Genomic DNA, 72,089 nt, shown 5'->3' with positions numbered 1-72,089 from the left:
TAATAAGGCACCACACTTCCTTTCTCCCACCAAAAGACAGTATAAAACCACTAATTTTTTATATTTTATTTTTTGGTACTGGGAACTGAATCCTGGGTCATTTTCCCTCCAAGCTAAATTCCCAGCCCTTTTTAATTTTTATTCTGAAGCAGAAGCTCACTAAGTGGGGCTGGCCTCAAACCAGAGATCCTCCTGTACCAACCTACCATGTAACAGGATTAAGGCATGTGCCACCACACCCAGAAAAACCACTAATTTTTGTAATGCTACTTTCCCAGTACATTCAGCCCATCTTCCAGAGATAACCGCTATTCAACACTTTTTTTTTTCTACCAGAGATTATTCTTGCCTGTCCCAGAACTTCACATGAAAGGAATCATACGATATATATGCTTCTCTTACACAGAGTACTGTTTTTGAATATAATTGAGGGTATCAGTTGTTCCTTTTTTATTACTGCATAGTATTCTTTTGTAAAAATGCATCTCAGTCTGAATAATCTTTCTCTTTTGACAGACACCTGAGCTGTTTCAAGTGTTAGCCAATCACAAAGTTGCTATAAACATTCCTGTACTTTTCTATTTGGGGACATATGTTTTCATTTATCTTGAGTAAATGCTAGTGGAGTTGTTGGATCATAGGTTAAGAGTATATTTAACTTTATAAGTAGTAACCACATTTCTTCCCAAATCAGTCACCACCATCTACGCAAACATCCTGGTGGCGGCACACAGCTCAACGTGGATGCCGTCGGCCATCTTCATTTCAGCCTTTCTGGTGGTTGTATAGCGGCATCTGTGTCTCTATTTTCTTTCCCCTGCTGGCTAATGATTTGAGCTCTTTCTCATGATTGTGTTTACGGCATTTGTTTATTCCCTTTTGTGATGTATGTGGAAATCTTTGCCTTTTTGTTGTTGACTTATAGAAAGTCTTGTAATCCTCCTTTCCTGTCCTTTATGAAACACTAAGCTTCAGTGTTTTTCCTGTCTGGATCACCTACTTATTTAGATGCTGAGGATCCAATCCAGGGGTCAAACACGCTTCACAAGCCCTCTACCACTGAGAAGTGTCCCCAGCCCTCCCCTCTTTATATTCTTAATGGTATCTTTTGATAATCAGGTTTTAATTCCACAAAGTCTAGTTTAACACATTTTTCTACTTATTATTTTACATATCCCATCTAAGAAAACTCTGCCCGTTCCCAAATGACAAAAATTGTCTCCTGTTTTCCCTCAAGAGTTTTGTGGTTTTAGCTTTCATCCTTAGAACTCTAATTCAGCTTAATTTGTTTTCTGTGTACAGTGTGAGACAGAGGTGAGGCTGACGTTCATTTATCCCATATTAGTAGTTATTTCAGAACCATTTTTTTTTACTAAAACTTCTTCTTGCCTGAGGATTTCACTGGTACTTTATTTTAAAAAATTAAATTATAATGTGGATCTATTTTTGAGTTTCAAATTCTGAGATTTATTTGTTGATATTTATGTCAGTACCACAAACATTATAGCTTCATAATAAGTCTTGAAATTATGCAGTAAAAATGTTCCAACTGGTTTCAAGTTTGCTTTGCATTCTACATCCTTGGTATTTCCATATAAATTTTAGCTTCAGCTTGTCAATTTTTACAAAATAAATAAATAGAAATAAAATTCTACAAGCCGAGCGTGGTGGCGCACACTTGTAATCCTCGCTCTTGGGAAGCTGAAACAGGAGGATTGCATGGGTTCGAAGCCAGCCTCAGCTACTTAGTGAGGCTCTCAGAAACTTAGTGAGACCCTGTTTCCAAATAAAATATTAAAAAAAGGTCTGGGAGTATAGCCCAGAGGTAGAAAGCCTCTGGGTTCCACCCCCAGTACCACCAAAAAAAAAAAAAGAAAAGAAAAGAAATAAAATTACACAACTCTGCTAAAATTGTGATTTGGATGATATTGATTCATTAGCTTTGTGTCTGTGTCTGTGTTTTGTTTTGTTTTTGTTTTTTTCCTTATGGCTTTGGGGATTGAACCCAGGGGCATTCTGCCTCTGAGCTAAACCTCCAGTCCTATTCTATTTTTTTTTTTTTTGAAACGGGGTCTCATTAAGTTGCAGAGGGCCTCACTACATTGTTGAGGCTGGTCTTGACCCTGCAATCCTCCTGTCTCAACCTCCCAAATACTAGGATTACAGGCTTGCATCATAATTCCCAGCTTGTGTTTATTTTTTTTCAAGATTTTTTTTTCTCTGTGCTTTTTTGTACACTAGCCCCCTACCTAAAAATCACTTTTTCCTGTCTTCACCAAAAGGCACCTTTTGCTTGTTTTTCAAGACTTGGCTCAAATACTGCGTCTATTAAGTCTTTCTAGCTGCCCTCTGAGATTTGTAACTGCTTGGCTATACTTCAGTATCACTTATCACACTGTATTGTGATTGGTTTGGGTTGCATTATCTTTCTTCCCAAATGAACTAATATCTTATTTAGCAGCATCCTGTACAGTGCGTAGTAAACTGTCCTGAAGTTTTTATCCAGTTAAATCCTTATTGTGTGTCTATGCCTGAGGCTACATCTTAGAGGGATATAACAACAAATCTGTGCAAACAAATGGATAAAGGAATCACAGATAATGCTAAGTGATGTGGGAGTTTAGATCAAGGAAGAGATGATTCGGGAGCAGTTAAGGAGTCAGCGAAGAAGGTGTCTGGGAAGGCTCTGCAGCTGGAACTCAGAAAAAGAGTAGGTGTCACCTGTCACTGTGTCAGCAAAGGAAGGGTTCTAGGCGACATAAAGAGAGTGCACAATACAGCTCCAGGTCACAGGCTCCAGGGAGGGGTGCAGGATGGGATTACTCAGGTAGAGAGGAACCAAATCAGGGAGGCCTCTCGGAACACAGGAGGCTGGACAGGAGGAACCATTGTCACGCTCCACGAAGACCAAGAGAGGACTGAGTGGGAGTGGGAGACAGGCAGAGTGCTGAGCAAGAGGAGGGTGGAGGAACAGTGGCCACCTGCTGTCTAAGATCAAGAGTCACTGCCGTGTTTTCTGTAGATGGTAGGGCTGGTTCCTGGGAGGAAAAGGCTGGATCATGTGGGCAGACAGGTGCGAAGGGGGAGAGGTGGGAATCAGGAGCTCCATTTGTAAATGTTGAGTTTGAGATGTGAAGTAGATAACCGTATATATGAATATGGCAGTCAGGAGGAAGGTCAAAACTGGTTATACCTGGAAGTCATTCGCATATGGCAGGAATCCAAAACCAGGGGCCTGGATGAGACCACTAAGGAAGGAAAGAGGACTAAAATGAAGGAGACTGGGAGCAGAGACTGTGGTGGTGGGACAGAGCCAGGAGCCTGTGGCAGCAGGCCACCCAGAGAAGAAAGTGTCTCAGAAGAGAGAGCAGACAGAAGGCCAGATGATGACAGACAGAAGGCTGGCCTCTAAGGATTTTGCAAGATGGAATTATCTGGTGTCCTTACTAAAAATCATTTAAATAGAGTGCAATCACCAGAGTCCAATCAGAGTGGATGGAGGAATGATCACAAGGTGAAAGAAAGGGAGACTGGTATCATCAGCAGTGTCAAGACTTTGTCCTGAAACTGCAGAGAAAGAGAGCATCATTTGGAAGGGGTTAAAGTCAAGGGATTTGTTTTATTAATTTACTTTAAACATGGATGACATTAAAGCATGTTTTATGTAAATAAAAACAAACCATCTGGGAGAGAGAGATTGGAAGAAAAAGGAAATAATGTCAGAAGCAAGATCTTTGTTAAAATGAGAAATTGAAAGCTGGGTGTGGTGGTACACGTTTATAATCCCAGCATTTGGGAGGCTGAGACCAGAAGATCACGGTTTGCCTACAGACTCAGCTACTACTTAGTGAAGTTCTCTGCAACTCTGTGAGACCCTGTTTCAAAACATAAGGAATCAAAAATAGAGCTAGGGATATCGCTTGGAGATAGAATTCCCCTGGGTTCCATCCCCAGTGAGAGAGAGAGAGAGAGAGAGAGAGAGAGAGAGAGAGGTTGAAATAAAAAACACAAAAGGAAGGCTTGGCCTTAGGAGCCAGGATAGTTATTCTATCCTAAGAGAAAGAGAAGTAGACAGTACATGGTAAATCTGGGAGTAGAAAAACATAAATAAAATAAATGAAAGGCACGCTTGAAATCCCAGTATTCGGGAGGCTGAGACAGGAGGATCATGGTTTGCGGACAGCCTCAGCTTCTTAATGAGGTCCTTTGCAATTCGGTGAGACCCTGTTTCTAAAAGAATAAAAGAAAAATAAAGAATAAAAGAAAATAAAGAATAAAAAATAGGGCTGAAGGGGTAGCTCGGAGGTAGAATGCCCCTGGATTCCACTCCCGGTACCACAAAAATAAATAAATAAATAAATAAATAAATAAATAAATAAATATAAATTTGGGAGTAGAACAACATAAATAAAATAAATGAAAAGATAAAAGAATGGGTAAGAATCTTTAGGACTTGAAGGCTGATTAGATGTTAAAAATGAAAGTGAGCCGGGCGTGGTGGCACACACTTGTAATCCTGGCACTTGGGAGGTTGAGACAGGAGGGTCATGAAGGTTTGAAGCCAGCCTCAGCTACTGAGTGAGGCTCTCAGGAACTTAGTGAGACCTTGCTTCCAAACAAAATATAAAATAGGTCTGGGAGTGTAGCCCAGAGGTAGAAGGTCCTGGGTTCCATCCCCAGTACCACAAAAAAGCGGCTTCCAGTTGAGGTCAGTGATCCTTCCTGGGCACCGTTTTCAATGACACTGTAAGTAGGGATCCCTACATCGTTGTTCAGTGGCTGTGAATTAAAAGCTGCATGTTGATCCTGAGAGGTTCCTTCAGCGAAGACGGCTTGAGAGGTTTTTCTTTTTGTTGTTGTTGTTGTTGTTGTTGTTGTTGTTGTTGTTTTTTGCAAGTCTGGGGATGGAACCCAGGGGCGTTCAACCTCTGAGCTACACCCTCTGCCCTATTTTTAATTCTTTATTTTGAAACAGGGTCTCACTAAGTTGCGGAGGGCCTCACTAGTAGCTGAGGCTGGCCACGAACTGTGATCCTCCGGTCTCAGCCTCTGAGTGATGGGATTTCAAGCGTACGCCACCATGCCTGGCTATCTTGTTATAAGATTGCTTCTTATAGCGATTGAACCACACAATTTGAAGTCAGTTGGCCTCAAACACTTGCCCTTATATAGTTATTTGTTCTTTTTTTTTCTTTCTTTTTTCTTTTTTTTTCCAGAGCTGTGACTGGAACCCAGGGCTTTGCAAATGCTGGGCAAGCACTTTACCACTGAGCTGAACCCCAGCCCTACATTCTTCCTCAAGTAATCGCCAAAGTCTGGAAAGGAAGTTGTGACGGGGTAGGTTAAGAGTGGAGTCTGGAGCCAGATGGCCCAGACTGGAAGAACACCTTCACCACATGCAAATTGGAGAGCTTGGGAAAGCCCACCTTCCAGAACCTTTGTTTCCTCTTCTGTAATCTGGGAATGGTACACAGAGCTGGAAACACACAGGCAAACGAGTGCATGTCTAAGCAGTGACGTCTGCATGAGCTCTGCAGGTGGGACCAGCATCGGCCTTTGGGCTTGTGTTGTCCTGCGGCTGCGTGAGTTGCTAGCCCAGGGTGTACAGGGACACTCTCTGTACCATTCTTTGCAACTTCCCATGAATCTAAACATATTTCAAAATAAAAATTTAAAAATGTGAAGAATAACAATATTTACTTCATCACGTGTCAGGAGGATAAAATGATTTAAAAGGTATGTGGAAATTCTTAGAATTGTGCCTGTTTTATGCTAAGCATTATATAAATTTTGACTTTGTTCATTTTGTTCTGTTTTTTCTGGTACTAGAGATTGAGCCCAAGGACATTCTACCTACCCCAATTCATTTTTTATTTTGAAACAGGGTCTTGCTAAGTTGCTGAGGTTGACCTCAAACCTGCAATCCTCTTGTCTCAGTCTCTCAAGTGCTGGGATTACAAGTATATACCACCACCATGCCCAGCTAAATTTTGACTTGTTTAAAAATGGCTTCTATTGAAGCTGGGCGTGGTGGCGCATACTTGTAATCGCCGCGCTTGGGAGGCTGAGACAGGAGGATCGCACGGGTTCAAAGCCAGCCTCAGCTACTTAGTGAGGCTTTCAGCAACTTGGTGAGACCCTGTTTCCAAATAAAATATAAAAAAGGTCTGGGAGCATAGCCTGGAGGTAGAAAGCCTCTGGGTTCCACCCCCAGTACCAAATAAATAAATAAATAAATAAAGTAAAATAAAATAAATAAAAATGGCTTCTATTGTATCTGCTCTGATTTATTTTTATACTTAACTCCCTGAGGACTACCACGTTACTTTTGTTTAATAGTTCTCAGGTAAACCATGTGTCCTATGAATATTATACTCACATATATGTGTTATATTTATCGCTTAGTACAATGTTGGACACCTAGCAGGCTTTCTACAAATGTTCATTTAACATTTGCCTAATATTAACATCTTATATAATCATAGTACCTTCATCACAATGATGAGCTTAACCACAGACTCTAGTCTAGCTCACGGTTTCCCACTCATGTCCTTTCTCTGTCCCAGGATTCTCTGTAGGAAAACACAGGACATTTCCTTGTCTGTCTTCCGGCCACCTCCTACCAGGACACAGAACAAGTCTCTCCACGCCTTTCCTGAGTTTGTTTGGGTATTTCATAGGACACCCACAACTTAGGTTTGTGTGATGCTTCCTCATAACTAGTTTGGGGCTGTGGGCTGTGAGGAATCCCACAGAGGTGTCGTCTTACTGTGCGACATCAGCGTGTCCTCGAATCACCGCACATCACTGATGATGTCAGCGTGGCCACACGGTTGTGGGCTGTCTGCCACGGTTCTCCACAACTGCTCTCTCTCCATACTCCTCCTCTTTTCCACATTTTTGAGCAAATCACTAAGTTCAGCAAACATTCAAGGGGAGGGGCATTAAGCTCCACCCTGTGGTGCCGGAGTATCTCTGTATACTGTTTATACTTTCTTGTAGAAAAAAGATGTGTCTTATTCCAAATTTATCCATTCAATCACTTGTTTACATCCACTCGGTCTCACAGAGATTTATTATATTCTTTTAATTTTAATCCAATGCTATTGCTGTTTATTTTGTTGCTCAAGTGGTTCTAGCTTTGGTCACTGGAAGCTCTTTTTGAGTCAACTCTCACGTCTTCTTGACATATTTCCATTTTTAAAAATTATTCATTCAAAACATAACAAACTAGACCACACGAAAGTGTGTTATACACAAATTAAACACAATTAGTGTCCTTGAGGACTGCACACCTTTGACTGTGACATTCTGAGAACAAATGCTTCCTACTATTGCCACCTGGACTTCAGCTTCTGTTCTTAAAAAGAAAACAGAGCGTCTTGAAAATCTATGTATTATTCCACAGCAAATAAAAGATCTGGAAAACAACTGTAGAATCCTGAGCACTCCCTGTGCTTTCTCTCTCCCTGTTTCTCTCTTCTGGACAATGAGAAATGGGGGGGGGTGTGGGTTTATAATTCTATTAAAACTAATAGAACAGTAAATAAGTCTGGTTGAGAAGTGGGACCTTGGGAGGATGGGCCACCTGACCTCAATAACTCGCTGCTTTAGAAATCCTAGGACAATGCTGAGACAGGTTCAAGGCCAGCCTCAGCAACTTAGCAAGACCTTGCTCCAAAATAAAAAATAAAATAGGGCTGGGGGTGTGGCTCAGAGGTAGAATGCTCTTGGGTTCAGTCTCCAGAACTCCAAAAGAAGAAATATAAAGAGAGAAAAAGGATAGTGAGAAGCCTAATACAATAATGTGGTTCTTTCCCAGGTGCCAACAGCCACACGGCCCAGGGTTCCTCTCCCCTCTCTGCCTCAAGCGCTTACCTGGATTACACACGTTAGCCTTGACCATCGCAGAAGCTAATGTCTCTCTATAGGAGCAAAACAACAAACCTGCTCATTCAAGCTCTATTTCATGGCAAAGAATAATCTAATAGTTTAAACATGATTCTATATTGACACTTAAACTCATAGCAAAATAAATATTAATTTACTGTGGACACTTAGACACATTTTTCCTCCTGGTTAATAAAATAAAAATAGACTTATCAAATACCATTACAAGTTCACTTTTATTCTCCAAGTTCTCTAGTTTAGAAATAATGATGCACTTTTTCTCTTTGAGTCATCAGTTGTGTTTTGCATGATGATTCCATTGTTTTGAAAAGATTCTGAAAAGGAGCCGGGTGTGGTGGCACACGCTTGTAATCCCCGCGCTTGGGAGGCTGAGACAGGAGGATCGCCTCACTAAGAGGCTCTCCACAACTTAGTGAGACCCTGTTTTCAAAATAAAATATAAATGGGTCTGGGAGTATAGCCCGGAGGTAGAAAGCCTCTGGCTTCCACCCCCAGTACCACCAAAAAAAAAAGATTCTGAGAAGGAAAGCTTATCAGCAAGGTAATGTCTTAAAATGCTTGTAAAAAAAATTACACAGAAGCTAGGAGTGATTAATAATGATAAAGATGATAATAGCTTATATTTTAAAAATATTTACTATTTCTCAGGAAATTATAATTTAAATTACAAGTTAATTGCATATTAGACAAAATGAATGAATAATCTCTGATAAGGTAATGTCTCTTCTTTATGTTTTTCCTAGTTCCTTAAATACATGATAAAATTTTTCCAAACACTGAATTTTTATAACTAAAGCATAGTTCAATATCTATAGCCAGGCATGGTGGCACACCCTTGTTATACCAGTACTGGGGAGGCTGAGACAGGAAGATCACAGGTTCATGAACAGCCTCAGCTACTTAGTGAAGCCCTCTGCAACATAGTGAGACCCTGCTTCAAAAGACTAAAAAATAGGGCTGGGGGTGTAGTTCAGAGGTAGAATGCCCCTGGGTTCCATCCTCAGTAACGCGCACACACACACACACACACACACACACACACACAATCTATACTACACATAAACATTTCTATTGCAAACCTTGTATGTGAGTGTCAGCCAACATTTGATGTATGGATCTGCTGATAAGCTCTCCTCTGAACAGTAAGGGCCGGGTCAAGACCAGTGCGTTCTGCTGCCCAGTCCTTGATGACGGGAGGAGTCAGCACTTGCAAAGACCCTGATACTTTGCGTGCTGGATTTCTTTACAGCCACACGGTAAACCTATGAAACAGCCATCATTATCCACATTTTTTAAACCAAGACTAGCAAAGGAAACTAAGTATGTATTTTGGCAGAGCAAGAAAGGAAGAACTTGGATTGGAACATTATCTTTAACCATCATTCTCAAACATCCTGTCAAGCTCCCATGCGCATGCAAACTGTCGAGCAGGAGGGCTCCTTGAGCAGGCCCTGCGGCTTCACCTCTCAGTCTCCGCCTCCCACTCCCTGAGACATCCCCAGTTTGAGAAGTACCACGTGATGCCATGATACCTTCTTATTGCAGATTTTCTAAAACCAACAATGCCCCTATAGTATACCAAACCACTGTCTCCTAACAAGAGTATCTAGCTGCGACAGACCAGCTCGGCCGGAGCAACGGGACCGTTGGGACTGGGTCTTGGAAAGTGGGCAAGGATTCGGCTCTTTCTGCTGCTTCTGCAGCGGACCCCTCCCTCTTTTGTACGGGGTTTGCTTCAAGTCCCTGTTTACGGCGCCAATGTGGAGATTCGTCTCCGGGACTTGGGAGGGAGACACCTGAAATGACGGACTCAGACAATTGCCTCTCGTGCAACTGACAAAGTTTATTCTCTAAAACCAAAATCTTATACCCTTCACCAGTGAAATTCCTAGTAGAAAAGTGTAAACACCAAAGAGCAATAGTGGGGTATTAAGTGAAGGACATGTGAATTACCAGTCATAAGCAAGACAAAAGGAAGACCTGTGACATCACTGGTCTTGTGATTAAGGTCAGCCCCCTGGCCTTGTAACTTCCTGACACCTGCCGTAGGACAAAGGTGAACATAGAAAATACATTTTGACTTTTACAATTTTACAGTTAACATGAGCTAATTTCTCCTCAATTTTCTCCCATTACCATTACATACATGTACCCATAGCAAAGGAATAAGGACAACGAATCCATCTTCATCACATATGCAAACAAACATACCACAAACATTCTGCAACTTGCTTTAACCCTCTGATTTTTATCCTGGTCCTTTCTTTCCCATTTGGGGTAATCTTAGGATAAACCTTACTTCATACAAAATGCTTTCTTATTCTCACAAGATTTCCTTTCTTTATATCCATCAAAACTTTATACCTGCACACTTATTATATCTGTCTTTTGTTCTGACCTACTAGCTAAACCAAAACAAAACCATTTTATAATGTTGTTTATGTACCAGCAATTAAAAAGCCCATTTTAAAAGACTTAAGTGTTACTTTAAACCTTATGAAGTTAAGAGCACTTTAAAGCATTGCATTCTGCATTTCCCCAATTTAATAATTGAATTATAAGACATTAGATAAATATCACTAGCACCTTAAAACCTTAGTTCTGCAAAAGGAATAAAATTTAAAAGACAATGCATATCACATTTGATCATAACTTAATAAATGTATACTAGATTACTACAGAAATCCACAACATCATAAGCATCACGAGTGTCTTAAAACATTAATTTTTGTCAAAGGAAAAAGAACTTTAAAAGCAATGTATATTGTATCTAATCACATCTTATATAGGTCTAAGAAAGAAATCTGGGTGGTCTCTGAAGATAAAGAACAGCTGAAGATAAGCTACTTTAAACCTCCCTGATCTTGCTAACCAAGTACAATATTCTCATAAATAATCTAAAACAAGAAGCAAAAATGACTGGTGGGTTTGCCTACCATAGTAATTGGTAAAAGAAAAACGATTTGCCAATCAGGATGGGGAAGGGGAGTTAATTTTATTATATCCTGGAGCAAGGGGGCGTCTGAGAGCTCAAACATTTACCAGAAAATTTATCTCCCACGGAATCAGTTTCTCCCACAGCCCTGATTAGGACCTCGTTCTACGTCACCGGAGCCGTTTGTGTGAAAAGTTAATAGAATCATTACCAAAAGAACAATAGCTATGAAAGAGCATCCAAGAACAGGGAGGAGTCTGACCAGAACCATCCTTCCTCAGGGCTGCTTTCCTTGAAGCGTGCCACGTCATGCGTGCAGGGTCACACAGACTCCAGGGGAGGCAGGGTCGTGGCATCTCGCAGACCAGAATGACACCCTTTTTTTAAGATAGTATTTGTCAAGCTTTAGATCCTGTTATACAAGGTGGATATGGTGATGAGGATCCAAAGAGGGCCTGTTCTACATAAACACTGTGCCTTTATTTAGCATCGGAGTTAAACAGTCACATGAGCACAGGTCCTCAAGGCTTGTCTTGGAGTTTCAGCAGGCCTGGAGTGCCATCTTTCTGTGAGGTTCCTGACGGCTGCACTGCCAGGTTTTGACCTTTTCACCCAGAGCTCAGCTAAGGAGACAGCGGGCTGTGTGATGAAGCCTAGCATGAGAGGCAAGCCCTTTCCTCCGTCTACAGAGTTTGGGTAGGAAGCGTCCAGCAAGGGTCAGCCTGGTGTAAATGCAGAAGTGGAGAGAGGGACAGTAGGAAACACGGGTAAGCAAGGCCTGCAGCGGAGGGAAGGTGAGGGGAGCGTGGTCAGTGGCAGCAACTGGGAGGTAAGCAGGTAGGAGACACGGGAGCTGGCCATGGGGTGGCTGGGCTGAGCCATCCTGCGCGTCACCAGAGGGCAGGGGATGTTCCAGCTGAGGCTAAGCAACTCATGTTTTCCAGGAGCCTTGAGAATTTTCTATTTTTTTTATTTTTTCGTATCATATCCTTTTCCCAAAAAACCTGTGTTAATTCAGCCAAATGATCCTTTCTCTTCACCCTGAAAACACCTAATTAACACGTTGTTGAAGAGATGCGCACAGACCTTACGTCACAATAGGAATCCCACGTACTGTGCCGCTGGTATTTTAGAAGCACTCCTACAAGCAAAGCAGACACTACAGACTAACTCTCACCCACAAGTCACAGTTTAGATTTCAGTTTGGTAACTATCTTTCTCTTGCTTTAAAGCTTTTTGTTGTTGTTTAGCTTTATGGGTTTTTTCCTTTTTTAATTCTAGAAGGCCCAAATCGTATAAGTTGAGGTGCAGAAATAAAATACATATCCTAACAATTTGTGAGAGATGGACGAATTGCTTGGTATATAGGATTTCATAAAATATTTTAAAATTATTTTTCAAACATTATGGGCTTGGAAAAATCAAAATAATTTTTAAAATTTCTCTTCTGAACATTCAAATGGGAGCTTCTTATTTTCAAGTCACTCCACTATGGCCTTCTGATGTAGTACTTTTCTGTCCCTTTTATTCTGCCTTTGTAATAATAAAATTGCTTAAGATTAAAAAAACATTCAAATGGTCTCAAGGGAAATATGAAATGCATATTTCTGATTCATTTTACAGAACTTAGTATTGTTCAGTAGGAATCGATTGATGTTTAAGAGTCAATAAATGTTTGAACTAATAAATGTTTGGGAACAGTGAGCTGTCTTCTGAAACACAGGCTGAATTTATTAAAAGGATCTCATCCCAGTGGCCCTGCAACTTTACCAAATATGTTTTCTTCCTTTGTACAACAGAAAAGGTAATCTCTGAGTAATCTTCCTTTCTTCCAGTTCTGAATAAAAGAGAAATGATTTTGAAGTTATGAAAACTAATGGGCAACCAGGAAGGGGCCAACGTCGTTGTCTTCTTCTTCTTCTTCTTCTTCTTCTTCTTCTTCTTCTTCTTCTTCTTCTTCTTCTTCTTCTTCTTCTTCTCCTCCTCCTCCTCCTCCTCCTCCTCCTCCTCTTCCTCCTTCTCCTCCTCCTCCTTCTCCTTTTTTTTTTTTTTTTTTCGGTACTGGGGATGGAATCCAGGGGCATTCTACCTCCAAGCTACACCCGCTGCCCTATTTTGTATTCTTTATTTGGAAACAGAGTCTCACTAAGTTGCAGAGGGCCTCACTAAGGAGCTGAGGCTGTCCACAAACCACAATCCTCCTGTCTCAGCCTCCCGAATGCTGGGATTACAAGCATGCGCCACCACACCTGGCTCCATATTCTTAATTTAAATGTTTAAGAGGAAAAAAAGAGAAGGGGGGAAGAGGGAGAGAAAGCACTGTGACATAAGGAACCAAGTGACATAACTGACAACCACATTTCTTATGGAGTGTTTTAAGTTTCAGAGTGACCCAGAGACCTCCGCTGGGAGGAAGCTCCACTTTGTGCCAGGCATGGTGGCGCACGCTTGTTATCCCAGCACCTGGGAGGCCAAGGCTGGAGGATCGTGGGTCACAGACAGCCTCAGCTACTTAGTGAGGCCCTCTGCAATTCAGTGAGACCCTGTTACAAATAAAGAATAAAAAGTAGGACCAGGGGTGTAGCTCAGAGGTAGAACATCTCTGGGTTCCATCCTCAGTGCCGGTAAACAAACAAACAAAAAAACTTCTCTTTGACCCCACACCCTGGAAACTCTACTCATGGTCCCTTGTAATGTTCATCAAGTTTTCCACAGTCACTTCATACTCGTCTGTTCCCTCCACTCTGCGTAAGGCTAGAGTTCACGCATTTTTTGCCCCTCACTACCATCTATCAGTAACTCGGAAGAATCTGTTGGATAAAACCTTGTGGCTGTCATGAGCAGTCTTTGGAGTCAAACCCGGCGGCATCTTTGAGATGCTCATAGTGCACACGTGGTGGATACGGCAGTGGTGCCCACCTCCTGAGCAGAGTGAGCAGCACACGAGGATATGCGTACAGCCGTGGCATGCCGCCTGGTATGGTGTTAGTGTTCAAAAGACGTTTGTTGCAAAAGTAATAGTAGTTTATCATAACAATTAATCTAAACATTTTTTCAAAGAGGCAGTTTTTAAAAGTCTAATAAAAATGTTTTTTTTTTTTTTTTTTTTTTTTAGCACAATTGCCACACAGTTTCCAGCCCAGCCTGACACGGTACCTGCGAAGCTCTCTTGAAAGTTCTTTTTTCTCTGCATTGGCTGACTGGCTGCTCTCACATCAGTGAGTCATCTGGTCTTACTCATTCCTGATGAATCCAGTAGGCTACGGAACACACATGCTGAATAATGTGTAAGGCTGTAATTCTAGTTTCTTGCAACCTACTAAGTGTGCCGATTGTCTTAAAAATGACTGGGATTTGATGGTTACATAATCAAGAATTCCTAGAGAAAGAATCTTCTAACTCTGGCATACTGAACAAAGTATAATCAGTTCCCTCCAGGACTGTGGCCACTGGCCAAGTGTCCCTTGCACAGATGACACAGAGGCCAAAAGGTCATAAGTAACTGTCTTCACACCTGCAATGGAACAGCCTTTGACCACACCCAGTCACATGGCTGGAGACAGTGGTAGAGCGACTACTGAGTATGAAAAAATTTTAATTTCAAATTCTTACAACAAATCTAAGAAAGCAACTCTATGTTTTTTCATTTCACAGATAAGGAAGTTGAGACTCAAATAAGTTAAGTCACTTGCTCAGAAGCCCACGTATTTAAAATCACTAGCCAGTACCATTGCCACAGTTGTTTTTTCACAGCTGAGAACTGAATTCAAGGCCTTGTGCAAGCTAGGGAGATGCTTTGCTACTGAGCTACACCCCAGCCCAATTTTCACAATTTTTATGTGATTCTAAATCTAAAAGCTTATTTTTAAAATAAAATAAAGCATTCTCTTTGTAAATGGAAACTCTCAAAAGAAAAAGCTACTTAAAAATGAGTTCCTAAAATATAGAATCTGTGGGGGGAAAATACCAGTTCACTAGCTCGATAATAAACTGGTTCTCAGTTTCAATGCCATGAGCCTGCACCTTGGTTGCATGTAGAAACTCTGGTGAGACAGACACAAACGTGTGGGCAGGGTCTTTTGCTGCCAAGCTGTCCACTTGGGGAGAACAGATAAGACAGTGCCTCACTGTTCACCTATCCATCCTTGCTGCTCAACCCAATGTCCAGGATGAAACACTGCATGATAAATATGTGTTCAGCGTGGGGAGCCATTTAGGTCTTCCCCTTATCTTTACTAAAAGTATATTTCTGACTGTCCTTCTGTCTAGAGTCAACAAGGTTTGGGGTCATGGAGGTTTCAAAGTAATTAAGACTCTCTCAGAACTAATGATGCTATTGTTCTGTCTGAGCTAAGACTAGGTTTGTGTTGTTTGTGTTGCACCAGGGTATTGTTTGACCTGCACAGACTGAAGCTAAAAACTATAAATACGACAAGAGAATAAACCCCATGATCAGCCAGTAGAGATATCGACCCAGGAGTTGACTGGCGATCCTTCCATGTTAGGAATAAATAATATTTGAATTTAATTCTTAGTTCTATTATTTCATCCTCACTCCTCTCTTCGGAACCCGTACTTTTGCTGGCTGGCTCCAGCAGTTCAGTGAATACCTGAAGGCCGCCCTCCCCCCAAGGGGCTTCTGGGAAACGTGATGGGGGTCATTAACTTGTCAGTGTGCATTGCCACTTCTAAGTTCTACCACACAGGGACCAGGCCTCTGGCCAGTGAAGACCCCATCCTAACCATAGCCTGTGTTAACAGGCTGTATTTCCACTGGACACAGAGAAGCAGTTATCAATTTAACAGTTCCGTGATGATGATGATGATGAGTCCAGGGATTGAATCCAGGGGTATTCTGTTCTTCCACTGGACTACACCCCCTATCAAGAGTAGACTCCTGTCTTGAAGGAGCTTGCACTGGAGACTGTACCATGATAGGGGTCCCACAGGATGTGCCAAGTGGTCTCCAGGACCCGGTCCAGAGGGGGATTGAGAAGGCTTGGGCTCCCAGTCAGACACAGGCCATCTCCAGCCCTGTGGTTCTGCTCAGGAGCCAGAATGGAATGTGCCTAGCTAAGATGGGCCTTTTATTCTCAGTTTGCTACCACACCTTCATGACGAGGCTTTGATAAGTCTGTTGCTATCATTGGGCTCAAATATGACCTTGTGTAAATAATGTTAATACTCTCCTTCCTTTTCATCACTGCTGTAGAGGCAGGGTCCCTTCTGGGCACCTGATATAGCGAGGTGGAGAAGAAGAAGACAAAATATAGCATATTGGCCTCTGGGGACTATGCACCCAGAGACAAGAGACAGAGCTCCCCACCTACCAGGAACCCAGTTTCTGAAAACTGTTCTAAATGCTTAGCAGAGAAATTTCCTGTCAGAGAAAAAAACTAGAAATGAAAGTGAGGCTGTCATAGGCTCACATCCTTCTACTCTGAATATGTGGGCAAGAAAGTTGAGACCCGGGTCTGTTAGCTGTGTTTTCTTTTTTGTACTGTTATAAAATAATCTGTGGGGTTTGGGTGCAGCTGAGTGGTAGAGCACTTGCCTCCTCAGAGAAAGGCTCTGGGTTTGATCCTGGTGCTTATGTGCACGGATGTCACAGGCATGAACACACACACACACACACACACACACACACACACACACCTGTTTTACCTTGCAAAAACGGGATTTTTTTGGGGGGGCACTACTGGGGATGGAACCCAGGGGCATTCTACCTCCAAGCTATGCCCCAACCCTATTTTTTATTCTTTATTTTGAAACGGGGTCTCACTGAGTTGCAAAGGGCCTCACTAAGTAGCTGAGGCTGTATACCAACCCCGATCCTCCTGTCTCCGCCTCCTAAGTACAGGGATTACAAGCGTGCGCCACCACACCGGGCAAAAAAGGGATTTTTTTTTAAAGAGGAATTTTCAGTTATGAAGCTACCTCTCACAGCAAGCATCTTGTTAGCTTCCCCAATTCCCTCAGCAGCAGCCAGATGGTGCATACACTGAGATTCTTCAAATGCTTTCTGTATGCTGACAGTATCAGTTAATACACGTGAGTGACTTTGTTTAATCTGTAAATAACAGACGAGAACCTTTAGTGATAAAACAGAATGCCATGTGGACGATTAACATTTCCACGGAGGAAAATGCAGAGGGTAATATAAAATTCGGGTTACTGTTAATGGTACAGAGGCTTTGGAACAAAGACTGTCAAACAAAGCCAGGCTAGCTATGATAGCAAAGCCAACATGTCCTGATAAGATATTTAATACAGAAACTGTGTGCCTAATTTCCCCAGTCCTCTCAAGAGGTTAAAACTGACATAGCATATGCAGAAATAGAGTTGTCTTGAAGAAATCCTGACTTGCATTTCCAGTAGAAAGACAAACTATTTCTCGCTTTGATTTGTTAATGCTTTAGACTCTGCTCATCAAGGTAAGCCCTGGGCAGTGCCCTTTCCCACGTCCTGACCTTCTCCTACTGCGCATGGGCGGTGCGGGTTCACGCATCAATGGCGGTTCTACTGTCCACGAACCTTCTACTGTGCATGCAGCATAGCTCCTTTCCTTCCTTCAGTTCACACAGCAATTTTTTTTTCGGGTGGGGGGGCTACTGGGGATGGAATCCAGGGGCATGCTACCACCACGACACACCCCCCCAACCCTATTTTTCTTTTTCTTTTTCTTTGGAAACAGGGTCTCACTGAGACCCTGAATTGCAAAGGGACCTCACTGAGTAGCTGAGGCTGCCTGTGAACTGTGATCCTCCTGTCTCAGCTTCCCAAATGCTGGGATGACAAGCGTGTACCACCATGCCCGGTGACGCAGCAATGTTTCTAATGAAAAAAAAAAACAAACTAAATGCCTGACAAAATGACTTTATGATTCTCTTTTCACATGCTGAACTACTTGGGCAGGCAAAGCAAATAAGTCATTTTCTTTTGGGATGAAAGCATTCCTATTTGACAAGTGATTTGAAAGTAAAATGAGACTTTACGTAAACACTTTACATTTTAATGGCTTCATCTTTATTGGTGTTTTTCAGGAAAGAATCATTACTAAAGGAATTATGTACATGTCAAAAATGTGGATGAGAAAGTACAGTTATGGATAATTTGTGTTAGAGAAATAAAGAAATCTTGTAGAGCAAAAGTTCACAATTTAATGAATGAATGTGAGGAGACCTTAGGGACTAACTTTCTAGGGACATAGTATTAAAGGCAATAAAAACATAAGTGATTTGCTTTATATAAGCACAGGTCTGCTGTCTAGAAATATATCCAGAAGGTATGAAGAAGGGATGGAGAAGCACGTTACTCAGAGAGAGAGGGGACAAAATAATACAGAAATGCTAGCAAGTGACCCTTCGTGTGGCCTTCTGGGTGGCTGCGTGTCTGAGGGAGGCTGGGAACGCAGCTCGAGATCCAGAACACACATCTTGTTTCATCCCTTTGCTCCACCCTGAACTTCTTTCACCATGTTTAAAGCATCACTTGGTAATTACTCCAGCTTTTCTTATTACGCAGAGCCCTAGGCTCCAGTGCAATCTTATAAAACTGCCCACAACATCGTCTATAGTGCAGAGAAAAGCAAGTTGGCAAATCGCCCCCACCTTTGCGCCCAGAGGTGGCTTTGAGCCTCCGGCTAGAACTGTGAATGGGAAGCAGGGAGCTATCGGAACATGAATGCCGCTGAGAATGCGGTGATACAGAGCCACCATGGAGAATAATGCCAGGTTACACACCACAGCACCTTGGGCAGGACAGAGTTTACATTCAGTGCACATTGCCATTTGCTGAGCATCCAGTTGCTCTGGTAAGGTACTAAGCAATTGTGTGGAGGGCACACATGAATGGAGCACAACTGTGTTCTCAGGGGCTTACAGTCAGGTAGGAGCAGAAAACAGTACACACGGGTAAGGATGGACCTGACAGGAATCTGTGACTGCCTGACAGACAGCTCGTGGTCACCTTCAAAGAACAGCTCAGACTGTTTCTTAAAGACACTCCATGTGTCCGGTCCTGGTGCTCCGGTCCTGAGTCTCCTGCGGCTCACGGATCACTGGTTTGTTCATTCAAGTTCACCTTCTGGATATTTGGATGAGACATGCTGAGCGGGTACATTTGTTGGTCACTGGGATGGACTCAAGAGGCAGAGATGGAAGGTTGCTAAGTCACTGTGATCACAGAAAATTAGCACAGGAGCAGCTCTGCTGATTTGCTGGAGGTGTGCAGAGGAGACGGAGCGGATCCCTGGAGCCCTGGCCTGGAGGTGCAGAGGAGGCCAAGTGGATCCCTGGAGCCTCCGGGCCTGGAGGTGTGCAGAGGAAATGGAGTGGATCCCTGGACCCCTGGCATGTAGGTGTGCAGAGGAGATGGAGAGGATCCCTGGACCCCTGGCCTGGAGGTTTGCAGAGGAGGCCGAGCGGATCCCTGGAGCCTCCGGGCCTGGAGGTGTGCAGAGGAAATGGAGCGGATCCCTGGACCCATGGCCTGTAGGTGTGCAGAGGAGGCTGAGCGGATCCCTGGAGCCCTGGCCTGGAGGTGTGCAGAGGAGATGGAGAGGATCCCTGGACCCCTGGCCTGGAGGTGTGCAGAGGAGACAGAGCAGATCCCTGGAGTCCTGGCCTAGAGGTGTGCAGAGGAAGCCGAGCAGATCCCTGGAGCCTCCGGGCCTGGAGGCCATGCTGGGCAGGATCCTGATAGAGGGCCCTTCTGCAGTGATTTGGCTGTTGAGATACTTTCTCATTCTTTATTTTACTTCCTGGCAGAACTTCATAATATATTTCTACTAATTAAGGAGTAACTGGGGTATGCTTGTTCCTTGCACTCTGAAAAGTTCTCTCCTACCAGGACAGACCTCAGCCTCAGCTGGAGGATCCTCACGATTGCAGTTTAGCACCAGATGCGTGGAGGTTGCGCAGGTGTGTGTGTGTGTGTGTGTGTGTGTGTGTGTGTGTGTGTGTGATTGAACCCAGGGGCATTCTACCTCCAAGTCAAACCCCCCCAACCATTTTTAATTTTTATTTTAAAACAAGGACTCCCTGATTACCGAGGAGCTCACTAAAGTTGGTGAGGCTGGCCTCCCCTGCCCCCATTCACGCTCCACACAGATGTTTCCATGAACAAGAGAAACAAGAGTTAAGAGGGATGGAAACTCCTTCTTGCGGACAAGACTTCATGGCAACATGGCATCTGACTTGAAGTATGAGGATGTCCAGTTGGAAGGGAAGGGGCTATTGCTCCCTCCAAACAGTGTCTAAAAATTTTACATTGTTTTTAGGGTGTAGTGTTGTCAGAAAAGTTTTTAAGGCTAAGATGAAAATACTAGAAAGTACACTGTGAATGCAGTTGTCGAAGGATTCCCCTTTAAGGTATTCACTTCCCCCCAAATCCTAGGGACAGGTTGATACACTTGGGCCCACGCCTCCTCCCCATTGGAGCCTCCCTTACCAAAGAGTATGTAGGCATAGAGGTAAGAACTCCAGGGAGCGAGAAAGGTCATAGTGGTCACACAAGTGGAATACATGCTGTGCATGGCGGGGCTTCTGAACAAGGCAGGGACACCAGCACTGTGTCTCAACAGGAATAATAGGAAAACAGCGTCAGTAGATCTGAAGACAGAAAAACCACAGCACAGGGCGGGGGTGGGGGGGCAGTGGGAGTCCTCTGAGCACTGTGTCTCCCTCCTACAGTGGCGTGCACTTCCCAGCATTGCCCTGGGGCCTGTGTGGCATCCTGCAGTTATACACCTTCATTTTCCCTGGTGACTGATCTCCACTCTGAAGTCAGCATCGCAGCAAAGCCTCGCATTGTCCTCTATCACAGTGAGACGGTATGCCAGACAACTTCTGTGGCAGCCTGTCTCTTCCATCGCAAGTAGGAAACATAACAACTGCTCCTAACTTTTTTCACTATTCTGTGCAGAGATGTTACTCATATTCTTACAAAGTCAGGTTTGTTTTTTTCAGGTGCTCTGAGAATTCTTAGACTTGAAAGAAAACCAAAGATACCTACCTTTGGATATTGCTTTCACGGTCTACCGTTTCAGTGCACGACACTACATCTTTTGGAATTTTACAGACTCAGGTTTCATCTCTGAATTCGAGGGGTCACAGCTGCAACTACACTCTCGCTGACCAGTCCTCCTGTGTCTCACTCTAGTTGAAAATGATGACCCAGAGATGATCTTGATAATGGCATCAAAGCTTTGCTTTTCTTTATTTTCTTAATTTTACAGGGTTTCTGGTTTTCCTTAGAAAAAGAACCAGGCCAATAGCTTTTGTCTCCTGGACACAAATGATCGAAGATAATCACATTATGCACCTCTATAAAGGGGACTGCAACTTCCCCTGAAGAAAGCAAGGTTCAGGCCAGCTTGAGAAGCCCTGCACTGGGGACAACCTCGAAAGGGAATTAAAAGCTGTAAGGCCAACCCAAATGAAAGCACTTCCATGTGAGCTATAGATGGCTTAGAAATATCCTCACAACGACAGCCTTTCAGCACCTTTCTTGGTTGACAGCTGCAGACCCCACGCTGTGGTCGCCTCTAGCATTGCCCAGCATGTGTGTACAATGCACACGCAGTGGTTCCTCACCCCGCACACCTGTGTGTAGTCCCAGTCCCTCAGGCATAGACTCCTTCTACATTTTTATTTTTCCAAATTCTATCAAAATCACACAAATTGCATAGTATATGCTCTCTGGTTTTGTAATATATAAGTGCATTTAATCACAAATTTTAATTTAGGATATTAGACTGATTGTTGAGAATTTATTTTGTTTTGTTAAAATTGATTTCAGGCCCATAACCTTTCTAAAGCACAAGAGAAAGCAAGAAATACTCAAAATAGGCTCAGAGGTAGTTAAGTTCCTTCTCTCACATAAAGCATGAGGGTAATGTACACTCTGCTCACAGTTTTATCTAGAAGCAGAATTAATTTTTGTAGTCCTACCGCTGACTTTTAGAAGCCAACACAAGCTATTTAACATTCTAATGCCAGGACAAACCGGATGGAGTATCTATTTTTTCTTGCTTGTTGATGGAATCGTTTATTCAGGGTGATTTCCTGGAAATTCATATTTACTATACTTTAGCATGTTTTCTTGGTTGACCACATTCTTATTCATTCAGACACATATCAAGGTACATTTGTGGATTTCTTTACTTTTTTCATTTAGCAAATCATTTTTGAGAACTCTCATGTGTTCTAGTGACAGGAATAAAACAGACACAAATCCCAGCCTTAGTGTAGCTCCATCTCCACGTTAGAGAAGCCGGACTGTGAACAAATATGTGTTGGAAACATATTGAGAGGCAAATGGTGATACGATCTGTGGGAAAAGGAATGTGGATACAGGGAAGAGAGAGTTCTGGAAAGAAACTTGCTTCTTCAAAAATGAGGTGGTCAGGGAAATCCTCCCCAAGAAAGCAGCACTTCAACAAAGAGCTGAAGATGGTGAGATAGAAAATCACACAGTTTATGGGCAAGGAGCCCTTCAGATACAGAGGATGGCATGTGCAAAGGCCCTGAGGTGGGGTCTGCCTAGGGTGTCCTGAGAGGATGGAGGCCACAGGTGGAGCGGCAGGGCCTGTGGGTCTTCTGAGACTTGCCTCTGAAGGGAGTGGGGAGCTGTTGGAAGCTGTCAACAGAACGAGGAGAATTTGTTGTGACTTTCTTGGACATCAGTGGACAGAGGGGACTTCTGGGTAATACCTCAAAGAGCTTCACAGAGCTAGGCAAAGGCTTAGTGGTCAAATATCACAGTATATATTTTTTAAATGAAGGAACAAAGGAGAAAGGAATAAAGCAGAGAGGAAGGGGAGGAGGAAGGTAGGCAAAAGGAAGGCAGGGAAGAGGGAAGGAGGAGAGAGAAAGCAGAGAGAAAGGGAGAGGAAGGCAACCCGGGTTGAGACATCAGGAGGAGCAGCTTTCATCATGACACCATAGCCCGTCCCAGGAAATTAAGTCTGGAGACAGGGTGTTGTTTTTTGCTTTGTTTTTCCTTTTGCAGTACTGGGATGGAACCTGAGGCATTCTACTTCTGAGCTAAACCCTCAGCCCTATTTTTTATTTATTTTGAAACAGTCTCACTGAGTTACAAAGGGCCTCACTAAGTAGCTGAGGCTGTCTGCAAACCACGATCTTCCTGTCTCAGCCTCCAGAATGCTGGGATTACACGCATGCCCACCACGCCCGGCTTGGAGACAGGGTGTTTTTACAGCCCCAATTAGTACATGATGAACCTGTGGTTTTGCTTCCAGCTTTTCTTCAAGCCATGGCAAGACCAGCTACTCTGCTTGTGAAGCTGCCCACAAAGTACACAAAATTTGTATTTGGAAACATTTCATTGACAACTGAGAAGTTAATTGGTATTTGTGAAGTGCTTGAAGACCCTCAGGAACACAAGACTGACTGAAGGGTTTTCAGTTGCTGCAAGGCAATGTATTACTGAGGTATCTCTGTTACTTAGCAATACTTTTTCCTGATGTCTATTATCAATAGATGCTGCCTGCAGGGATTCAGCCTTTTCCAAGAAATACAATAATAAGTTTAGAAAAGCTAATTATTAGTATTTATTTTTTATTTGTCCATTCATTGCAGAACTAGGGATTGAATCCAGGAGCGTTCTACCTTCGAGCTACACCTCAGCCCTATTTTTTATTCTTTATTTTGAAACAGGGTCTCACTAAGTTGCAGAGGGCCTCACTAAGTAGCTGAGGCTGGCCACTAACCAGCAATCTTCCTGTCTCAGCCTCCCAAGTACTGGGATTATAAGCTTGCACCATCATGCCTGGCTTGGAAAAGCTAAATATTGCATCAGTCTTTATTAATTTTGGCTCTGTTTTACTAGCAAAAAGTATTAACAAGAAGTTCTTTTCTCTGGGCATGGTGGTGCACACCTATAATTCCAGTACTTGGGAGGCTGAGGATCACAGGTTCCAGGCCAGCCTCAGCAACTTGGTGAGATCTTGTTTAAGAAAAAAAAAAAAAAAAAAAACATGAAGAACTGGAGGTGTAGCTCAGAAGTAGGATACCCCTGGATTTAATCCCCAGTGCATGAGCACATACATATACTAGCTTTGGAACAGAGATAGCATATGGCCTGAACTGAAAATAAGAAACGAGGAGACTGTAAGTTAGGGAGGCTGTTGCTCCAGAAATGTAGCCATCGAGAAGAAATGTAGAAGAGGCAGGAATGGGAAAGTACTTTGAAAGTGTAACTGGAAGAGTTGAGACCAATTTGAATGGGGAGTGGGTTAAAGGCTAACCTAAGTGTTCAAGTGTAAATGTGTTGAGGGTCATGCCACTCAGGTAAGATAAAAAGGAACCAGAGGAGGTAATTCATTTGGAGGAATAAGACAGGGATTCCTGTCAGCGACAGGATATTTGCTTGGAAATGGCCTCCAACATCGGCTCCGTGAGCATGGAGAGATATGAGGAGACAGGGCTGAAGGTGACACATAACTGCATTCACTCCAACACATACGTGTGGAGGACCTGGATGTGCTCCCGGCTGGGGGATTTAGAGCTAAACGAGGAAGGAGACTTGTGACCTTCTCAACCTAGTGGGGGAAAGAGGTTGGCAAACCAGGAAGACACCGCCTAATGACAGTCTCAGTGTCCGGAGGAGGTGACGTGAGCACAGGAGATAGGACCCATTCCTCTGTGCAGGCTTCTCACCCGAGAAGAGCAGGTTGTCGTGGAGGAGAGTCCACACAGTGCCCTGCCTAAGTGCCTCGCTCGACTGCGGCCACAACCATCTGGCCTTAGGATTGGGCCATGAAGGCAGCGGTCTTCTAGTGAGACACACAGGCCAGCCGCCCATCAAAAAGACGGGTCCCATCAAGTCCTTCCTGGTGAACAGCCGGTGTGGCTTGGCCCCAGTGTCCCCAAAGCCTCTGGTGTTGGAGGCTTGGTCCCCAGCGCAGCCGTGTTCAGAGGCAGGGCTTCGGGGCAGTGCCTAAATCCAAGGGCTCTCATCTTGTCAGTGGATTACTCTGTGGATGCATTCATAGTTTGGTGGCGTTACTGGGAAGCGGTGGAAACCAAGGAGTTAGGACCTAGTTTAAGGGGGTGGGTTCTTGTAGGGCATGCCCCTGGAGGCTGTATTTTGTTACCGACCCCCAGCTGCCATGAGGTGAGATTGTTTGCTCCTCCATGCCTGTGTCCAGCCCAAATCAGTGGAGCTGGTGGACTCAGGACAGAACCTCTGACACTGTTAATAAAAACAGATCTTTCTTCTTGCAAGTTGTTTTTTCTCAGGCATTTTATCACAGCAATGAAAAGCTGCCGAGCAGGATACTGAACTATAGACACAGCCAGAGCCTCTAGGAGTATTTTGGGTGTACGTCGGGGTGAACATTAGTAGCACAGACAGCAGTAGAAGCTGAGACCATGAAGAGAAGCAGAGATGCTGACTCATGCACAGGATTACTAGAGTTACAGGAAATAGGTGCTTGCTCAAGAGGGAGAAGCAAGCACCAGAACCTGCTGCTGGGTCAAGAAGCACCGTGATTCCTGGGCTGAACTGCAGTTCCCTGGCTGGTGATGAGCTCTTTTCCTAAGACGTCCTCACTTCTGCAAAACAAACGCTCAGACTGGCAGTGCTCTGGGTGTGACCTGGCATTTCATACCTCATATAGGCCCAGTATTCAGTTCCCAGCGCCACACAAGCACGCACATGCAGCTCCATAACATAAGGGTAGGCCTGTCATTCTGGCTCTAACTCTATTTGTAGAAGAGGATTCTGTGGAAGGGAAGGGTCGGATCAAAAGGTTGTGCACACAAGCACACATTTACAAAGCTGCCTTTCTGGAAGGGTCCAGCAGCGGAGGGTGATGGCAGACAGCAACCCCAGATCAATTTACTCTTCATGTTGTCTCCTGTCCCCTCCTCCCTGTGGCCACAGCACAGGGCTGTGCACTTATTCTTGGGACAGCATGGAAGGGGAAAGCAGGTGCCTATTTAGCACAATCCCAGACAGGAGGAAGAGGGCAAAAACCGAGAAAGGCAGCTAGGAATGAAGTATCTAGGTCAGGCTTCTCAATGTTCAGGACCACCTGGTCTGTCCATCCCTAGGAATTTGCATTTCACAAGCACAGCAGGTGATTCAGGAAGTGCCTCTCCTGGAGACTGCATGGGAGGGCCACACAAGCCTCTCCCTCTTCATGCCACAGGCCTTGTAAGATGTGTGGGGCACCAGGTACTGGGAGAACATTATATCTGCAGCTCAAAGAGAAAATGAGAGTGTGCCATGTATTTGGAATTGTACAAAATACATCTGACTTATACATAAGAATGCCCGCAAAGCAGTTGGGCCCTGTGGCACACACCTGCAATCCCAGCTACTTAGGAGGCTGAGGCAGGAGGATCAAAAGTTCAAGGCTACCCTGGGCAATTTAGCAAGATCCTGCTTCAAAGTAAAAGATATAAAAGACTGAGGGTGTAGCTCAACCCCCAGTCCTGTGCAGGAAACCCCCCAAAACCAAGAATATCCAAGAAGTAGCATATAAAGAAGTAAAAACTTAATGTTTAACAAAAATTCCTTGTGCAATTATGTACCAGATATTTTTCTATACTCCACAGGGTATGGTTTATCAGAAAGTGACCTGAGTTTAAAAGCAGATTTTGCCCAGGCATGGTGGCGCACACTTGAAATCTTAGCATTTGAGAGGCTGATACAGGATGATCAAGGTTTGGGTTCAGCCTCAGCTACTTAGTGAGGCCCTCTGCAACTCAGTGAGACCCTGTTTCAAAATAAAGAAAAAAAAAATAGGGCTGGGGGTGTAGCTCGGAGGTAGAGTGCCCCTGGGTTCCAACCTAAGTACCACAAAATAAATAAATAAATAAATAAATAAATAAATAAATAAATAAATAAAAGATGGACAGGAGGTTTAATGTACTCTAAGAATTTACAGGGCTCAGAAGGAAGGTACATAGATTTATTTATTTGATATTTCATCTTTACCAAATGCCTTGTGTTAGAGAAGTGATGCAGGCACTGTAAATTTAGCAGTAAATAAAACAGCCAAAAATCTCTGCCCTGTGGAGCTTATATCTGGTTTAAGAAACAGAGAAATGCCTGGAGGAGAGGGTGGAGTGGGACCCAGAGGGAAGTGCTCCAGGATCCCTGCACGGGATGTGTCGATCATGGTGTACTCCTGGAGTACGTGAACCACAAAGAGGAATAGAAATGATGCTAGTAAAGAAAAAACACAAGAGATAAGAAAACAAGGTAAATAAGATAGTATATTACAAGGTGCTAAGGGTTATAGAGATAAAGTAGGAAGATAGTATTTAAAAGGTAGTGAGGGAGAGTTCTGGTAGGTATCACAGATGATCTTTAAGATAAAGACCGCATTTAAGCTGGGTGTGGTGGTGCACTCCTGTAATCCCAGGACTGGGAGGCTGAGATGGGAGGATCCCAGGTTCTAGGGCAGTCTTAGCATTTAGTGAGGGAGCAGCACACAGTGTGACCTGCAGGGCTCTCCACGCTCTAACTGCATGAATGCTTTCTACGTTTCAAAACAGGGAGAACTATTGTAAGGCCTGAGTTGTGTAATGATGACAGAAGATCATAGGTGCAAAACACCAGCAGCCCCTTGTCCTTGAATAAGCAGTTAGCCTCCCCTCCGTCTCCTGCTCCCACTGGCACTAGAAGCAGAGAAAGGAAGCCAAGCATTGGAGGAAAGCCTGTTAGCAGACAGCACTGGAACTAAAAATAACTGTTTTGTTGGTTTCTTATGTGGGCTGGAGGGACAGAACTGGAAGTACCCTCGGATGGATGCTGGTTTGAGGGGGCTCAATATTTAAAACTTTCCCCAAACTTTCCCATACTCCACAGGGTATAGTTTATCAGAAGGCGACCTGAGTTTAAAAAGCAAATTTTGCCCGGGCGTGGTGGCGCACGCTTGTAATCCCAACATTTGGGAGGCTGAGACAGGAGGATCCAGGTTTGGGGACAGCCACAGCTACTTAGGCCCTTTGCAACTTAGTGAGACCCTGTTTGAAAATAAAGAATAAAACATTGGGATGAGTGTGTAGCTGGGAGGTAGAATGCCCTGGGTTCCATCCTAGTACCGCAGAAGAGAACAATAAAAGCAACTTTCTCAGCAGACTCTCATGTACTTCATTAATACAGACTCGGGGGTTTTAATTGCCCCACTGTTTATTTCGGTGCTGGGGGTTGAACCCAGCTACACTCCCAAACCTAATTATTTTTCTTTTCTTTTCTTCCTTCCTTTCTTTCTTCTTTGTATATGGTGCTGGGATTTAACCCAGGGGCATTCTATCTCCGAGCTGCACCCCCAGCCCATTTTTTTTTTTGAGACAGGGTCTCACTAAGTTGTAGAGAACCTAAGTAGCTGAGGCTGGCCTCGAACCCAGATTTTCCTGTCTCAGCCTCCGAAGTACTGGGATTACAAGCGTGCACCACCATGCCGACTTTATTCTTTATTTGGAAACAGGCCTCCAACTACTTGAAGCGGGCAGTGAATCTGAAGTCCTTGTTTCAGACTGGGATCACAAGTGTGAGCCACCATGCCGGGTCCCACTGTTGAATGTCCTAATTCCGTGAACGTTCCCTGATTAATCTGTCTTCGAATTCATGTTTGAAAGCCTGCAGATCTGTGCTGCAAAGGGCACTTCTACTTCAAAACAGTCCGCTTTCTGCTTGGCTTCCAGGGGGTAAATGTGAGGTGGTGTACAGAGAGGCTTCGTGATGACCAGACAATACACAGTAAAAAGGCCTCCCCGGGGCCCCAACCCCAAGTTTAGCGAAGAAAGGTTTCCACTTGTCCCTGCTGGGCCGGTGTCCCGCCGGCCAGGTGGACTGTGGTCTCCCGCAGGCAGCAGTGGCACGTTTATTTACGCGAAGTAAACAGGGGTAATGGAGTGTATACCCGTGCAGGCCATCAGTGGGGTGGCAGGGTGGTGGGGTGTAGACCCTACAGCGGGATCTCTCGGTGGGATCGCGCAGCATCCCCACCCTGAGGTCCTGGAACCCAGGCGAGGGGGCGAGGGAGAGGGCCGGGGGGCGGGGAACAAGGCTGGGTGGAGGTCAGGACCCGAGGAGCCAGGGGAAGGAGGAAGGTAAGGGAGAGGGTAGGGCAGGCGGCAGCGAGGGAGAAGGCCATGAGGGCGAGAGGGAGGGGTCAGGGCCCGGGAATAAGGGGAGGGCGAGGGGGTGGGAACCAGGGCAGGGGGGGCGAGGGAGCTAAAGACCTGGGCATGTGGGGGAAGGCCAGGGCCGGGGGCGTGGCGGAGAGTACCTGCAATCAGTTCCCTCAAAGCCGCGCCCCTCCCCCGCCCCCTCCGGGCCCCCCCCCCCCGTTTCTCCCGCAGTCACTCAGCCCACCCCCGCCCTCCGATCCCCTTCCCCACTAACACCCTCTCCCAGCCCACCTCCCGCCCTCTCTTGCGCGCTCCCTCCCTCCCTGAGCACTCCCGCCCCGCCCTCCCCGGCGCGCTCCCGCCCTCCCCGGCGCGCTCCCGCCCTCCCCGGCGCGCTCCTGCCCTCCCCGAGCACTCCCGCCCCGCCCGCCCTCCGCGCTCCTTCCCGCTGGCTCGGAGGTGGAGTCGAGCGCCGATCGCGTCGATAGCCCCGCCCTCGGGCCGCCGGCCGGCCGGACGCATCGGCGGCTCGGAGCTCGGCTTCCCGGCGGCCGCGGTGGTGGCGGCGGCGGCGGCTGTGGCGGCTGCAGAGGCGGTGGCGGCAGAGGCGGCGGTGGCGGCAGCGGCAGAGGCGGCGGTGGCGGCGGCAGAGGCGGCCAGTTCCCCCGTCCCCGCCATTTCGGACGGGCGGCGAGCGCGGCGCGGGCGCGGAGGGAGGCGGCTCCAGGTGCGGAGCGAGGTAGGCCGGCCGGGCCTGCGGTCGGGGCCGGGCCGGGGTCCGCGGGCTGGGCCGGGGTCCGCGGGCTGGGCCGGGGTCGGGTTGGGGTCTGGGCAGGCCGGGGTCGGCGGCGCCGGGGAGGGCGAGGCCGCGCGGCCGCCTGCCCGCCCTGCGTCCCGTCTCGGCCTCCGCCCCGCTCCCACCGGGCAGGCCTCGCCGCGGGCGGGCGGGCGGGCGGGCGGACGGAGGGCGCCGCTTTGTGACAGCCGCCGGCGAGGACAAGCCCGCCAGCCCGCCTCACCCTGGGCCGCCCGGGCTCTGCTGTGGTCGTCCCGGCTTTGGGGCTCACTGCCCTGCTGCTGCTGCGGGGCGTCCCGGCTTTGGGGCTCACTGCCATGCTGCTGTGGTCGTCCTGCCTCTGTCTCTCCCGCACTGCCGCTGTCCTGCAGACTCTTCCCTCCCAAGAGTTCATGGCAGCGTCACACGATTTTAAAAACCGATTTACAATCCCTACTCGGGAGGCTGAGCAGGTGGGAGAATTGGAGATTCGGGGACAGCTAACCTAGGAGATCCTGTTTCAAAACAACCACAAAAATAAAGGGCTGGGGTGTCGCTCAGAGGTAGGATGCCCCTGGGTTTAGTTAGTTCCCAATACCGCAAGATAATAAAAATAAAAGAGGAGTTAATTCATAGACATCGGCCAACTCACTACCTGAAATAAATTTAGGCCTGTGTATTAGTTGAAGTGCTAAGCCACCTTCGTTAGACCTTGCTACCCATCAAAGCAAAGGGGTTAAAACCAGGTATTTTCTAATGTCACACAATATGTTATGTTTGTAATGGAAAAATCTTCTAAAAAGCAGTTATAAAAAGACTAAGACTCTGTGTAATGATCATTTCAGAATTAATCGTATGACTGGTTTCATTCTTAAATGACTGAGGTCCAAAATGCAGACTCCTGCATGTGATATGGACTATAGAAGTCAGTTATGTTTGATACCAGTGTGTTGACTTTGACTGTAGCCATCCACAGGCATACTTGGTGTTATGAGATGGTAGGTGGAAATTCAGTTTTACAACACATAAATGTGATTTTTTTTTCTCAACAAAATTTTAGGTTCTAGGTCCATTTACATCTCTTGCTTGTGTGTGTGTGTGTGTGTGTGTGTGTGTGTGTGTGTGTGTGACTCTGTGTGACTGAGGAGATCCTTTCTGGCCTTCAGTTAGATTCCTTTGAAACCCAGTTCCTTCTGATGGATATACTTCTTTTAAAAAACCTGAGTCAAGGATTTTTCCCCAGCCACAACCACAGTCTAAATTAAATAAATAGATCAGGAGGTGTGTGTCTGGTCACACATACCCAGTTTATGTCTACAATATATCCTAAGCTAGGAAACTTTGGTCTTAAGGACATCTTAACAGGAAGACCCTCAGCAACTAAGATCATGTTTTTTTTTAAAAAAAGTTTAATATAAGAAAAGGGCTGGGGTATCATTTAGGTTCTATCCCCAGTACCAAAAAAATTATTAAGGTTGTCAAAATATTTGTTTTAAGTTATACCAATATTTACATATTAAAAAGCAAACTCAAATTCATTAGAACTAAAAATAATTCATTATTTGATGATATAAGACTTTGAAAAATAACTTTCCCAAAGCAAACAAAAATTAATGAAATGAGTGGCATTGTTTTATACTTTTGCAAATCTGTTTAACTATGTGTTTTACTTAATAGGAGATATCTGTGTTCTCATATCTGCATTTACATTCAACCTTGAAAACTACCAGACACTTTTGAAAGAATGATAGTGAAAAGTCTTAAGAACATTAGTATTATGAACACAGTTTTGACTTGTCGTGCCCCCTCCCCCAAGTCTTAGGGACAAACTCAAGGGGTTGTAGACTAACATTTGGAGGGATGAAGCCAGCAGGGAGGCAGAGGACATGTTTTGACGTGATCTTCTTTATCCCATTTGCTGTGGCCTGCATTCAGAATGAAACCTAGGGCACACAGGGTAAGAGGTTTGTGCAGTGATCAAGGACAGGTGGGGCAGAGTGGGAGGAGCTGTGCTCCACCTACATGGTACCACGGTTTTCTAGTCTTTCTAAGGGTGCTCAGGGTAAGGTGGAGGAAAATGTGCGGGGAAAAATTACCCATTTTTTTTTTTCCTGGTGCCTTTTGGGATAATTCTTGGTCTTCAGGAAGTTGATTGCTACATGTAGTTAGTGTTTATCTAAAACACATTCATAACTACTTATTCTACAATTAGTAATTGTAATTGTGCATGTGCCATTCTTTCTGCATTTTACTTATTTGTAATATGGCAGAAAGAGATAAAACTAAATTCTATTTCAAAAAATTCAAAATAGCTAACTAAAAGGTAACATTTTATTTTCTATTTTGTGATCTTTTAATTATACATTGTCAATATTTATTGGACCTGTTGAGAATGTACCAGTTGCAGAGTCAAAGGTGAATTTCTGAGAAATATTCACTTACTTTTTTTTTTTTTTTTGCAGTATTAGGGATTGAATCCAGAGGCATTCTACTTCCGAGCTACACCTCCAGCCCTATTTTTTATTCTTTGTTTTGAAACAGGGTCTCACTAAGTTGCAGACAGCCTCACTAAGTACCTGAGGCTGTCTAAGAACCTTCGATCTTCCTGTCTTAGCTTTCCAAGCACTGGGATTACAAGCATATACCACCACACCCTGCTAATTTTTTTTCTTATTAAAGCAGTATTTACTCTGAATTTAATTTATTTTACTTGTATAAAAGTGTTGTTTTTCAGCACTGATATTTAGGATCATCTGTTATGATTAATGGTCCTAATCCAAAATTCTCTTTGTTTTTCCTTTGTTTTTCTCTGCAGAGTATTTTACAGATTAAAATGTCATCAGATACTGTCCTCATCTTCACTATCTAAATTTATATTTTTTATCACATAGTCTAACTTTGGCACTAGACCCTCATCTGATTCTCACTACCTGCCTAAGAGAACTACTCTGTTGATGCTTTTTAAAGATTTTCTAGCCTGGCATTGTGGTAGCACACCCCAGTAATTCCACTAATGGGAGCTGAGACAGAGGTGTAATGGGTTAGAGGGCAGCCTCAGCAATGTAATGAGACTCTCAGAAACCGATCAAGAACCTCTTTGAAAACAAAAAATTAAAAAGGGACCGGGAGTGTAGCTGGCAGGTAGAATGGCCCTGGGTTCAATCCCCTGTACCACACACACACACAAATAAGTGAAGGTTTTCTATAGGTGTCTCCAGCAGAGACACTCTTAGCATATTCTAGAGACTTAGCATATCCAGCACTGACTCCTAGAGCCAGAGCCACCCAGTGACACTGCAGATGGAGTGGGAATAGCTGTCAACAAGTTTGTGTGGGTGTCTATAGGCTTGTGCTGAGTGGAGCCATAAGTCCTGTGAGAGCCATCAGCTGCTGCAGAACTGCAGTCTGGCTGAAGAGACGGTAAAAGAACCAGTTGTGTACTCTATGCGTTTTTCCTAAATGTTGATGAAGGAGTTTGTAAATTAAGTACAGTTCATTATAATCCACATTTGTAGTCAACTGAAGTATTCATCATTGAATTTCAGAGTACCTTATAATTTTCCAGACACAGGTGAGTTTGTGTTAAAAGGTATTGATAAGAGTTAACCTCATGTGTGACATATTCTAATTTAGTCACATTTCCATTTTTATTATAAGGCCTGCTGAAAATGACTGAATATAAACTTGTGGTAGTTGGAGCTGGTGGCGTAGGCAAGAGTGCCTTGACGATACAGCTGATTCAGAATCACTTTGTGGATGAATATGATCCTACAATAGAGGTAAAAAAAGGGGGGGTGTTCTCTGATCACATTTTTGAGTACCTATTTTAAAGCGATTATACTGAAAGTTATCTTCTTATCTGAAGTGTCCTTGGGTTTCCAGGCTTTAACTGAAGGTATATGTAACCATAGATCTGTGGGGCTCTACTTCTGGAGACTATTAAGGTCTGTGACATTCACTCTGATGCTTAAGTGTCCTTGAGAGTTTTGTGTCAGGGTAAAAATGTGAGTTTGTATTTTATCTGTACCCCAAAATAACTCTTTTGAATGTAGCTTTTGTTTTTATGTGTTTCTTGGTATTTTGATGTTATATGTGGAAGTCAGATTAAATTGTACTGGTGAAATGTAGTCATTTGATGGTTGGATATTTTTTTTTTTTTTTTTTTTTGCGGTACTGGGGATAGAACCCAGGGGCATTCTACCTCCGAGCTACATCCCTAGCCTGTCTTCCCTCTCTCTTTCTTTCTTTCTTTCTTTCTTTCTTTTTTCTTTTTTCTTTTTTCTTGTGGTTCTGGGGGTAGAACCCAGATGCTTTCTACCTCTGGTAGAAAGCTGTGCTCCCAGACCTATTTTATATTTTATTTGGAAACAGGGTCTCAATAAGTTGCTGAGAGCCTCACTAAGTAGCTGAGGCTGGCTTCGAACCTGTGCGATCCTCCTGTCTCAGCCTCCCAAGTGCAGGGATTACAAGCGTGCGCCACCACGCCCAGCTTTACTCTTTTATTTTTGAAACAAGGTCTCACTAAGTTGTGGAGAGCCTCACTAAGTAGCTGAGGCTGTCCACAAACTGTGATCCTCCAGTCCCAGCCTCCTGAATGCTGGGATTACAAGCCTGCGCCACCACACCCGGCTTGATGATGATGATTATTTTTTTTTAAAGATCTTAGTATTTTTTCCCTCAACATTTAAGTAATGGGACTTACAGTTACTTGGTGGTTTTTATTTTGTTAGTTTGTTTTTGGTGGTACTGAGCATGGAACCCAGGGGCCTTGTACCTCCAGGCTATAGCCCAAGACCTATTTTATATTTTATTGGGAAATAGTGTCTCACTAAGCTCTGAGGCTGGCTTCGAACCTGCAATCCTCCTGTCTCAGCCTCCCAAGTACTGGGATTACAAGCGTGTGTCGCCACACCTGGCTTACTTGGTATATTTCTGAGAGCTCATTCTTGGCCTAAGGTGTGAGTTATGGTGCAGTTGAACCACTACCAGTCCTTCCTTTTACTTTGCAGTCCTTTTGTTTTGTTTTGTTTACTCAAAGGAAGTGTTGATTGTTTTTTAAATACAATTTGATTAATATGCTTTTCAGGATTATTTTCAGGTTTTTTTTTTATGACTGATGAAAACTTCCAAAGTAAAGGCCCATGGCAAAATGGTAGAACACAGGCCTGGAAGAGACCAGGAGATTAGGTGGTATTCCTTACTGCCTTCTGGCAGCACTGGACTCACATTACCCCTAGCAGATGAGGATTTATCTAATCTCAAAGTCCTGAAGGAGGTATACTCTATACTGTCCCTATTAACTCATTCTCAGAAGATAATTGTTAACATATTTCATGCATAATCCAAAGCTTCATGTTGGATTTAACATCAGTGGAGGTGAAAATAAATATATCACCCTGTCTGTAAAATAGCTGTATGTTGTTAGATTAGTTCTTAGACATCTTTGCCCTAGTTTAAGCCCTCTTCATCCCTCGGTTTTACTTTTATTCTGATGTACCAGTTCCTAAGAATCAGTTCTGAAGAATTTCCCAGATCTTAGCCTAAGTCCTAAGCTGTGGCGTTGAGAGCAGGTCTGAATGCCCTGTTAAAGTCTGAGCTGTGTCTTGTCTTGAAGAAAGACCTTGCACTGGGGTGGGTTCTGAGGACACTGGTGGCCTTGGGGAAAATGTTGATGCATGTTAGAACTTCAAGGATTGATTAGATAGCTGTTCCTAAGGAAATGTCAGATATTTTTGGTTGCACACACACAAAAATGGAGAAATAATGCTTATTTGCAAAACTTTGATTTAAACATAGAAGCAACTTTCATTTGTCTTCTGTGTTTAAGAATTTGGATTAGGAAAGGGAATAGTCTAATTAAAGTGGACCTCCTAGGTAATAGAATTTTTTTTTATTTTATTATGGTACTGGGGATGGTACCCAGAGGCATTCTATCTCTGAGCTATGCCCCCAGGCCTATTTTTTACTCTTTATTTTGAAACAGGGTCTCAATAAGTTGCAGAGGGCCTCAAAAAGTAGCTGAGGCTGGCTGTAATCTTGTGATCTGCCTGTCTCAGCCTCTCAAGTACTGGAATGATAATAGAATTTCAATATTTACTTTTGACAGGTCACTTCAATGCTGTACTATAGTTTGGTTTTGGTTTTCCTTTTGAGGAAGATTCACCCATTTTGATCTGTATTCCAAATCTAAGGTTAGTTGGTCTACTCTCCCATTTATATCAGAGGTAAAAGGAAGTTTTACCTCTCTGCAGATTAAGCCTGGAAATTTTCTTGGGATTTGGAAGATGATTTTAGCATAACTGCTTTCCGTCTTTCTGAAAACCTGAGAGATTCCATTATGCTCTTTTCTTATCAGAAGTCTTGAATGTTCTACTCATGCATGTAGCATGAGGCTACAGGTGTGCAAATATATAAAATAGAGAAGGAAACCTTTTGCTCAACATTTTCAAAAGCAGTATAAATCTTGAAGAAATAAAGCTAACCATTAATCTGTTATTTAAGAGGAAGGTAGGAAAAGTTTATAAACTTACTCCTAACTCTGATTATGGGTTCTTCCTTGACTGGTTATCACTGATAACCTGTGAACTTTGAAACAGACATTCCCTTACCTCTAGATTATCACTTAAGGCTGAGACAGGAGGATCATGGTTTGAGGACAGCCTCAGCTACTTAGTGAGGCCCTCTGCAACTCAGTGAGACTGAAAATAAAGAATAAAAAATAGGACTGGGGGTGTAGCTCGGAGGTAGAATGTCCCTCAGTTCCATCCCCAGTGCTGAAAAAAAAAAAAAATTGGTTATCACTTATCTTCCCGGTTACTGTGAGTTGCCCACAGAACTGACACTTGACGGAGTTTATAATAAAGGCAGAAGAACTGAGTAATTTAGTAGAAAGTTGATTGGATAAAAATGCTGGCTCCAAGTTATTATAACAAGCTAAAAAGGAGGATAGCAGGCTTCACTGCTGCTGTTAGGTTTTGATTGCTGAATAATGTGGTCAGAGAGAAAATTAGGGCATAGACTGACCATTTGGAATTCTTATCAAATTTCTATTTTAACATAGAAAAAAATTTTAAAAAGTAAATGAGTTAACTCTGTAATTTATTTAGAATTTGCAGTGCATTCCGCTATGAGGTAAATAGGGAGAACAGTCATTGTTTCTTTCATTTTCTAGAATGAACTCTACAAGGCTCTAAGTCACCTGAGGAGCCAAGCGAGTGGGTGATGGGGTTTGAATTTAAGTTTTCTGAAAATGCATGTATGTCCACTAAACCTCATACAACTTTTAAAAAGTGAAAGTTAGTGGTCTTTCAAACTAAGAACTTACTTAATAATGTAGACTATTTCAGATTTATCAAGAACTTACTTAATAATGTAGACTATTTCAGATTTATCAATATACCAAAATTTGTCATTAACTTACTAATAGCAGCTTTATGGTGGAGATACAGAATTAGACACAACACATAGTGTTTATATTTCAGCTCTGGCCATGATAATCACCTTGATTTCTGTTCTAAAAGGTTTTATTTTTATCTTTTATGAAATCTGCCAAAAAGTTTCAATATAATGAGAAATCTTGTTAGTGGGGCAAGATGATTAAAACTCATAGCAAGCTGGGTTTAGAGCGCATGCCTGTAATCCCAGGACTTGGGAGGCTGAAACAGGAGGGGGTCACAGTTTCACAGCCAGCTTCAGCGACTTAGTAAAGCCCTCCACCACTTAGAGTATGATAAAGTAGGGCTAGGGGTGTAGCTCAGACGTAGAATGCCCCTGGGTTCAATTCCCAGTACCACTGGAATTAAAAAAAAAACAAAAAGAAAAAACGGAGGAAAAAACATGCTCATAGCAAGTCCTCAAACATATTTAGTTAGAAATACATGCTTTTATAGTTTAGAGGTCACTTGTTATCCAAACATATTCCCTGAAATGTTTTTGCCCAATGTAAAATTTAATGGAAGAAAAAAATCTTGTCTTAAAAAATTATAAAGATCAGCAGCCAGGCGTGGTGGTGCACGCTTGTAATCCCCGCACTTGGGAGGCTGAGACAGGAGGATCGCGCAGGTTCGAAGCCAGCCTCCGCTACTTAGTGAGGCTCTCAGCAACTTAGTGAGACCCTGTTTCTAAATAAAATATTAAAAAATTGGGTCTGGGAGTATAGTCCGGAGGTAGAAATCCTCTGGGTTCCACCCCCAGTACCACACACACAAAAAAATTATAAAGATCAGCTAATCAATTAGCAAATGCACATTGAGTGTCTGTTGCATATGTGTAATGTGTCTGTAAAAGTGAATATAGCTGGAAGTACTTTTCTCAGGCTTTCTTTCTTTCTTTCTTTCTTTCTTTCTTGTGGTACTGGGGGTGGAACCCAGGGGCATTCTACCTCAGAGTTACACCCCAGCCCTATTTTTTTTTAATTCATTATTTTGAAACAGGGTCTCACTGAGTTGCAGAGAGCCTCAATAAGTAGTAACTGAGGCTGTCCACACACTGTGATCCTCCGGTCCCAGCCTCTTGAATGCTAGGATTACAAGCATGCACCACCATGCCCGGCTTATGCTCTACTTCTTTGACGTCTGCCTACTTTGGTTAATGTGATGTTTATAATTCAGCCCCAGTATTATGTGCTTTGATGAAACAGTTTCCTGCACAGTAAGGAAGAGTGGATTCATAGCTGAATTGATATGTTCCATCTGAGTGCTTTGAGCCATAGGGTATTCATTACCAAGACTTATTATTCTTTCTTGTTCATTGTTTCTTCATATAACTTATAGAATAAGGGTATTTATGTTATTATAATGTTATAGAAGTAGTAAACCAATATAGAATAGAGGTATTAGGACACTTTTATGTAATACTATACGCTATTATTTTCCGTGTATATATGCATATATATGGTCCACGAGGGTGGCCACGCTTACTGGAGGCCATTATCTGGAGACGTTTTTGGTTGTCACAACTTAGGAGGTGCTGCTGCTAGCGTCTCATGGATCGGGGAGAGGCCGAGGATGCTGTTAAACCTAGTAAAGTGCCCAAGATAGCCCCCACAACAAAGAGCTTTCTGGCCCCAAACGTCACATTCTGAGGTTGAAACCCTAGTATGTGTTACCATAGCTTTAAGCCTCTTGTAAATTGTCAAGTTCACGTCCCAAGGTAAATTTTATATTAGTTTTCAAAGATGATGTAGATTTAAACTCTACTTTTTGTAAAGTAATATGCACACATTAGCTTACTCTGTCGTTCGATGAAAATTCTGTTTTTAAAATAAGATATACACAGCAATTTTGTAAGTGCATTTTTCTTTAAGGTTGTGGCTAGCTTGTTTCCCTTTTGTGAGTGCCCTCTACTGGTAGCTTACTTGCTTTTAAAATGACAATGAAATCCCAAGTTTGGATATTTTTTATATTTTAACCTGTGGTTATATCAACTTGTAAATATATTGACTGTGTAAAAGTCCTATTTACCATAATTGAGTTTTAAATATCAGCTTTGCTCTGCTGATGTTGAGGTAAAGATGACCCTGTGGACTAGGTAGGCCTCACTACCTAGGTGAATAGATTTCACTAGAACACAGGTGGCTTTCTTGAGTACTGATTGAACTTGCTCTGTCAGGTGGGTCTGAAAGCTGCAGCCTGCTCTTGGGATTTCTTTGTGTGTACTCAGGAGCTGTTTTACAGTGTAAAGCCCTCTGTGGTGTGGTGTGTAGGTCCTGTCAGGAGGACTTATGTGGATATGGCAAGTTAGGAAGGTTCACATTCTGTAGGTTTTTATAGGATTGTTAGCTAAGTTGTGGAGCACCTAATTTTTAGAATAACAGAAAATAGAGGTGCTGAATTTAGAATAACTTAAGTGTTTACTTAAGTATTTATAGTGCTGGCATAGTGGCATAGGCTTGTAATCCCAGTACTTGGGAGGCTGAGACAGGAGAATTGCAGATTTGAGGATAGCCTCAGCAAGTAGTGAGACTCACATCAACCTAGTGAGACATTGTTTCAAAATAAAAATAAGAAATAGGGCTGGGGTGTAGCTCAGAGGTAGAATGCCCCTGAGTTCAATCCTTGGTACAAAAAAAGTAATTATATAGACCTGGATTTCCAAACTTATTAGATCTGTATTATTCTGCCTTGGATTTTTATGTTTACAGAGCATTAAAAACTTGCAAATGGAAGTGCATAATGGAAATAAGTAAAAGGAAAAAGTGTTGTGGTTGGCACCTCGGGAATGTCTAGTTTTAACAATGTAGCAAATTTCCTTAATTCTGGAAATACTACTCAGTGTCCTGTCCTCTTTGTCCCGTGCAGCATTCCCCAGGGCTGGGGGTATGCTGAACAGACTGTATCCCTGCCTCATGAAACTTACTGGACTACACTCTATTTTGAAAAGCAGTATTTTAGGTCAGTGATCCGAGGCTCTATACTTTTAGGAGAGCACTAAACTTCCTGCATCTCAAACTTTATTGTCTCATAGTGCCTAGTATTATGGAAGTAATATTGTGATCTTAGTATAATAAAATGAGTAGTAAAATCAAAATATTTGAGAGGATTAAGGAAAGGCATTAGCCAAGTACCTTAGATAATTTTTTCAACTTTGTATTTTGAAAAATTTCAAGCCAGTAGAAAAGTAGTAAAGACTAGTGCAGTGAGAAGCTATTACCTTGAACCTAGATCCCTACTGCTCTGCCGTAAGGGCTTCCTCTAGATCCGTATGTATGTTTTACGCGAGTATATACACATATGACTAGGTGTTCTTTACTTTTGCTGAACTGTTTGAGAGTAAGTTATACTGTTGAACTTCTATCTTCTAAGACAGATCTGTATCCTGCCTGCTGTGTGAAATTCTGTTGGAGCATAACTACGCTTGTTTGTTTATACCTGGTGAAAGGTTGCATTTGCATTATAGAGTTGAGTAGTTTTGACAGAGACCAAAACTCTAAAATATTTAGTGTCTGGCCCTCTACAGAAATTGTTTGACAACCCTGTTCTAGCAAGAATATGTCCATGTATAACCACAAGACGGTGATTAAATTTAGGAAATTTAACATTAATGCACTACCTTACCTAACAGTCCATATACCTAATTTGTTAGTTCTAAGAAGGTTCGTCTAGCAATTCTTTTCTTTTCTGATCCAGTATGAATAATTAGTTGTCATGTCCCAAAGCTCTTGATCTAGAGCAGTTTCTCAGCTTTTCTTGCTCTTTTATGACTGGAGCCTTCCACAGAATTCAGGCTTGATGTCTTGTAGACTGTTGGATTTCAGGCTAAATCGTTTTGGCAGGAACACTTCGTAAGTGGTGTCCTTCTCATTGCATCATACCAGGAGATGGAAGATGCTGGCTTGTCCCATCAGCGAGGAAGACACTGAGGTTTGTGGTCAAGGCCATGTCTGTCAGATTCTCCTTGTAAGATTATCTTTGATTTCTTAATAACTGATTAGGACTCTGAGGAGGTACTTTGACACTAAGTAGCCTGTCCTCTAGCATGTTTGCTTCCAGTAGAATGTAGTGCACTACACTGGTAATTTTTGTCCGAATAAGTTACTACCATAATGGCTGCAAAATGGAACCACTCTACATTAACGTCACCTCTACATTAATTAATTGGCATCTGCTATAAATAAGGGATCTCTTTCCTTTCTTCCCCTTATTTATGCGTTAGGTTTGTTTTATTTGTGTCAGCAAGACTCATGGACTCCTCAGTGTGTTGAAGTCTCTTGCTGTAATTACTGATTTGGGTGCTTAGGTGTGTTTTCATGGCCAGGAGAATCCTGTCTATGCTGGTCTTCCAGCCTTTTGACGTGCCGCCTCAGGTTTTCGGCTCCATACTTTCTAACAGTGTAGTCCACACCATGGATTTAGCCATCTGACCAAGGAGCCCTGTTCACTAGTGAGGAATAGTATTTAGAAATCAAGACGTAGATTGTTCCTGGGGTGCCAGTACTTCTAGACCCTTTTCAACGCAGAAAGCTAGGAAGTGCATGTTTTTGAAAAATTTTGAGTTAATTCCTCAGTTTCTTCCCTGTCTTTTGCCCAGAGTAAGAATTCATTTCATGGTGTATACTTCTAAAGTTAAACTACACAAGTGAAATAAAAATGGTATGGTCAGTCTTAAATTCTGGTTTTTCTAGTGTTAGCTAAGTGAACATATATGGAGTGAATTCACATGAGGTTAGCTTCCTTACTTGTTGAATTAAGAGTAAATATTTTTCTTCCTTGAGAAAAGTAGAAATTCCTTCTCATTTCCATAGTATCCTAAAACTTTAAGGAAAACATTTAGTAAAAGACTGAGCTATTTGGGTACATAAAAACACAGTATCTTTACAAGGCAAATGAAAACCAGGAAAGCTCTTTGGTTCATATAATGGGAAGCTATTTTAAATATGAATTAAAAGGCAAACATCCAAGTAGAAGAAACAATTAGCTAAAAATATAGTGGCCTATCTATCAAAACAAATGCAAAGTAAAACACGTGATACCAATATGTAAAAAACCACGTAAGTCAATGATATAAGTCTAAACAGTAAATAACATGTTACACCTTCATATTGGCTAAGATTAGAATGATAACTATCCTGGAAAGAATGTGGATAAATGTGCACTCTATTATAGGGTAAATTCTTACAAATTTTGTGGAAATATGTATCAAAACTTAAACTATAGGTAATTCCATTTCTTAGAAGTTATCCCAAGGATTTAATTGGATTAATATTTAAAAAATATATATTTTTTATATGTATCCACGCATACAGGAATGTTTATTTCAGTGCTACTCATGATTTTTTTTTAATGGAAAAATCCATTATGTCCACCCATGGAAAGAGAATGAACTAAATGATGGTGCATCTATACAAGTTATATTATACAGTTATTGGAAAGGATTGGGTAAATGTATGTGTGCTGACAGTGGAAAGTGTTCACTAGATAAGTGAAGCTGGGTCACAGCACAGTAGATTGATATCTGTCTAAAAATGAGGCTCAGTCACTCTGTGGTGCTTCTAGTTTTGATAATAGCATGGTAAGGGAGAAGTAAATGTTCATTTTGGAGAGAAAAAATGGGTATTAAAGTATTATAGACTGTTAGATTGTTTCCTGTTTCTTTCTAAAGCATCAGTAAACTGAATAATAAAACTATGTTTTTGGATTAAAGAAATTGACATTAAGGTCAAATGGAGTAAGAGATGCATAAGCATGAAGTTATATAGCATTTATGATAATTAAGATTGGATATAAAATTATTCCACAACACTACATTATTACTTGACCTAAGGCAGCAGCCTGAGGGAGAATGCCCCATGGTTTCAGCAGGTTACAGATTTGTGTTCATAGCATTTTTATTTTCAAAATCATTATGCAGATTTTTTTGAGTTTATTTGGATTTTTTAACCAATCATAGTTTTACCTCTTGGGAGTAGTATACATTGTATCTTCTCTAATCCTAAGCTAATATTCAGTTTTCTCATAATTCTGAGTATTCAGGACTTGGAAAATACATTTTATTTACTTTATCCTTACTTTTAAAGAATGTCTTAATTTTTAGTTGAAAATTCTGACATGAATGATGGTTTTATATGTGCATACATCTCATGGAGCATTTCCCTCTGTCCTACTCCCTCTCTCCCCCCTTCCCTGCACATGTCTTTGAGATTGGTATTGGTAGTTTAATATATGTATGTACATAGAATTATTTCAACTGTTACCTTCTTTTTATGTCTATCTCCTTCCTCTCTTTCCTAAACCCCTCCATCACTCCATTGGAGTCTGCATTTCTATCTGATGCCACCCGTGTTTCCGAATTTTTATCTTTTCTCACATATGAGAGGACACAGCTATTGCATTTTGAGGCTGGCTGTCTCACTTAGAATAGTATTCTCAGGTTCCATCTATTTCCCTGCAAATGATATAATTTTGTTCTTTATGGATGAGTAATATTTCACTGTGTGTATGTGCCAGAGTTGTGATCCGTTCATCTGTTGATGGACATTTAAGTTGGTTCCATAATTTGGTTATTGTGTATTGTGCTGTTATAAACATAGATAATGCATGTATTGCTATAATGTCCTGATTTCAGTTCCTTTGGAAAGATGCCTAGAAGTGGTGTAGCTGGGTCATATGGTGGTTGCATCCCCAATCTTCTGAGAAATCTCCACACTCATCTCTGTAGTAGCTGAACTGGTTTGCAGTTCTGTCAATAGTGTATAAGAGTTCCTGTTTTCCCATATCCTGTCCAGCATTTATCATTATTTGTGTTCTTGATTATCATTCCATTAGAGTTAGAAGGAATCTCAGTGTAGTTTTGATTTGCATTTCCCTGATTGCTAATGATGTTGAACATCTTTTTATATATTTAGTAGCCACTTATATTTCTTCTTTCAAGAAGTGTCCATTCAATTCAATTGCCCATTTTTTGATTGGGTTATTATCTGTTTCTTTAGAGTTAAGTTTTTAAAATTCTTTGTATATTCTAGATGTTAGTCCTCTATTAGAGGGGTAGCTGGCAAAGATTTTTCCTATTCAGTACACTCTCTTTTTAGACACTTGCTAGTTTCCTTTGCTGCACAAGAAGCTTTTTAATTTAATGCAGTCTTGTTTTAATTTCTTGAGCTTTCAAGGTGTTATTGAGGAAGCTTCTTCCAGTACCTATATGTTGGAGTGCTGGTCCAATTACTGTGCACCAATAAAAGGGAAAAAATTCCGTCATGAGAACGGATTTTTAATGTCCTTGCTACCTGATGGTAACAAACATCTCTCATAACCATTGATTTAGCTTTCCTTCTCTGCAACCAGTCCAGCTCTGTCATAGTTGGGAACAGTTGACCAGTTTTCACAGATTGTTTCAACTATAGATGTCCAGGGTTTTTGTTGTTGTTGTTGTTTGTTTGTTTGGCACTAGGGATGGAACCCAGTGGTAGCATCTGTGTGGCCCTGAGTTCAATCTGTAGTACCAGAAATAAATGCATACATACATAAATGAAAGCTAAAAAAAGAAATACATTTAGTATTCCATCTAGTTTCAAGGAAGAAATAATAAGCAAGGGATAACTCTTTTAAATTATTTCTGCCAAGCCAGGTGGCCAGGTGATATACACCTGTAATCTTAGTACTTGGGAGCCTGAGACTGAAGGATCCCAAGTTCGAGGACAGGCTCAGCAATTTAGCAAGCCCTATTTCAAAATAAAAGGTACAGATACAGTGCCCCAGGGTTCATCCTCAGCTTAAAAAAAAAAAAAAAAGCCATCAAAGACAGTAGCCTCTTAAAATATTCTGATGTGCATATACCACCAGTTTTAAAATACATGTATAAATACCTTTACACAACTGTATACACCTGTTTCATTGGGATCATACTCTGTCTTTGTATTCTTCTTATTCTCTAAGCAATATTTAAAACATTTTACAAAAAAACATGATTTTTAATACCTCCCTCTCATGCTCTTTCTTTCTCAAAGGATAGATGGTCCATAAAGTAGTTCATGGATGAAGGACATTTAAGTGCTATGGGCCATGTGTGGGATGATAAGTAATAGACGTTAAGCCCATTGTCAGGCCTGCCTGTCGTTCCACAGTTCCATGTTTATTTCACCATCCCCTTTCCTTAGTTTTTGAGCATTTTTGGTAGAGTATGTGAATTTTTTGGTGGTACTGGGGGTGGAACCCAGGGGCTTTCTACCTCTGTGCTATACTCCCAGACCTATATTATAATTTTATTTGGAAACAGGGTCTCACTAATTTGCTGAGAGCCTCAGTAAGTAGCTGAGGCTGGCTTTGAACCTGCGCGATCCTCCTGTCTCAGCCTCCCAAACATGGGGATTACAAGTGTGCACCACCACGCCCGGCTGAGTATGTGAAATTTTAGTAGCAAATATCACTCAAAAGTCAGGAAGCTGGGCGTGGTGGCACACACTTGTAATATCCCCCCTCCACAACACACACACACACACACACACACACACACACACACACACACACCCACCCACCCACCCACCCGGCTTGGGAGGCAGAGACAGGATCGCTCAGGTTTGAAGCCATCCGCGCTGGCTTAAGAGACCCTGTTTCCAAAATTTAAAAAGTATAAAATAGGTCTGGGAGTGTAGCCCGGAGGTAGAAGGGTTTCCAGGAACCCCAGTACCATCACCAAAAAAAAAAAAAAGTCAGAGGAAAAGCGGGTTTCATTTTAAGATTCTTGTAAAGCTACCCGCCCTCCCCCTTTTTAGTGCTAGGCTCCAGTCCAGTCCGGGAAGCCTCTAGGAAGTGCTCTGCTGCTGAGCTGTGCACCCAGCCCTCCTCACTCGCTTGGCACTCACTCGACCTTGGATAGTGTCTTAAAATCTCTTCTGTCCCTGTTTCCTGGAGACCCCCAGGACTTGCAGATGGAAGAGTTGTACCCTTTAAGCTGTGGCCTCCGTGGCAGTGAGGTATTGTTCCCAGGCATTTTAGAAATGGATGGGAGCACTAGAATCCCATTTGTTGACTGTGCTTTTCATTTTCCTTTACTATAAACAAGGTAGATGCATGCCAGCTATTTGTAAGTCGGTTATTTTATCTAAGCATCTGAAGTAATGGAGATTGCAGTAGAACCATCCTGTTTTTGTCATAATTATTTTAAGTAGTTTTGTTACCAGTATATGCATTTGAATTGTTGAATTTCCACATAACACCTTTTAAAACACATTTTTTGTGGTAAAATAACCATAAATTTTTATGCCATAGTCATTTAAGCGTATAGTTTAGTTGCAGGCAGTACAGTCATGGGTTGTGTAACATCACAGTGTTGTATAGCCACTAACACAACTAGTCTACTTTCAGAACTATTTTCATCATCTCAGACTAACTCAGTATCCATTAAAGAGCAATTACGCAATCCTCCATCCTTGGTAACTTCGTTCTCCTGGTGTCTGTATGAATTTTCCTGTGCTGGTGTTTCATATAGGCAGAATCATGTGATATTTGTCTTTTTGTGTCTAGTTTATGTTACTTAGTGTAATATTTTCAAGGTTCATCTATGTTGTAACCTATATCAGAATTTCACTACTGTTTTTGGCTGGTAATACTCCATTTTGTATATTTACTATATTTTGTTCATCCATCTGTTGAGGACACTTAAAGTTGTTTCTTCATTTCTTCATTTTAGCATTAATAAATAAGGCTGCTGTGAACATTGGTGTACACATACCTGTTTGAACCTCTGCTTTCATATCTGTTTAATACCTAGGAATGAAATTGTTGGATCAGATGGTTACTGCACCATTAGCTTATTAAGGAATTTCCAAGCTGTTCAGAATGGTCATACCATGTTACATTCTCACCAGCATGGTGTAAGGATTCCATTCTATCTCAGTTTTGATTTACATTTCCTGCTTATGATGTTGAACATATTTTCATATGTTTATTAACCATTTGTCTATATTTTTTAGAAATATCTATTAAAGTCCTTTGACCATTTGTAATGGGGTTGTCTTTTTTGTTGTTGAGTTTATGTAACACCTTTTAAAAAGGTATACTATAATAACCCAGACTGTGTTTCTCCCTTCTCAGGATTCCTACAGGAAACAAGTAGTAATTGATGGAGAAACCTGTCTCTTGGACATTCTCGACACAGCAGGTCAAGAGGAGTACAGTGCAATGAGGGACCAGTACATGAGGACTGGGGAGGGCTTTCTTTGTGTATTTGCCATAAATAATACTAAGTCATTTGAAGACATTCACCACTATAGGTGGGTTTAAGTTGAATGTAGTAAATTGGCATTGAGAAATAATTGTAGCTTTCATTTATTGAGTCTTTGCTAAGCACCATGTCTGTGTTATCTAATTTAAAGTTTATAATTTTTGTGAGGTAGGTAATCTTCCCATTTTACATATGAAGCTCTTAAGGATTAGAGCAGTTGAATAAGCTGTCCATATTGCATAGATAGTACTAGTACAGGGACTGAAACCTCTGCCTGTTTGACTCCAGAACTTTCTGTATGCTTAACTATTTTAAATGAGAAACAAGGTTCATCTTTTTAGATACATCATAAAAGTAAAAATCATAAAATATCAAAAGGTGATTTTAGATGGTGTGCATGAAGGATCTTAGAAATCATGTATGTGTAATGTAGAATTTCCTGGATAAACAGTGACTATGTATATATGTTTTAAAATACAATTTGAATGTTGTAAAAAATTGAAGAATTAAGCCGGGCGTGGTGACGCATGTTTGTAATCCCAGCATTTGGGAGGCTGAGACAGGAGGATCGTGGTTTATGGACACCCTCAGCTACTTAGCCTTTACAACTCACTGAAACCCTGTTTCAAAATAAAAGAATAGAAAACAGGGCTGGGGTGTAGCTTGGAGGTAGAATGCCCCTGGATTTCATCCCCAGTACCAAGGGGGCAAAAATTGAATTAGAGTAATTGCAGCTTTTAAAAAAAGAATCTAAAAAGAGCATAAAAGTGACGACTAAAATAATGATTATTTTAAATATATTTTATATGCTAGTTCCTGGAGAAGTTACTATTTTCACAAACCTGCATATTAAGTAGATACTCCACTCACTAGCTGCGTCAATAGCCGTGAGGTAGCCTCGTTAGGAAGTTTAACATTTTATTTAAGAGTATGTATGTAATATGTTTGCTCTGTGGCCCAGTAATAGAAAAAAAGAAATGTGGGTGTTTGATAGTGGTAGAATGTTCTTAGAGTCATAGGTGAAATTTGTTAACCTTCCAGGCTTACTCAGCTAATAAGCAGAAGAACTGGGGGTTTGAACTGATCCTGACTCTTGTCTCCCCGCTTCTCCTGTACTGAGTCTTTGACATGCATGTGAAATTGTGAAAGAATGTCATTTGAGTCCCAGTTTAGAGTTCATGCACATCTTTAGTTGAAAATTAGCAGCATATAGAAGGGAGTAAGCAGCGTAGTTACTTGGTTCACATGGAAGTCAGTCTTTCCAGTCGTCAGATTCAGAGAAGCACAGTACCCCATCTGTGGTCTCACTTACGCTCAACTGTGGTCTGAACGCATTAAATGGAAAATTCCAGAAATAAACAGTTTGTGTCAAGTGGTTTTGTTACAGTGGGTTATTGTAATTGTTCTGTTATTGTTACTCTTTTACTAACCCTAGTTTACCAATTAAACTTTATCATTGATATGTAGATGTAAGACAAGATACAGGTCAGGTTTGGTGTGATCCAGGGTTCTAGGAACCCACTGGAAGTTGGAACACACATAAGGGGGCACTACTGACATGTGAATGCAACTGTAATATTGTTAACTCATATTTTGGCAAAAATATCTTTAATTGTGTACATATTTAACCACATATACATGTTTCTAAGATTATATTTTTTAAAAATAGGCACAGGACTCTTGGTCCGAAATTTTTCAGTACTTTGTTTAATCATTGTGATGTACCATCATACCAGCCTGTTAGAATGTAGTTTTAGTGTACTATGGATATTTCATCTTTTAAGAGCTGATAAAGTTTCTGTTCAAGAGGGAAGGAAAATAAGAGAAACAAGGAAAATTATTTGTGGTAAAAATTAAGAATTAAATGAAAATTATTTTGCTAAATTTCAAGCAAATAGTTGCAGACAGTTTTTGAAGCATTTTTGTGTTACTAATGCCTCTGCCATAACTTTTTTTTTCTTCTCTAGAGAACAGATTAAAAGAGTTAAAGACTCTGAAGATGTACCTATGGTCCTAGTAGGAAATAAGTGTGATTTGCCTTCTAGAACAGTAGACACAAAACAGGCTCAGGACTTAGCAAGAAGTTATGGCATTCCTTTTATTGAAACATCAGCTAAGACGAGACAGGTAAGTAAAACTGGAATAAACCAGACCTCTCTAAAGTCTGCCAAGTGATTTCCTGACACCCTAGTAGCACTGTTTTGGAGCAGGGGGCAAAGACACAGCAGGCGCACATACCTGCTAGCATGATACTTCTGTATGTTACGCTGCTAAATGTCATCTGTTAGTTTTTCTTTCAGTTTTACTAAAGTAGGAAATAGAACACTGTTTATTTGGTAAATGATTTCTTCTCCTTTTGGGGGGTGGTTTGTGTGTGCTACTGGGGCTTGAACCGTTGAGCTCAGGGGCATTCTACCTCTGAACTATACCTTCAACTCATTTATTTTGAAACAGGGTCTCACTAAGTTGCTGAGGTTGGCCTCAAACCTCTGCTCCTCCTGTCTTAACCTTTCAAGTGCTGGGATCACAAGTGTGTGCCACCACGCCTACCAAGACAAGGCTTCTTCATCCCGTGTTCGTAATATCACTTTCAGCTTTGTTTGTTTTTCTCATGTTGAAGTTTTCTTCAACTCTCTTAGCACGTTGTGTGTTTAAGATTCAAGAAATGTGGAAAGTTTTTCAGTTAGATATGTAAACACAAAGAACAGGGCAACACATTTTGAATTTCATGTTTTAGAAGCACCTTTAAGAGTATTGTCAGCCATATATGGTGGTACACACATTGATTCCTGAACTTGGGAGGAGTCAACGAGAGGATTGCATATTCAAGGCCAGCTTCAGCACTTTAGTGGAGCCCTCAGCAACTTGGACCCTGTTTCCAAGTAAAGAAGGGGGGCTAGAGATGTGGTGCAGAGGTAAAATGCCCCTGGGTTCAATCCCCAGTACCACACACACACAAATAATAAAGAATAAAAAGGGCTGGGGGTAGCTCAGGTGAAGTGCCCCTGGGTTCACTAACACATGTGCACACGTGAGAACACACACACACAAAGAAAGTTAGTAGAAATTCTGTTATTCATTCAGTGCATTATTCTGACAAAAATTAATGCCAAATATAATGTGAAGCTTGTTTGAAAAATCATCTTTTAAAAAGGACTTTTTCTGTAGGTAAAATAAAAGTAATTTCAATTGATGTTACTTAATGTATTTGTGTAAAATAAAAGTTTAGTATACAGTAAGAAATCCTAGGAAGGCCAGGGCCAGTGGCTCACACCTGTGATCTAGTACTTGAGAGGCTCAGATGGAAGAAGTATAGGTTCAAGGCCAGCCTTAGCAACTCAGTGAACTCCTGTTTCAAATTAAAAAGTGACAAAAGGCTGAGGGTATGGTTTGGAGGTAGTATACCACAGGTTCAGTCTCCAATACCAAAACAAAACGTCCCAAACAAAGAACAGTAAATTCCATTTTAGGTCTAAATTCTGTTTCTGTCTTTGGGATTAAGATAAATTTCTGGTGTTTAATCAGATACAATTCCTCTTCTTTAGCGCTGTTTTTAATACATGATGATTAAAGAGTAAAGGAAGACTTGGTATATATAACTTCACTTTGCTTTAGAAGATCTAAGATTGCATTCAAATCCAGTTCCAGGTTCCAAAGCCTGGGGAGAGGCTTGTTTCTTACCTTCTTTTTATTGGTCCTCTCTGACCAGTCTCCTTGGTTTGCCTCAGGAAATTAGGTGCTCAGAAAACATGATTGTAATATTTGTAACTTTTTCTGCCTAATATTGCTTTTGAAGAAATTCAAGTATAATATTAAAATTTTTTATTGAAAACATGTGCAAGCTTACTACCTGGGTTCTTCCATTATTAACATTTTATTATACTTGAATTATTTGTAGCTTTTTAAGATGCATTCTAGACTAGGAAACATTCTAGTTAATATTTCACAAAGAAAAAATAAACACAAGACACCTAATATACAGGGTTGCAGTGGAGGGTTGCTTCTGGTACTTCAATGTGCATACAATCAGCAGGGGTCATGGAAGTCCAGTTTTAACTCAGCGACTTAGGGTTCTTCCCTTGTAGCTGTCTCCTAGGCGATGCTGGTTATCCACAGCCCACACTTGGAGTTGGAAGGCCACAGGACAGGAAGGGAAATGTCCTGGTCACCCATCCACAGAGCTGCTCACTAAACAGGAATGGCCCCTTTCCTTGGTAGTTACTGCCTCAGAAATGCTCATTTATAGCCGGGAGTGGTGGTGCACGCTTGTAATCCCCACGCTTGGGAAGCTGAGACAGGAGGATCGCATGGGTTCGAAGCCAGCCTCCGCTACTTAGTGAGGCTTTCAGCAACTTAGTGAGACCCTGTTTCAAAATAAAATATTAAAAAAAAAAGGTCTGGGAGTATAGCCCGGAGGTAGAAAGCTTCTGGGTTCCACCCCCAGTACCCCCCACAAAAAAAAGAAATGCTCATTTATTTTTGGTGTTTGACATTAATGCATTAATATACCACAGTACTTATAATTGATTAGAAAACTGGCTTCCTTTTAAAAGAGATTTTTAAGTTTCATACTGCTTTTGTGCCCCTGTTTGTTTTCTGAAGATATATGATATAGAAGCTAAAACTGCCTTGAGAAAAATTTATGTGAATCATCTTATTAGCATATAGAGGGATATAATATAAAACATCTTAACATACTACTCAGCTGTTCTTATACTTATATCCTGTTTTATTGATATCTTTAGGTAATGTATGTTGCTAAACCCACTTAGATATTTAATTTCTATTCCTTGGCTTATTTTTATTTAGTGGACTTGTTGATTTGCTTACAGATTATTTTGCTTTGAAATTTACTTATCTTTTATTGAAATTAACCTGAATCTTCATGCTTTTGGAAGGCTTTAAAGAGCTTCTCCAAGTAATTTTAGAAATATGATATGAGGTACATATATTTTAATGAATTTTACATGTTCAGTTTTTGTGAAAAACAGAAACCCTATCTTTTGCAGGGTATTTGTTATTCATCTGTTATTGTTTATTATTTAAATAGAACAAATATACATATCTTTATTGTATTTTATCAGCCTTTTATGCTCTGATTTTTGGTTTTGTTCATGAGCCTGAAAACGTAAACATCAAAAAGAATTATATTCAGGTTAGTATGAAGAGAACGTCCATTTTGAAGTTCTCATAGATTAAGGGGCAGCAAGCTTTTCCTGTGTAGGGTAGATAGTAAACAGTTGGGCATCCAGGTCCGCAAGTGGTGTTTTTTTAATTTTTCTTTTTAATTTCCCTTCCTCATTTCTTTCCTCCTTCCCTTCCTCCTCCCCTATGACCTTTTAGAAACACAAACATCACTGCTAGCTTATTTGTCCTCTAAGTTGTAGTATACTAATCCCTGACTCTGGAAGACTTCGTTTACACCAGAAGTTGGATCAGACGTTCAACCCAAATTTTATAGACTAACCTTAGTAGTTTTAAAGTCAGACTTGGGTATTTTGTGAAAGGGCAAGAGGAATTTTACTCTCTTAATTTTCAAGGTAAAGGTTGTAGAATGTATCTTTTTGTAGTTCAATAGTGCATATTACCTGGCCAGAGCACAGTAGATGCTTTGTTCTCTGCAGTCCTTTCAGTCTTTATCAGAAAGGGAAAGACGTTATCTTCTGCCAGTGTGCTGCCTGTAGCCTGCCCCTTGTTTTTTTTTTTTTTTTTTTTTTTTTGGGCGGGTCAGGGGATGGAACCCAGGGGCATTTGACCCCCTGCCCTATTTTTTTATTCTTTATTTTGAAACAGGGTCTCACAAAGTTGCAGAGGGCCTCACTAAGTAGCTGAGGCTGTCTGCGAACCACGATCCTCTGGTCTCAGCCTCCAAATGCTGGGATTAGGAGTGTGTGCCACCACACCCAGCCTTGTTCTTTGTGTACTAGGACTGCTACCTAGTTTCATCTTCTCCAGGTGGTTAGTAACTGATAGATTTCCCTCTTCCCTTTGGCTGTGCCTGGAAATGCCAGCTAAAACCAGAAGTGGAGGAGTCAGTAAAAGGGGTGCCAGCAGCAGCCTCCCAGAGCGCCATTTCTGGTTCAGCTGGTTTTCATATGGCGCCTCCAGTTTGAACATTATATACAAATAAAATGAAAAGCTTTTCAAATTTAAAAGTGGAGCGAGTACTTTTCCTGGTTTTGTTATTAATTTCTAGATATATAAAATTAGTTGAGAGCCGGGCATGGTGGCGTACACTTGTAATCCTCGCTCTTGGGAGGCGGAGACAGGAGGATCGCACAGGTTCGAAGCCAGCCTCAGCTACTTGGTGAGGCTCTCAGCAACTTAGTGAGACCCTTTTTCCAAATAAAGTATAAAATAGGTCTGGGAGGATAGCCTGGAGGTAGAAAAGCCTCTGGGTTCCACCCCTAATACCACACACACACACACACACACACACACACACACACACACACACAATTAGTTGATAGCTTGCCAGGATGCTACTATAACAAAGCTAAACAAAACACTTCCCCTATCTTGCTGAATCTCTGTTGAAGATTAGGTTTGTGCGAGTGAGGTATTTCAGATTTGAATTTCAGCTTTTTATGAGTTAAAACTGATAAAACAGTTACTGAGCACTGCTGTGTAGTGCTCAGTGAGTCCTCCCAAGTAGTGGCATGGTTGCATTTCAGTGGCACCTGAGAGGGGCACCTGAGAGGGGCTCAGATTTGGAAAGGTTTCTTGAGACAGTCAGGAATGCACACAGTTAGTTTTAGATATGTCTTGTTCCTCTATCCCCTCCCCCAGGAAGGCTGATATCTGTGTATATAGAGAGGGTATTTGATGTGTTTTCTTGAAATAATTTTGCAAGAATTGTTTGCAGATTCAACATGAAGAAATGTTTGATGAAGTCAAATCTTGGTGAAAGTTTATGCACCAAAATAAAAAATACTATTTGTTAAGAATTTTAACTGATTTTTAAAAACTTAATTTAAATTTCATATTAGTAAAAAAAGAAGTGGAAAAGGTTATTCTGAAATAGGTCCTGACACTAAAATTCTTGGTGGTGGTTAGTGATCTTTTCTTCTTAATTATTGGCTTCCAATTCTCTCTCTGCATTGCTGGAAACAAAAATCATATATTCTGGAATTGGTGATGGGGGTGCTCACACTGAAAAAGCAGATACACTCACTGATTTTAGAAATAATTACAATCAAAATGTGCTTCTGCTAAATTAGTAGAAAACCAGTGTCCTGTTTTCCTCCCTCACAGCATGTTTTAGTACTTTATTGACATTGTAACTTTTTATTTTTTAAGACAACAAAAATTTAAATATAAAATTAAGAAATATGAGCTTTTACCTGGTTTGTATGTATACATATATATGTATTTTTATTTTAAATTTCTTGCATTGATGTTCAAATTGAAAAGGGATCATTTGTGAAAATACCAAGTGAGAACTAATGCTTTTTGTTTTTCATGCTTTAGAAAAGTCATTTTATTTTCTAAATTAGTTTGCTTAATGAAAATACTTAATATTTTTCAAGGATTGAAAGTTCTTGAAAATCTTTTTGTCTTTTTTAGAAAAATAAGTATAGTATTAAAAAACTTTGACATACAAGTGTAAGTGGGGATTTAACTTTACATGCTAACATATTTAGCAATTTCAAAAAATAGTTGGAAATTTACATTGTTAGCCTAGCTAGCTAGTTGATTAAATTCCATTGAAAATCAGAATATTTTTGGACTATAATGATTTTTATTACTAAATCACTAAATCACAGGGTATGTGTTAGAAGCTTGAGATAAACATTCAAATAGATAATATTTAAATACCTGCTTCTAGCTGGGTGTGGTGGCACATGCTTGTAATCCCCGTGCTTGGGAGGCTTAGACAGGAAGACCACACAAGTTGGAAGCCAGCCTCAGCTACTGAGTGAGGCTCTCAGCAACTTAGTGAGACCCTGTTTCCAAATAAATAGTATAAAATAGGTCTGGGAGTATAGCCTGGAGGTAGAAAAGCCTCTGGGTTCCACCCCCAGTAACCAGGAAAAAAAAAAAAAAAAAAAAAAAAAACAACCCTGCTTCTTAATGGAAAATTTATGAATTTTAAAGTTTCACTTAAAAGGCAAATTCCTACGCCGGGCGTGGTGGCGCACGCTTGTAATCCCCGCGCTTGGGAGGCGGAGACAGGAGGATCGGGCAGGTTCAAAGCCAGCCGCGCTGGCATAAGAGACCCTGTTTCAAAAATATAAAATAGGTCTGGGAGCGTAGCCCGGAGGTAGAAGGGCTTCCAGGAACCCCAGTACCACCAAAAAAAAAAAAGATTTAAAAAAAAAAAGGCAAATTCCTAAACACTGCTGAGGCAGTGCTTAATATACTCTTGCAGTTTGTAAGATTAACATGCCCTACAATATTTAAGTCTCTTTTTCTTTACTGTTCTAGAAGTAGGTATACAAATGACTATTGTGTACTCACATTAGCCCTGGTTGGCTTACTTACCGCACTTAATACTCAGTGGTCAGTTCTTTCTTTCCGACTGAGTTTAAAAGATGAGTCATATAGGTGGGCATGATGGTGCATGCCTGTAATCCCAGAATTTGGGAGGCTGAGACAGGAGGATCTGGGTTCATGGCCAGCCTCAGCTATTTAGTGAGGCCCTCTGCAACTTAATGAGACCCTGTTTCAAAATAAAAAATAGGGCTGGGGGTGTCGTTCAGAGGTAGAATGCCTCTGAGTTCCATCCCCAGTACTGCCAAAAAAAAAAAAAAAAATTGTAAAAAAAAGGTGAGTCATACTTTTGATAAATAATAGCTTTCAGGTGCTGCTTCAGTATAACCATTGATGTTACTAGTTGCAGAAAGGTAAAATATGCCAATCCCCAAAGTAATCCATTTTTAAAATTAAATGCACAGATTAAAATTAGATGTATATTACAGTCCACCAGCTTTCCTGAGCACTTAAATCTTTTAGAAGAATGAACACAAATATTATATATTTCAAGCTAATTAATACTACATGTAGGTTAATAATTTTGCACATTTCTTTTATATGCAAGCTACTTTGATAGTATATATTTCTGGACAAACGAACAGTGCAGTTAGCTAATAAGCACTTTGTCCCTTAGGTTACTGCCTGATGTTCTGGGCTACTAGTAAGATAAAATGGCTTATCTCCATGATGGCTATGTATGACTATAATTGTTATATGTTCTTATCATAGCCTTAAGCTAGAAAAAAGCCTCTAGAGTATTTAAGTTAGGATACAGAAGGTAAAGGCAGTATGTTTGGACCATGTTCTGTAATTTGATTTAATACTTGCAATACAGATACAGAATGCATTGCTCCTATTCTGTAAGTATATTATAAGCATTTTATTAAATTTTACCATTTAGGTAAGCAGCCCTTATTTAACCTTTAATATAAATAATGTAGACTGGGACAAAGGTTCCAGTCCCAACTTCACTTGAGGACCTAGGAATTGGCTAGAAAGTGTTCTAATTGAAGATAAAACTTGAGAGTCCAGACTCTTGACTCACATTTCCTGTAAGACACGTGTGTGTGTGTGTGTGTGTGTGTGTGTGTGTGTGTGTGTTGTTGTTGTTGTTGTTGTTGTTGTAACAAGGTCCATAGACCCCCTTGTACTGCTTTTCTCCCCACTTCTTACTGTAGGTGGGAATGTATGGTACGTAATTTGCCTGTTTTTGCTAAGTCAAATAATTTAAGCATAACTTCAGTTTAGGCTTTAACTCCACAATTAGCAAACTAAAATGATTGTGTTAATTGGTACCAGATAACTGATAGATATATTTAGGTTTTCATAATCTCCCCTAGTTTCCTAATTTGAAACATTTTAAAATTCCGTTAGGAAACAAAATGACTTTTACAAACAAACCAGGTTTCAGCGCATATTTTCAAACTGCATCCTCATTATTTAAGCAGTTTGATGTCTGTCTTAAAAAAAAAAAAAAACCTCAAAGCTCATAGTTTCAAATTTCTTCTACATGGCTGTCCCAATAAATTACTCTTACCAATAAAACAGACTTTAAAGAAGTTGTGTTTTACAATGCAGAGAGTGGAGGATGCTTTTTATACATTGGTGAGAGAGATCCGACAATACAGATTGAAAAAAATCAGCAAAGAAGAAAAGACTCCTGGCTGTGTGAAAATTAAAAAATGCATTATAATGTAATCTGGTAAGTTCAGTATATTAACTCTAGCAGAAAGCAGGTATTTTTCAGAAGTATAAAGTAGCAACCACTTGGGATGATCTTCTAACTTGAGTATTAAAAGATAAGAAACTTAGTTTGTTTCCATAATTAGTACATTTGTTTGTAAAGTAATCAGTAATAATTGTAATTGAGACCATTTTGATGGCTCTGATAGACAAATCCTCACCTGGCCTAAGGTCTGATGATTTAATTAGTTTTAAGTAAGCTCAACATTTGGGAGCTAATAACTTGTTTTTAAGGAAAATTCTACTCAAGTTTTGAGATAATCAGCTTTTGATTTTTATTTAAAGAGAGAAACAATACAAGAACTGCTATAGAATACTAAGATTGAGTGGCCCAGAAGATGGGAAAGGCCTCTCATCCTCACAGTACATTTTTCCTTTTGGATATTGCACAAGCGGATAATCACTCTTCAACCTCTGTGCCCTAACTTACTGGCATCAACGTCACTTTTTTGCTTAAGAAGCTGGGATTTTTAAGCTCATTATCTCTTTTTTCATGGTGTTTGGGAGGCACTCAGGAGTTCTCGTGATGTTATTTTCTGTGTCTTTGTTCACACTGTTAGTTCAGGCCCCTCCTAAGAGCTGGGACTGTTCAGCTTCCAGTTGGTCTCACCTGTTACCACTGTCATTCACTGTGCAAACAGAGAGGTGCTAAGAGACGTCAGGCTTTTACCTGTCAGTGTAGTCACTGGCCCACCTGTGCAGTAAGGCTCAAGGTGTACAGCATGTCAGGTATGATTCTAAACCTCCCCCACTCCAGGCTCTTGGCCTTTTCCTAAAAACACCATTGGCTATTGTCTTACCTGGATTTTTGTCCTTACGTAAATAAATGCTGTTATTTCCTACTTTCCTTTGAGTCATGGCTCTTGTTTGGAATGCCAGTTTTCTTATTGCTAGTTATGTGAATTAGCTAACACTTACTCATAATCTCCCAAGCTCTGATTCTGTAAACCATATATTTTTCATCTTTGCATGTTCGTGGCCCAGTGAGGTTCCTGGCACGTAGCAGCTACCCGGTAAAGACTTACTGAGTACAGCCTCTTATGTTCCTTTCTAAACTAACCCATTAGAAATTCTCTTTTGCCCAGCAAGTACTGATTAGGTTGGTGACAAGTGTATAAAAAAGCTTAAATATTTGCTGCATATTGTTGGAAATATGTATGCTCTTTTAAGGACATGAAGTAAAATTGCAGTTTTCCAAGCTACTAGGATATCCTTATTGCGATAATTAAACTAAAAGTTGATAATTTTACATGTGAAATAACTAGTATATCTCTCCTAGAAGTTTAAAGTATATAGTATATATAGTATGTATCTATATATCTAAAATGGTATACGTATGTATGATATAAAGGATAGACTCAGTCCCCAAGGACATTACGTAGTATACTAATCTACTAAACTCAGAAGACTCAAAGAATTTACTGGCATACATTTTTAATTGAGTTTTATGAACTCAGTATTTCTAAAGTATCACTGTGTGTAAAGCAGTGCTTCAAATTTAGAAGTTGTGGTAAAATTTAACATTATGATGCAATTTGAGAAGTTAAGCTTTTTGAAATAACAATATTATGGCCAGAATTAAGTGGTGGTTTTAAATTTTTACTTTTTCTTCCTGTGGTCTTACTACTAGATAGTTTTAAAAATAGAACTATTTTAAAATAATTTTCATGCTTTAATTCATATTCAAAACAGGCATTAGGCAAGATGTATTTAAAATTGATTTGTTAATGATAAGTATATACAAATCAGTTTTTCTTAGTCCTGAAAAAGATAGGTTTAAACAAAATAATTACATGGTATTCTTTTTGTCATTTACATGTGGTTCTCATATTAGAAAAGGAATTCATTTTTCAGTTGAGGTTAATTGTGACATTTCCCTAATCACTGAAATTGTCTGATAGAGAATTCAACGCAGCATGAGACTTGAGATATGTTAGAATATTAGAAGAGGTAATGTTATTAAATTTTGTCTTCATTGCCTTTTTTTTTTTTTTTTTTTTTTGGTACTAGTGATCGAACCCAGAGACATTATACCCCTGAACTATACCACCAACCCTCTTTTATTTGGCAACAGGGTCTCACTAAGTTGCTGAGGCTGGCCTAGAATCTTGAGATCCTCCTGTCTCAGCCTCCCAGCTGCTGGGATTACAGGAATGTGCCTTCATACCCAACTTAAATTTTGTCTTCATTGTCTCATAAATTCTTGTATATTATTCGTACTTTAGAATGTGTTTTTAAATCTTTTTATCTAACAGTTTTTAATTTTTCTGTTTTACTGGTTTAGTACCATGCCATTTTCCATCATGACAAAAGTAGTTGAAATAGAGTAGACTATATAAGAATGTGTGATCAAAGGGAATTAATTCATGAAGAATATGAAGAATAAGGAGTTAGATCCTCTTTTAAGATTTCATCTGAGCCGGGCATGGTGGTGCACACTTGTAATCCCTGTGCTTGGGAGGTGGAGACAGGAGGATCATGCAGGTTCGAAGCCAGCCTCTGCTGGCTTAAGAGACCCTGTTTCCAAATAAAAAATATAAAATAGGTCTGGGAGTATAGCCCGGAGGTAGAAGGCCCCTGGGTTCCATCCCCAGTACCAACAAAAAAAAATAAAAGATTCCATCTCCTTCTAAGGGTTTATATTCTAAATGTTCTAGCATTGGTGAGTTATAATCTAATTATATCATTAGAAGCTTTTCCCTAAGAATAATAGCAGGAAGGGAGATTTAAATGTAATTAGTCTTTGATTGTATTGCTGATAAATTATCACTGATAATTTCCCCTTTGGGAGAAACAAAAACAAATGCTTGTATTTTATCAGTAATGATTTTCAGAAAGTGGAAAACATCAGTGAGCGCAGTTTGAGTACTTTTTGTGAACATTTATTCACTTGTATTCAAGTCAGTGCTGGATTTTACCTACCTACTATTTGTTTGAATGGGAAAACCTCTCATTGCCCCTGTGTTTACTTCTTAAGATAAATGCTTTCCAACTTAAATTGGAATTATTTTCAAGATACTTTGACAGATTTATGCATGGCATATTTACAATATAGCTTGTACTTTTCAACAAAGGTAATTAATTGATTAATTTGTTGGGTTTTCACTCATAAGACTCCCTCTAGTATCTAGGTTGGGAAGGATTATTGGGTTAATAAGTTTTCTTTTTATAGTTACTACTAGGTTGGACAGAATTTAAAATACAGAGCTGAACATATATTTTTCTTTAATTTTTTTGGCTTTTACTTACATCTAATTTGCTTTTTAGCAGGCACAGCAAGAATTGACTCGTACGTGGATTTTGCATAATTAAGTATATTGCAGTGTTAAAACCTACTGTACACCACCACTTCCAGAACGCTGCTTTTCACACTGTGTATTACTAGCTGAAAATTATTCTAACTTAAAATCATTTTTAGCTATATTTATATACTTTGCTCACAGATAGACGTGGGACTCAATGGCCAGTGTTGATAATTTTGAATATCTCATTCTAAACAAAAACTAAAATAATAAGCCAACAGCTGTCATCCATACTGGCAAACTTGCACCATGATTCCAGTGAGTTCGCTTTCTCCACAAATCAGTCATTATGTTATTCTAGGAGTATTTTTTTGTTAGGGTCACTAAAAAAACCAAAAAAAAACAAAAAAAAAAACCAAAAAAAAACTTATTTAAAATGATAATATGAATTAAAATTAAGATTTTATGCATATTATTTGAAAACTGAAAAAATAGATACTATTTACATTGCTGCACATTATTTAAATCCAAAAGATTTTATGTAACTGTGGAACCAGAGTTAAAATATTGCTTTGAAGATTTAATAAAATTGTGAAGACATTTTACAGCTGCATGGCTTATATCTAAAGTCCAGAAACTCAGTGACAAATAAGTGTACATACACAGGCATGCAGACACACACACACACACACACACACACACACACACACACACACACACACACACTTACTTGGATTTTGGTAACTAAGGTTTGCCAGTATGGAAAAATTAGTAGCAAATTAAGTTCTGTTGGGAAAAAAAGTCATCTGTTAAGCTTATGTGAGACTGTGCCATTGAATTATAATTATGTTTTAAAAATCAGATTCCTATTTATAATGTCAAAATATCAGTGAAGAAAATATTTTAAGCATCCTAAAAGTCAACTGGGTGTGGTGACACACACTTGTAATCCCAGTACTTGGGAGGCTGAAACAGGTTTGCAGATTTGAGCTCAGCCTCAGTAATTTAGTGAGGCCCTGCTTCAAAATAAAAATATAAAGTGTGGTGGCGCACGCTTGTAATCCCAACATTTGAGAGGCTGAGACAGTAGGATTGTGGTTCAAGGACTGCTTCAGCTACTTAGTGAGGCCCTCTGCAACTTAGTGAGACCCTGTTTCAAAATAAAGAATAAAAAATAGGGCAGAGGGTGTAGTTCAGAGGTCAAATGCCCCTGGGTTCCAGACCCACCAAAAAACAAAAAACCCTACATATATACATATATATACATATTGTATACATATATATACACACACATATACATATATGTACATTATATATATACACATACACACACACACACACACATATATATATATATATATATATATATATATATATATATATATATATATATAGCCTGAGGTATAGTTCACAGGTAGAACACCCTTGGGTTCAACCCTGGTACCTATACACACACAGATCTGAAAGTCTTATGTATACCCTTGTCCAAAGGAAAATGTAAAGTGTCTTTATTATTAAATATTCCTTTAATAATGGAATCTATGACCTCTGTACCTTGAACCACCATATACATGTCTTCATATTTTAATACTTTTCTGTATTTCAGGGTGTTGATGATGCCTTCTATACATTAGTTCGAGAAATTCGAAAACATAAAGAAAAGATGAGCAAAGATGGTAAAAAGAAGAAAAAGAAGTCAAAGACAAAGTGTATAATTATGTAAATACAATTTGTACTTTTTTCTTAAGGTATACTTAAGTAAAAGTGGTGATTTTTGTACATTATACTAAATTATTAGCATTTGTTTTAGCATTACCTATTTTTTTGTTGTTCCATGCAGACTGTTAGCCTTTATCTTAAATGCTTACTTTAAGATGACAGTGGAAACTTTTTTTTCCCTTTAAGTGCCAGTATTCCCTGAGTTTTGGTTTTTGAACTAGCAATGCCTGTGAAAAAGAAACTGAATACCTAAGATTACTGTCTTGGGTTTTGGTGCATGCAAGTTGATCACTTCCTGTTTTTCTTACCAATTGTGAACGTTAGTGTAAAACAGGTTAATGAAGCTTTCCAATCATCCCTGTTGTGTGTTTTATCTAGGCACATGAATTGATTAATTAGTAATCATAACTTCATGATTGGTTTCACTGAAACATGGAAGGGTCATGAATGGACGGGTTTCCTTTTGATTGCTCCTCTAGGGCTCCTGCCCTACAGCTATCATCCTTCCTGAGTGTAAACAGACACTTTTTGCAAAGCTTTTCTACCCCTTGCCCTTGCTATTAGTCATGGTCATTCTTCCAAAAATAATATATTTTTTCTATAAAAAGAAAAAATGGAAAAAATAAGGCAGTGGAAAAATATTAAAAGGCCATTGACTTTCCACATTAGGTAAATTGTTGTAAAACTAGATTTTCCTGTTCTGGCAGATCTAGAATGAAATGGGGATTATAGCAGCCATTTGGGGGCTATATTAACATACTACTAAATTTTTATAATAATTGAAACAATTTTAAGTTTAAAAAGTCTGATAGGAATTAAATGTAGTCTCCCTGTGTAGATTATCACTCTTATCATAACCATAAATTCTTCTTGGACTATAGTCTTTGAAAATAGTTTTAATTCTGGTATTGATATTGAAGAGATTTGAGCCAGTTATAGCTTGGTTGGTGTTGAAGAGACCAAGGTTTGAGGCCAAGGCCCTGTGTGAAACTTGGAGAGTTTCACAAGCAGGGACTGATCCCCGTGGTCATCAGCACTGTCCTGCATGGTTGGTCAGTGGGGACCTGGAGAGTTTGGATAGCTCAATAAGATGCTTTCTCACTGGGATGTCCTGCTGACAAATCAGTAGCATCACTTCTGTGTATAAAACATTATTTTAAACTATGAACTGAAAAGTTGCAAAGTGGAGGGTGCTGACATTCAATGTTTTTTAAGCAATGAATTGAAGTTTCATACTCTTTACTTTGGGCTAGTTCTCTTAACACTGGGCTAAAGTAACATCATAAATTTTTTTCAAGTCTGATCCATATTTAAGAATATCTAATGCTTTGAAAATAATTAACATTAATAAAAACTTCTTTTGGTGCATTTAAAGTGTTACTTGATTTGTATGATTGACTAGGAGGAAGGTGACTTAGATCCTAGATGAGGTATCTTTTAGAACTTTACTATCCACTTTAAGTCATCTGAAAGGCTCTAGCTTTACAACCATGTAATTTACATCCAGTTTACATAAAGATACACCTATTTGTTAAGCTCAGCACAATCTGTAACTTTTTACCTGTATTATCATCTTAATTCCTGACCTGGGCAAAATTGCACAAGAGCACAGTCTGTATCTGAAAACGCGTTCTCCAGGTCATCTTGCTTGTCCTCCGGCTTCCACACTGCTCGGGACTTAAGCAGTTTTCTTTTAATGCTTTAACCCCTTTAACCTCACACTTGAGTGCGGCTGCAGAGCTCTCGTTGTCCATGAAGGTACAGTAGAATTGCCCCGCATCTTACTTCCTCAGAGCTCAAAGTAATCTGACAAATACCATATGGGATGGGATCTAACAGTCAGGGTTCTTGTAGTTGGAATTTAGTCTTGGTCCATTGAACACCATCTCTTTGCTGCCTGGTCCATTTGGTAATCAAGTAGAATTTTTTTGTTTGTTTGTTTGGTTGGTTTTTTTGGTGGTACTGGGAGTGGAACCCAGGGCTTTCTACCTCCGGGCTATCCTCCCAGACCTATTTTATATTGTATTTGGAAACAGGGTCTCACTAAGTTGCTGAGAGCCTCACTAAGTAGCTGAGGCTGGCTTCGAACCTGTGCGATTCTCCTGTCTCAGCCTCCGAAGCGCGGGGATTACAAGTTTGCACCACCATGCCTAACTCAAGTAGAAATTTTTAAGTAGAAATTTCAAACTTAGAATAGACAGAGCTCTATTTGGTGGAAGGAGAATTTAATAAAGGTAGTACTAAAATCTATATATAGGACTAATCCTGGTAACAGTGATGCATACCATTGCTTTAATAACTAAAATCTTAGTAAAAATACTTTAAAATTTAATTCATGAAGCTTACTTTTTAGCAAAATTCACCTATTCAACAAACATTGATTTAGTACCTGTCATATGTCAGCCAGTAAACAAGGCAGTGGGGATAATGGTGTCTTCAAAGGGATATAATTCTTATCCTTACATAGTCTTAGTAAGGCCTTACTGGAGTAATGTACTACTTTTTTGTGTGTATATATGCTGGGGATTGACCCAAGGGCCTCCTACCTCTGAGTTACACCCCCAACTCCTTTTATTTTTATTTTGAAATAGGGTTTCACTTTGTTGTGGAGGGCCTCACTGAAGCTGCAAACCTGTGATCCTCCTGTCTCAGCCTCCCAAGAACTGGGAATATAGGTGTGCACCACCATGTCCAGATCAAAATGCATATTTTAGTTTTGCAAAGGAGGGTGTTTAGTTTCTAAGATTTCTTCCAATTGTACAATAATTGTTTTGCTATGATTTGAATATAATTGATTAATCAAGCACCTTTATATAAATTATTTCATTGTTTTAAAGGAGTAAAAATCCCCAAGTGTTTAATATTCTAGTTGTCTCTTTGTATAAGTAATTAAAATAGTCTTGAAGATAAAATACTGACTTCTAAAAGGCACCTGAGCTAATACACAGAAAAGGAAACCTCTTTGTCAAATCAATATTATTTGTGAACTGTCCTACTAAACTACATATTTATGGAACTGGGTAGGAGATTAAGACTTAGGCATTTCCTCTTGTTTCTACACAGAGAAAGAAATGGATATACTTTAGGAACTGCAATGCATAACAAGATATTCAGGATTCTTGAATTTTTTTATATAACTGGGTAAATTTTTTAAAGTAGTGGCAATTATCCTCTATCATATGAATGGTTTAACAAAAAGTTTGTCTTTGTAGAGATTTTAAAAGGGGAGAGAATCCTAGAAATAAACATGTTATCTAATTACTATAGCCTTAAAGATAAAAACACTGTTGAGGTTGAAAATGCGAAATTACATAGTCTTAGGCATTGACATGTTTGTGGGCAGAATATATAGCAGACATATGTAGTATAATTTGAGTGAATATTCTCAAGTAGGAGTCGTAGGCTCTCTTAACTGAGTCGCACTGCATAGGAATTTAGAACCTAACTTTTATAGGTTATCAAAACCTTGGCCACCATTGCACAGTTTTGTCCTGATATGTCAAAGAAGATCTGTGAGGCATGTCAAGTTAGTTTGTACAATTTCATCTCATTTGTATTCCAGTGTTTCCCCCCAAAACAAATATATACCTTTGAGGTTATTCTTTTTTTAAGAGGCAGTAAAAATCACCTGAAATCAGTCCCATTTGTCAGAGTAATACTTTCTTGATAATTTTGTAGTAATGCTTTTAGAAATCCAGAAGTTAAAGCTGAATTTATGTTTAATCATTTCTGTTACATTGAGTAGCATGCATTCTGCACTGGGAAATTGAATAGCTTACCACTGGTAGCTATAAAATTGTCAAAAAATGAAATTATTTCATTCTAATGATACACACTTAGTTCTTGGATAGTCTGTGAGGTTAATATTTGTGTTTTAGTTTTATAAAGTGCCTGTTTGGGATGGCGATAGGCATTTTAGGTGAATTTAGGGAAAACATTATTTACAAAATGTCAGTCTCGAGGGTCCACCTCTACTTCTCAGAGTTAAATGGGTTACATGTTTTATCTGAAAGTTTCCAGTTCCACTGTCTTGTGTTTTCATGTTGAAAATACTTTAGCATTTTTTTCTTTGAGTGCCAATTTCTTCCTAGTCCTATTTCTTAATGTAACATGTTTACCTGGAATGTATTTTAACTATTTTTGTATAGTGTAAACTGAAACATGCACATTTTGTACATTGTGCTTTTTTTGTGGGACATATGCAGTGTGATCCAGTTCTTTTCCATCATTTGGTTGCGCTGACCTAGGAATGTTGGTCATATCAAAAATTAAATTTAAAAATGACCATTCTTTTAATTAAAATTAACTTTTAAATGTTTATAGGAGTATGTGCTGTGAAGTGATCTGAAATTTGTAATATTTTTGTCATGAACTGTACTGCTCCTAATTATTGTAATGTAATAAAAATAGTTATGGTGACCATGATAGAGTGTATTTCTTTTTCTTTTCCCACTTGTTTTTCTTTAATCTTTGTTTGTTTTGTTTCTATGGTGGTACTGGGGAGCACATCAAGAACCCTACATGTTAGGCATGTGCTGTACCACAGAGCCATACCCTCAGCCTTGAGACAGCGTCTCCCTCTGCCTACCCTCTTTCCCTCCCTCCTTCCTTTTTTTCTGCAGATTGAACCCCAGGGCTTCTATTTCTGAGTTACACCTCAGACCTTGCTTTGAAGCCAGGCTTGGTGGCACAGGCTTCTAATCTCAGCATTTGGGAGGCTGAGACAGGAGGATCCAGGTTCTAGGCCAGCCTCAGCTACTTGGGCCCTTTGCAACTCAGTGAGACCCTGTTGCAAATTCTCAGTGAGACCCTGTTTCGAATTAAAAAATAAAAAAATCGGGCTGGGGGTGTAGCTCAGAGGTAGAATGCCCCTGGGTTCAATACCTACCATCACAATTTTTTTGTTGTTGTTTTTCTTTGAAACAAGGCCTTACTAGGTTGCAGAGGCTGGCCTTGAACCTGTGATCTTCCTGTCTGCGCCTCCCAAGTACTGGCTCTGATTTGTATTTCTTGATGGAAAACTGATATGGAATACTTTGTAAGTTAAAGACATTAAAGTAGGTATCCCAGCAAATCTTTTTTGGTAGCTTTTAGGTTAGAAATAATCTGTTACCTTAAAAAATTGCTAAGAACATAAAAGTTTAAGTGTTTGCCTACACTTAAAGTCCTGTTAAGATTAGGCCCACTGCCATAATAGCTCATTGAGAAGTATATGCAAAACAGATCTACTTTTATAACAAAAAAGGATAATACTGTTACTTTTTATGAAATGAGGTCAATGATATACAACAGAAACATGGGGTACATACAAATGGAATTCTACCCCACTAAAGAACAAGATTGTGGCATTTTCAGGAGAATGCGTGGATCTAGGGAACTCTTGCTAAATGAGATTAGCCACTCAGAAAGTAGAGAGTCATGTCTTTTCTCATGTAGAAGGAGGCTGGGGAGAAGTCAGGAAACAAGGGGCACCAGATGACGAGGAGAAACCCCAGTGGAATGATGGAGAGGGGCTACAGAGGGCACTGGTGGACAGTAAAGAGAGCAAACACTGCAGTGGTACTCTGCACTCAGGTAAAACTACCAAGGCCAAGCTTAGTACGGCAGGTGAAGGGGTGGGAGTGGGAGGGGGAGTGCACCGAGTGCTGTGTGTGCATGTGGGCCTATCCCTCTGACCTGCATGAGGGGGACTACAACATGCCAAAAAAAAGTAATTTTTAAAAAGGCACCTTCATATATATATATAATCTGTAGAACTGCATTTAGATCAGTTCTTGGGAATATTTATTTTGTAATGAAACTTTAATATATTACTATGCCAGATTGGGTCAAAAATAAAAGGCATTCCAAAAATTTAAGGGGAATAAATGTGTAAGAAATTGTTTTGCCAATTAAATGGCATTTTTGTCAGAAAATTGAGAAATTGGCTAAGAATAACAGATTAACATCCTATTACGTTAGAAAATTAAGTGCATATTTTATTCCAAAATTGAATACTCATTAATTTATACTTGGTAACATAGCTAAATTACTATTTTAGTAATAAAAATAGAACATAAAGGGTTGTGGATAGAGCCATCAGAGATTGTTAGTTCAAACATATATCTTGCCATTTTAAATTAGACTTCTGCTATTTGGTATACATGAGCAGTTGGCACTGGTGTTCAGCTGATGTCTAACCTAATGGTCGGTTTTGTTGTTATCTGTATAATAGCGCTGCTTCATAGCTCTGTACTTCCTAAGGAAGTATAAGGCTTCTAGCTCTTTCATTACAAATTCGCCTCGTTTAATAAGTTCTTTGATCTTCTCTGGGTCCTTCACATCTTTGTTTTTTAGGAAAACATTCTTCAAACGCCTTTTAAAGTAGTCTGCTCCTTTTGGATAGTCCCGTCCAAGATACAGCAGCTTTAAAAAAGAAAGATTATTTCTAATCAATTCATATCATTTGACGATATGTTTATAAAACTGGTGATGTAATTACTTACATTCTTGTAAAGATTCCGTACTTCTCCTCTTAAAGGATTGGCCATTTTCATTTAACATGGAAATTAATCCAGTTTTACAAATAACATACCTAAAGAAAAGGAAAGTTTTTGCAAATAACTTCATTGTCATCATTAAAAAAGAATCAAAGATTTATATGCTGGGAAAAAATAGTAACTTTTTAAACATTTGATAAATATTTACTGGACACCTTTATGTTCCAGGCACTGAGAGATAGCTGTGAACTTGTCAGGTAAGATAATGTGCTCTTGAAGAACTCCTTAGACAACTAAGCACACAAGGTAATGATGGATGTGTTAAGTCCTCTAAAGGAAACAGGATGAGAAAAGGGATCATCTGCCAGATGCAGCGGGCTGAAACAGGAGCATCCCAGGTTTGAGGGCAGCCTCAGCAATTTAGTGAGACCGTTTCAAAATAAAAAATAAAAATAGGGCTGGAGGGCTGTGTAGCTCAGAGGTAGAATGCCCCTGGCTTCCACTCCCAGTACTGCAAAAAATAAAAATAAAAGTTAAAATAAAAATATAGGAGCTGGGGGTGTAAAGAATGTCCTTGGCTTTAATTCCCCGTACCAAAAGGGGGAGGGGGTCATCATAGATGCATAGGCATCTCTCCTTAAATGCAAAATGGAATGAGCTGGAACTAGATCTGAACTCCACCTCACAACTGTGTTGTACAGAGCACATAAACTTTCTGAGGAGCCTCAGCTCCCTTATCAAAAGTAAAATTGTCTTTGCTTTCAAAGCAAGGCCAGATCTATTTGGAGGACAGAAAAAGTTGTGATCAAATCCAGAGGGCTGCTCCAGAGGCAGGCTAGAGGTGAGAAGACTGGACATGAGTCAGGCTGGCGGGCACTGAAACAGTAAGCCAGGTGGGCGAAGCCCAGGACAGCCACACCCAGTGCAAGCGTGTGCCTCTTGAGCTGTAATCTGCTAACACCACTAAGGAGAAGAGGTTTCCTGAGGCTCCATGACAGCCTAAACCTGGAAAATAATTCCCGATGTTAGAGTTGTAAGGATAAATCACCTAACATTGCATCCTACCAGGTGGACACAATTCCAAGGTCTTCCGTTGTGGCTGATAGTAATTTTATCATCTGATTGAAGTCATTGGAGCCAAGATTCTCCACCCAAATTATGTCTCAAGGTACCTAGTTCTCCTAGTGGAGAACAGTATTTAGAAACTACTAGCTAGGTGGAATATTTCGGACAGTAATATCTGAATGCTGGAAGTGCTCATTACTGTGGGTTTGTCCCTGTTCCCAGTACATCTTAAAGGACAAGTGGTGTGTGTATACACTGACTTTTATAGTGAGCTCTATAACCTGATAACATTTAATTCTAACACTGCAGGGTTGACTTTCAGTCTCTTCTCCATGGTTTAAACACTTGTCCAACAAAAATGAGAAATCTGATTCCCATTTTCTCCATAAAATATAGACTGACTTTGTGGACAGTCCCCCCTGACCACCACGTAACCAAATCTCTGTCACTGTCTCCACTCAGCACCACTCCCCTCTGGGCTCAGCCCTAGTACCAGGTCACACTCCCCACCCCTCCTCATTGCCCTGAGCTCAGAGAACAGTGGTAGGCTGTACCAGTTCCCCTTCCTGGAAGCCTCACGCAGCTCCAGCCCCAGCCGCCTGTGCAGCAGCGTCCACCCCAGCACGCTCTCCACCTGCGGCCGCGCCACTCCTGTGGGCCCAGAGCCCTCATCTCTCCCCCTCCCTAGGTGCCCACTGTGCTCAGCTCCACGAATGGCTTTTGGATGGGTTATTCCAATGGTCATGCAGAATGCATCCTGTATTTTTAAACTAAGTTTTCAGATATTTTAAAGCTAACTAGCAGAAAACATAGATTAAATTTTAGCACCCATATTCAATTAAAAATAGTTGTGTTAAATAAGTCCTCTCATTAATTCTGGTTCAGTCATACAGTACAGTAATACAGATTCCCATTATGACCGCATCTGCCCCTTCATCTCTAGGCATTTTGACAAACTTTACATATTTCATTATTTGAAAGGCATGATGCCAGTGCTTAGATTGTGTGTGTGTGTAGGGGGGGTTCTGGGAGTGTAGCCCAGAGGTAGAAAGCCCCTGGGTTCCATCCCCAGGACCACACACACACACACATATACACTAAAAACAATACAAGAGCTTGAGGAGTGAGAGGCTGGAGACCAGGGTAGGAATCAAAGATGCATGAGGCAATTTTGGGGGATGATGGATATGTGTATTGTTTTGATTGTGATCATTTCTCATATTTATCAAATTTATCAAATTATACTTTATTGTGCATCAATAAAATTGTTAAAATAACTGAATAGAAATGCTAGTGTTTTTTTTTGTTTGTTTTGTTTTTTTTTGGTACTGGGACATTCTTCCAGGGACATTCTACCTCCAAGCTACACCCCAGCCCTATTTTTTTGTTTGTTTTGAAACAGGGTCTCACTAAGTTGCAGAGGGCCTCACTAAGTAGCTGGGGCTGGCCGCGAACCCAGATCCTCCTGTCTCAGCCTCTCAAGTACTGGGATTACAAGTGTGCACCACCACACCCAGCTTGCTGCTAAAACTACGAAGAGTGGTGCTAGGATATACATGGAGTAGAACTCTATCCAAACCTTGGTCTGCCAGTGAGTGGATAAGGTGGGTACGTGCTCAATCTGCTGCCAGTCAGGACCTGCATGTAACTTGGATTATGCCTCTCTGGGGAGTTGCTGGGTATAAGCACTTATTCTGAAACTTTAAAAACTATACCTGAAAGGTACTTGATACCAGTATAGCAGTTAAGCAGACCTTTTCTTGCTCAAGGTCATAAATTTATTGCTTTTCTGGCTTTTTTAAGGGGGACAAAGACACACAGGAACCCAAATTATAATCCAATTCATGACACACACACACACACACACACACACACACACACACACACACAATGGAGTCAAACAAATCCTTTCTTCCCAGTCAGGTGTGGTTTAATTTTCAAACAGGGTCTTGCTAAGTTGCGGAGGGACCTAGCTAC

The 72,089-nt window shown here is 40.7% G+C and overlaps 2 protein-coding genes across 3 annotated transcripts; one reads left to right on the top strand and one right to left on the bottom strand.

Moving 5' to 3' along the window:
* Positions 1-33,396: 33,396 nt before the first annotated feature.
* KRAS (KRAS proto-oncogene, GTPase) lies at positions 33,397-62,572 on the top strand (the record flags this gene model as incomplete). Of its 2 annotated transcripts, none has more annotated exons than XM_080705211.1 (4): positions 33,397-33,513; positions 47,260-47,438; positions 49,357-49,516; positions 57,443-57,562. In XM_080705211.1, the coding sequence occupies 4 exons, from the start codon at positions 33,403-33,405 to the stop codon at positions 57,560-57,562; spliced, it is 570 nt and encodes a 189-aa protein (XP_080561337.1). The 2 variants fall into 2 exon arrangements, with proteins under 2 accessions (XP_080561337.1, XP_080561336.1); XM_080705210.1 differs by lacking the exon at positions 57,443-57,562 and adding an exon at positions 62,456-62,572 and having other exon boundaries at positions 33,403-33,513.
* Positions 62,573-68,748: 6,176 nt separating this feature from the next.
* ETFRF1 (electron transfer flavoprotein regulatory factor 1) lies at positions 68,749-69,104 on the bottom strand (the record flags this gene model as incomplete). Its single annotated transcript, XM_080705048.1, has 2 exons — positions 68,749-68,973; positions 69,054-69,104. 2 exons carry the CDS (start codon positions 69,102-69,104, stop codon positions 68,749-68,751), a joined length of 276 nt encoding a protein of 91 aa, XP_080561174.1.
* Positions 69,105-72,089: the final 2,985 nt, after the last annotated feature.

This window comes from Muscardinus avellanarius, assembly GCF_963383645.1.
Source record: "Muscardinus avellanarius genome assembly, chromosome: 11".
Taxonomy (NCBI): Eukaryota; Metazoa; Chordata; class Mammalia; order Rodentia; family Gliridae; genus Muscardinus; species Muscardinus avellanarius.
This window is presented reverse-complemented; position numbering and strand designations above follow the sequence as displayed.